Source organism: Schistocerca serialis, chromosome 9 (genome assembly GCF_023864345.2).
Source record: "Schistocerca serialis cubense isolate TAMUIC-IGC-003099 chromosome 9, iqSchSeri2.2, whole genome shotgun sequence".
NCBI lineage: Eukaryota > Metazoa > Arthropoda > Insecta > Orthoptera > Acrididae > Schistocerca > Schistocerca serialis.
Window position 1 is genome coordinate 250055450 of NC_064646.1, and position 72089 is coordinate 250127538.

Below are 72089 nucleotides of genomic sequence, written 5' to 3' on the forward strand. Positions count from 1 at the left end.
TCTGTGATAAAGGGCTTCCTGCCACTTGGAGGAAGGGGAGGGGGAAGATGAGCTTGATTCCTAGGGAACAAAGTTTTGAACGAGCATTTCCACAAGGCGTAAAATACATAAAGGTGCAGAAAATTATGTTAATTTTTTAATGTTAAAAATCTTTCTTAATCTTTTGCAAAAGTTCTGTAATCAAGTATTTGCATTTGCAATGAGAACTGGATTTTTGTTCGATATGTAATTATAAATAAAAAGACGTGCCTATTTCATAAAAGTCCAGTTTGGACAAGAGTTAATTACGTTATCTTTGACGGGTTTTAAATTTACATAGTGTACATATTCGGATCGAACAGTGAAAAAAACGAAAAAAGAATAACCAAAAGACACTTTATCCGTTTTTATGTATTGTACGCTTCAGATAAACACTTGTCCCACACGTCCTCAATTGTTTGTTGATGTATTTATACCTCTGTCTTTTCTAACAGCGTTTATCCTCTAGAGCTCCATGTAATGTCAGGGAGGTTTTTCCGTTATGGCTTAACACATATCCTTTCATCCTGTACCCACTTCTTGTCAGTGTTTTCGTATGTTCCTTACTTCACCGTTTCTGCCGAGAAACTCCTCGTTCCTTATCTTGTCGGTCCACCTGATTTTCACCAATCATCTGTAACGCTACATATCAAACGTTTCGATTCTCTTCTGTTCCAGTTTTCGCATTTATTTATGGGACAAGGAAGACGGTGAACAAGCTAAGGAGTTAGAGGTCTCGGTCCAAACTCAACCACCGGAAACGGGGCTTCAGCAGTCGTGGTAGAATTTGCCAGTATGGAGACCTGTGGGACCAACAACAGCTGCCAATCAATAGCAACCTTCAAGATAACTTTACTACTGGTGATCTTGCTGCAGTTAACAAAGCTGCTGTCAAAACAATCGAATAATGGGCTCTCTACAGAATACGAAGAAAAGTATCCTGCTGCTTGTTCTTTTTTTTTCGTTACGTTCCTGTCTCTACTTCACAAATTTTTTTGCTACATATAAATCACAGTATTTTTATTGTTATTACTTTCTGCTTCTACTGTACTGAATTTTCTCTGACATGGATAGGTTGTATGTAATTAATTTTTGAAGTTTTTAATGGACCAGCAGCATTGTTTCATGTCCTGGACAGGTAAAGTAAATAAAAGTAGAGTATTAAAGATAGTCGGAAATCTACGATGTCTGTTTACTCGGGAATTTTCGAGAGCTGCAGTGATCTGCTCAGCTCGACTGATATTTGTGCCCTGAATTTCACGTACCATAAATTTAACAAAAATTAACAAAAGTCCGCCTGCCGTGTGTTCTCCTTGTTAGTGCTTTTGTTACATGGAGTGCCACGTTGCTTTCTGCCTGTAAACCTCGTTGCCCCGCTGCCAAAGTAGCCGGGTATCCCCTATTTTCCTGCTCCCGGCCGCCTTGGGCTTCCGCCGGCAACTGCGCCTGGCGGCCTGGGGAAGCCACCTGGCCGTGGCTGCGGCTGCACGCGACCTCCGCCGAACTGCGGCTCCAGAGGCTTGGGCACGCCACCTGCTCCCTGCTGGGTAACAGTGGGGACGAAGCCGCGGTCGTCGTCGGCCGTGTAAGTGACAGTGAAGGTGATGCCCTCTGGAGACGTCCACGTGTAGCCGCCCTGTAGCGCCACCGACTCCCCGTCAGGCGTCAGTGCTCCAGACTCTTCGTGGGACTGACCGTCGCTCGTCTTGTAGCTGCAAAAGATAAGAAGTTAGTCTGGGTTCAATCTCTCGTGAGAATCGAGTTAATTAGCTACCTAGCTTTCACTCGTATTCTACGTTAAGTGGAAGTTGATAGCAGCATTAGATCCACCTGATGTGTAATTTACGGATACATCGGAAAAGCTGCTCTATCGAGAATACAAGTTCTTAATTACAGCCACATGCATCTTGATTTTGTAATTACAGCATCCCAGTCGCCGGGTTGGTCTCCTCAGAAGCCTGAGCACTGATTTAAACAAAAAAGGACGACCGTGCGACAGCTGAACTCAGTTCTTTCGAACAACAACCAGCTGCTTGCGCATGTTCATTCCGCCATCAGACTTTTTTATTGAATGCTCGTTAGCCTGGTTTCGCCCTACCAAGAATGTTATTCGTGGGCTTGACTTGTAATTCTGTCCTTTATGCCTGATAAAGGCTAGTCCGTGTCTATGTTGCTGGCCTTAAGAGCAGGGGTGAGCTAAGCTCTGCATTCTGACTTACGCCACCATTTCCGGTCCGGCAGCCTCCTTCTTGTAGTCCTCTTGCATCCAGCACGTCCCAGACCTATCGACTCCAGCTCCTCCTAAGTCGTCCAAGCTTGCTTCTTTCTGCTGGGGTCCATGGCCACACCTTCTAGGCGCTAAAGTCTGCAATCGAGCGACCGCTACGGTCACAGGTTCAAATCCTGCCTCGGTCATGGATGTGTGTGATGTCCTTAGGTTACTTAGGTTTAATTAGTTCTACGTTCTAGGCGACTGATGACCTCAGAAGTTAAGTCGCATAGCGCACAGAGTCATTTGAACCATTTTTTGAACCATGGCTACGCTTTCTTTGGTCATCGGCTACCGTCTATGCTCTCGGACGTCCTTAGCAAGATGGTTCAAATGGCTCTGAGCACTATGGGACTCAACTTCTGAGGTCATCAGTCCCCTAGAACTTAGAATTACTTAAACCTAACTAACCTAAGGACATCATACACATCCATGCCCGAGGCAGGATTCGAACCTGCGACCGTAGCGGTCGCGCAGTTCCAGACTGTAGCGCCTAGAACCGCTCGGCCACTCCGGCCGACCGTCCTTAGCAGTTTAGATGTTACCTCTCATTACCTCTATTATTGATTTATCGACACTCATAGAATCTCTTACGCTGGTATTTTATACATGGTCCAGCTTGTAGAAACCACAACTTCGCCTCCAAAAGTCTGTCTCTAGAGCAAGAAAGTTATTTCTGGCGCTTCTCTGTTACTCACGGCTCTGCCCAGTACTTAAAGGGGAGACCACGACGTTTGGAACGCGGATTTACTGCAAACTTCGTACACTCGTAGTACTCCATGAGGACAACAAAATGTGTAAGCAGTAATGCGTACTTCTGAAGCGTTATTGAGAAATTCGCAAGATAATTTCCGTCGTCAAATATGTACCTGCACGTACCCATTTTTACCATGCAGCTGCGGCAGCCGAGTGCTTAACGTTCAAGCACCGTAGTCGCTGTATCGGTGGAGCGAGTCCCGATCGTCAGGTTTTTTTTTTCAACGTAGTCATTTTCTTTACAATTTATATTACAATTGATATAATGGGAACAATACGTGTAATCGGATGAATTTTATTAAATTTACAATGTTTTTTGGCAGTGTAAAAATTTTTATTATCACAAATAATATGATATTCATAACTTTGTTTTTCATGTTTTGACGAAAAATACCGTCCTGTAACTTTGTACTCGTAATGTCGAAAGCGACGATTAATTGTACATCTTTCTAAAGCCGTGTGTGCCGGTCAAAACTTACAGGTAACAGGTAGTTTTGGGCTCCTTCTAGGTATAAGGGATTTCTCAACTCACAGACAAGCATACATTTTCAGTATCATTTCACGCGTTTGGTTTAGTCGATAGTTGTGAATATTATATTATTTTTGATAATGACAATTTGTAGACTGCCAATTAACATTGTAAATTTAATAATAGATCATCTGATTACACGTATTTTTTCCCATTATATCAACTGTAATATAAATAGTAAAGAAAATGATTGTGTTGAAAATAAAAAAAAAGAAACTGACGAACGGGACTCGATCCATCGATACAACGATTACGGGGCTTGAACGCTAGCCACTCAGCTGCCGTCCCTTCACGGAGAAAGTGGCCACGCGCAGGTATATATACACTCCTGGAAATTGAAATAAGAACACCGTGAATTCATTGTCCCAGGAAGGGGAAACTTTATTGACACATTCCTGGGGTCAGATACATCACATGATCACACTGACAGAACCACAGACACATAGACACAGGCAACAGAGCATGCACAATGTCGGCACTAGTACAGTGTATATCCACCTTTCGCAGCAATGCAGGCTGCTATTCTCCCATGGAGACGATCGTAGAGATGCTGGATGTAGTCCTGTGGAACGGCTTGCCATGCCATTTCCACCTGGCGCCTCAGTTGGACCAGCGTTCGTGCTGGACGTGCAGACCGCGTGAGACGACGCTTCACCCAGTCCCAAACATGCTCAATGGGGGACAGATCCGGAATCTTGCTGGCCAGGGTAGTTGACTTACACCTTCTAGAGCACGTTGAGTGGCACGGGATACATGCGGACGTGCATTGTCCTGTTGGAACAGCAAGTTCCCTTGCCGGTCTAGGAATGGTAGAACGATGGGTTCGATGACGGTTTGGATGTACCGTGCACTATTCAGTGTCCCCTCGACGATCACCAGCTTCATTGGTGACGGTTGCGAATGATCCTCGCCGATACCCCAGGAGCAACAGTGTCCCTAATTTGCTGGGAAGTGGCGGTGCGGTCCCCTACGGCACTGCGTAGGATCCTACGGTCTTGGCGTGCATCCGTGCGTCGCTGCGGTCCGGTCCCAGGTCGACGGGCACTTGCACCTTCCGCCGACCACTGGCGACAACATCGATGTACTGTGGAGACCTCACGCCCCACGTGTTGAGCAATTCGGCGGTACGTCCACCCGGCCTCCCGCATGCCCACTATACGCCCTCGCTCAAAGTCCGTCAACTGCACATACGGGTCACGTCCACGCTGTCGCGGCATGCTACCAGTGTTAAAGACTGCGATGGAACTCCGTGTGCCACGGCAAACTGGCTGACACTGACGGCGGCGGTGCACAAATGCTGCGCAGCTAACGCCATTCAACGGCCAACACCGCGGTTCCTGGTGTGTCCGCTGTGCCGTGCGTGTGATCATTGCTTGTACAGCCCTCTCGCAGTGTCCGGAGCAAGTATGGTGGGTCTGACACACCGGTGTCAATGTGTTCTTTTTTCCATTTCCAGTAGTGTATTTGACGACCGAAATTATCTTGCGACTTTCTCAATAACGCTTGAGAAGTACGCGCTATTGCTTACACATTTAGTAAGCACGACAGAGAAGCGTCGTAAATAAGTTAACTGCCCTAGTTGTTGTATCTTCAAGCTGGACCACGTACAAAATAGCAACGTAAGAGATGCTATGGGTATCGATAAATCAATAACAGATGCCATGAGAGGAAACATCTAAACTGCTAAGGAAGTCAGAAAGCATGAACCGTAGCCGATGACCAAGGAAAGTGTGACCATGGACCCCAGCAGAAAGAAGCAAGCGTGGGCGACTTAGGAGGATATGGAGTCGACAGGTCTAGGACGTGTTGGATGCCAGAGGACTACAAGAAGGAGGCTGGCGAACCGGAAGACGTGGAAAACGGGAAGCGGGAATCGTCGCCATCCGTAGAATACTCGCAAGATGCAAGATGGGGACGATGGACAGAACAACTCAAGCTTCACAAGTGTTAAGAGAAGCCCAAACCACCTATAAAATGAGGAAAAAGAAGATGCCTTTCCTAGCAATAAGCATCTTGTACAAGAAACAAAAACGGAAAATGATTCCCCTCGTCTATGCCCCACCTGCTTCCCCATCCACTGTCTGCAAGAAATGACGTACACTACCATTTCTAGGTCAGGTATCACAGATTGTAGCCAAAGCAGTGAAATCCCGCAAGTAGAGGCTTTCCTGCTATGTGAGGAATACGACAGCCCAGTGTGTTTTTAATACCAAAGACAAGATCCAGTTATTAGCCAACAGTGGGCTATACAAAATCACCTGTTCTGGTTGTGACAAATTTTACATGGTCAGTCAGGCAGAGACATATTAAATAGGCCGGCTGAACATGGACGCAGCTGGAGGTTGCAGAATTCAGACTCTGCATTTGCTGAGCACGTACTGAGTGAGGGTCACAACTACCAGCCAGTGTCCCATGTATGTCACTTAGCAAACAAAGGCCATTAACGCAACCTGCTGGAATCCCTGGAAATCCACAAACATCTTGCTCACAGTCCTGATCTAATCCTAAATGACCAGACACAACTCAACACTTCCCCTCTCCTAAACTTCATATAATCATCTTTGTTGTTCATTACTTCCCACACTCTCTCTTCCTACATATTCCCATTTTCCTGTATTCATTTAGTTGTTTTGTTTTGATGAAGTTGTCTTTGTATTCCATATAGAGTGTAGTTTCAATAGTTAAGGCTTTCTTTTAACTGGTACTTGTATTACTGTCCATATTTGACACCCCTTGTAGTTGTCGCATCAAATAATGTTCATATTTTACTTTGCTCATTTATTTAATGAAAACTGTTACACAGCCGCTGCTTTGATTATAATGTTAATGTTAAAATGCAGTACCACAACACTCTCAAACTGTAGGTTCCCTCAAACACCTCCATTTTCCTTCATTTATTTATTTCTGTGTATCTTATTGATATTGCTTAAGTTCCTTATGTATTCTGTAGTTACATTGATAATTGTCTCTTCTTTTAGTTGGTTTGTGTATCACTCTAAATGTTTCATACCTCCTGATGTAGCCTTGTCTAGTACTAATTTTATTTGATTGTGTTAGTTTTGTTTATTAATAGAAACTGTCTTGTAGGAAATTATTCCTATGTTGTGCTAAAGTTTTCCTGTCTATTCCATTGTTATTTATGTACTGCTCATTTTTTACTTTTTCATTGCAAAGATGTTACTTACTGTATGTTTCTACTTCAGTCTAGACGGGTTACTTTGTTGTGTCTAGACACAATGAGAGGAAGCCGAAAGGCACGCGCTTTAACTCATTCAGGGTGGCGTGAGGTTTGAAACAGGATACGTAATGAATGCTATAAAGAAAAGTACGTAGCTTCTGGAATACTTAACTTTAATCCATAATTGTAGAACATCGCTCTTGATGATACAGAAGTATAATAGCAATATAACGAAGAATAACGGCGCCTTGCTAGGTCGTAGCAAATGACTTAGCTGAAGGCTATGCTAACTATCGTCTCGGCTAATGAGAGCGTAATTGTCAGTAATCCATCTCAGGCAAAGTCGGCTGTACAACTGGGCGAGTGCTAGTACGTCTCTCTAGACCTGCCGTGTGGTGGCGCTCGGTGTGCCATCACTGACAGTGGCGACACGCGGGTCCGACGTATACTAATGGACGGCGGCCGATTTAAAGGATACCACCTAGCAAGTGTGGTGTCTGGCGGTGACACCACATACTTCTCTTCCAATGTTGTTTGCAAACGTTTTAACTTCTTCGGTGATAATACTCAGTAAATGTCTCAAGATGGCCTTGTAAGCCAAACACCGGCTAACAATAAAAGTAATATTGTAGAACAAAAGCAAACTGGTCTTTTCATTTACTATACTGTTGTTCTACCAAGAACCGACGGAAGATTCTGTTAACATGATAATTGATACCATTAATGTACTGTGTATTGCTACTGTAACTGCTCTGTGGGCACTTTAACGGATTGCAGACCTTACACTATGCCTGTAGATTCTTTTATGACTGGTGCTGCCATCTCTTGGTTCATTAAATTACACCCTACACTGACCCACTGAGACAATTTCAATCACTTCACGATGTCTGACACAGAAAACACTGACAGTCGCGATTAGTTCTACATCTACATTTACATCTACATTTATACTCCGCAAGCCACCCAACGGTGTGTGGCGGAGGGCACTTTACGTGCCACTGTCATTACCTCCCTTTCCTGTTCCAGTCGCCTATGGTTCGCGGGAAGAACGACTGTCTGAAAGCCTCCGTGCGCGCTCTAATCTCTCTAATTTTACATTGGTGATCTCCTCGGGAGGTATAAGTAGGGGGAAGCAATATATTCGATACCTCATCCAGAAACGCACCCTCTCGAAACCTGGCGAGCAATCTACACCGCGATGCAGAGCGCCTCTCTTGCAGAGTCTGCCACTTGAGTTTATTAAACATCTCCGTAACGCTATCACGGTTACAAAATTACCCTGTGACGAAACGCGCCGCTCTTCTTTGGCTCTTCTCTATCTCCTCCGTCAAACCGATCTGGTACGGATCCCATACTGATGAGCAATACTCAAGTATAGGTCGAATGAGTGTTTTGTAAGCCACCTCCTTTGTTGATGGACTACATTTTCTAAGCACTCTCCCAATGAATCTCAACCTGGTACCCGCCTTACCAACAATTAATTTTATATGATCATTCCACTTCAAATCGTTCCGCACGCATACTCCCAGATATTTTACAGAAGTAACTGCTACCAGTGTTTGTTCCGCTATCATATAAACATACAATAAAGGATCCTTCTTTCTATGTATTCGCAATACATTACATTTGTCTATATTAAGGGACAGTTGCCACTCCCTGCACCAAGTGCCTATTCGCCGCAGATCTTCCTGCATTTCGCTACAATTTTCTAATACTGCAACTTCTCTGTATACTACAGCATCATCCGCGAAAAGCCGCATGGAGCTTCCGACACTATCTACTAGGTCATCTAGGTCATTTATATATATTGTGAAAAGCAATGGTCCCATAACACTCCCCTGTGGCACACCAGGGGTTACTTTAACGTCTGTAGACGTCTCTCCATTGATAACAACATGCAGTGTTCTGTTTGCTAAAAACTCTTCAATCCAGCCACACAGCTGGTCTGATATTCCGTAGGCTCTTACTTTGTTTATCAGGCGACAGTGCGGAACTGTATCGAACGCCTTCCGGAAGTCAAGAAAAATAGCATCTACCTGGGAGCCTGTATCTAATATTTTCTGGGTCTCATGAACAAATAAAGCGAGTTGGGTCTCACACGATCGCTGTTTCCGGAATCCATGTTGATTCCTACATAGTAGATTCTGGGTTTCCAAAAACGACATGATACTCGAGCAAAAACATGTTCTAAAATTCTACAACAGATCGACGTCAGAGATATAGGTCTATAGTTTTGCGCATCTGCTCGACGACCCTTCTTAAAGACTGGGACTACCTGTGCTCTTTTCAAATCATTTGGAACCCTCCGTTCCTCTAGAGATTTGCGGTACACGGCTGTTAGAAGGGGGGCAATTTCTTTCGCGTACCCTGTGTAGAATCGAATTGGTATCCCGTCAGTTCCAGTGGACTTTCCTCTATTGAGTGATTCCAGTTGCTTTTCTATTCCTTGGACACTTATTTCGATGTCAGCCATTTTTTCGTTTGTGCGAGGATTTAGAGAAGGAACTGCAGTGCTGTCTTCCTCTGTGAAACAGCTTTGGAAAAAGGTGTTTAGTATTTCAGCTTTACGCGTGTCATCCTCTGTTTCAATGCCATCATCATCCCGGAGTGTCTGGATATGTTGTTTCGAGCCACTTACTGATTTAACGTAAGACCAGAACTTCCTAGGATTTTCTGTCAAGTCGGTACATAGAATTTTACTTTCGAATACACTGAACGCTTCACGCATAGCCTTCCTTACGCTAACTTTGACATCGTTTAGCTTCTGTTTGTCTGAGAGGTTTTGGCTGCGTTTAAACTTGGAGTGAAGCTCTCTTTGCTTTTGCAGTAGTTTCCTAACTTTGTTGTTGTACCACGGTGGGTTTTTCCCGTCCCTCACAGTTTTACTCGGCACGTACCTGTCTAAAACGCATTTTACGATTGCCTCGAACTTTTTCCATAAACACTCAACATTGTCAGTGTCGGAACAGAAATTTTCGTTTTGATCTGTTAGGTAGTCTAAAATCTGCCTTCTATTACTCTTGCTAAACAGATAAACCTTCCTCCCTTTTTTTATATTCCTATTAACTTCCATATTCAGGGATGTTGCAACGGCCTTATGATCACTGATTCCCTGTTCTGCACATACAGAGTCGAAAAGTTCGGGTCTTTTTGTTATCAGTAGGTCCAAAATGTTATCTCCACGAGTCGGTTCTCTGTTTAATTGCTCGAGGTAATTTTCGGATAGTGCACTCAGTATAATGTCACTCGATGCTCTGTCCCTACCACCCGTCCTAAACATTTGAGTGTCCCAGTCTATATCTGGTAAATTGAAATCTCCACCTAAGACTATAACATGCTGAGAAAATTTATGTGAAATGTATTCCAAATTTTCTCTCAGTTGTTCTGCCGCTAATGCTGCTGAGTCGGGAGGTCAGTAAAAGGAGCCAATTATTAACCTAGCTCGGCTGTTGAGTGTAACCTCCACCCATAATAATTCACAGGAACTATTTACTTCTACTTCACTACAGGATAAACTACTACTAACAGCGACGAACACTCCACCACCGGTTGCATGCAATCTATCCTTTCTAAACACTGTCTGTACCTTTGTAAAAATTTCGGCAGAATTTATCTCTGGCTTAAGCCAGCTTTCTGTACCTATAACGATTTCAGCTTCGGTGCTTTCTATCAACGCTTGAAGTTCTGGTACTTTACCAACGCAGCTTCGACAGTTGACAATTACAATACCGATTGCTGCTTGATCCCCGCATGTCCTGACTTTGCCCCGCACCCGTTGAGGCTGTTGCCCTTTCTGTACTTGCCCAAGGCCATCTAACCTAAAAAACCGTCCAGCCCACGCCACACAACCCCTGCTACCCGTGTAGCCGCTTGTTGCATGTAGTGGACTCCTGACCTATCCAGCGGAACCCGAAACCCCACCATCCTATGGCGCAAGTCGAGGAATCTGCAGCCCACACGGTCGCAGAACCGTCTCAGCCTCAGATTCAGACCCTCCACTCGGCTCTGTACCAAAGGTCCACAGTCAGTCCTGTCGACGATGCTGCAGATGGTGAGCTCTGCTTTCATCCCGCTAGCCAGACTGGCAGTCTTCACCAAATCAGATAGCCGCCGGAAGCCAGAGAGGATTTCCTCCGATCCATAGCGACACACATTATTGGTGCCGACATGAGCGACCACCTGCAGATGGGTGCACCCTGTACCCTTCATGGCATCCGGAAGGACCCTTTCCACATCTGGAATGACTCCCCCCCCCGGTATGCACACGGAGTGCACATTGGTTTTCTTCCCCTCTCTTGCTGCCATTTCCCTATGGGGCCCCATTACGCGCCTGACGCTGGAGCTCCCAACTACCAGTAAGCCCACCCTCTGCAACCGCCCGGATCTTGCAGACTGAGGGGCAACCTCTGGAACAGGACAAGCAGCCATGTCAGGCCGAAGATCAGTATCAGCCTGAGACAGAGCCTGAAACCGGTTCGTCAGACAAACTGGAGAGGCCTTCCGTTCAGCCCTCCAGAATGTCTTTCGCCCCCTGCCACACCTTGAGACGACCTCCCACTCTACCACAGGTGAGGGATCAGCCTCAATGCGGGCAGTATCCCGGGCAACCACAGTCGTAGTCCGATCGGGGGATGCGTGGGACGAGCTGGCCGTCCCCGACAAACCCCCATCCGGACCCCCACAGTGATGCCCGTTGGCAACAGCCTCAAGCTGTGTGACCGAAGCCAACACTGCCTCAAGCTGGGAGCGAAGGGATGCCAACTCAGCCTGCATCCGAACACAGCAGTTGCAGTCCCTATCAATGCTAAAAACTGTTTTGCAAAGAACGTCTGAACTAATCTACAGAGAGCGCAAACAAATCGACAAAATTTAAACGGTTATTAAAATACAAGATTACCTAGTAAATGCAGTAATGCTGCTACTTGCGCACTGTTGACACTGCTCGGCGGCGGAAGGAGACTACGCGAATTTACACTATTCAGGTACTAAAACGCAATGCTACAACTCTCAAATACTATAATACGCCCGAAATTTATGAATTAAACAATGCAAGTACCAAGAACACGCAAAGAAATTAAGAATTAAACTATGTACCAAATGAGTGAGCTAGGAGTATACGACTTGCTGCTGCAGCTGCTCATCGAACTGCGGCAGGGAGCACACTCAGCGCATGTAAAGTGTGTAGGTTGAGCAAGAGCTGATATTACACGCACTTTGAACGAGTACAGACACAGCTTTAATGACACAACACTAGTTGAAGATTGTGAAAGTTTTAAAAATCGATTACATGAATATTCAAGAAAGGTAGGAGGAATAATCCACTAAATTATAGGTCCACAGCATTAATGTCGATACGAACCAGGATTTGGAAACATATATTGTGTTCGAACATTATGAATTACTTCGAGGAGAACGGTCTGTTGACACACAGTCAACACGGATTTAGAAAATATTGTCCTTGTGAAACCCAATTATCTCCTTACTCACATGAAGTGCTGAGTGCTATTGGTGAGGAATTTCAAACTGACTCCATATTTCTAGATTTCCAAAAGGTTTTTGACACGGTGTCACATAAGCGGCTTGCAGTGGAATTGTGTGTTCATGGTATATCGTCTCAGTTATGTGACTAGATTCGTGATTTCATGACAGAGGTCACAGTTCTTAGTAATTGACAAAAGTCGTCGAGTACAACCGAACTAATTTCTGGCGTCCCATAAGGTAGTGTTAGGTCCTCTGCTGTTCCTTATCTATGTAAACGAATTAGGAAACAATCTGAGCAGTGGCTTAGTTTATTTGCATATGATGTTGTCGTTTATCTTTTAGTAAAATCATCAGAAGATCAAAACACATTGCAAAACGATTTAGAAAAGATATCTGTATGGTGCGGAAATTGGAAATTGACCCTGAATAATGAAAAGTGTGCGGTATCCACATAAGTGCTAAAAGGAACCCGTTAAGCTTCGGTTACACAATAAACCAGTCAAATTAAAAGGCCGTAAATGTAACCAAATACCTATGAATTGAAGTTACGAACAACTTAAATTGGGAAGAACACATAGAAAATACTTTGGTGGAAGGTGAACCAAAGACTGCGTTTTAATGGCAGAACACTTAGAAAAAGTAACAGATCTATAAAGCGACTGCCTACACAACGCTTGTTCATCCCCTTTTGGAGTACTGCTGCGTGGCCTAGGATCCATACCAGATGGGATCAGGGGAGTATATCGAGAAAACGCAGAGAAGATCAGCACGTTTTGTATTATCGCGAAATAGTGGAGAGAGTGTCACTGACATGACGTAGGATTTGGGGTGGACATCATTAAAACAAAGGCGTTTTTCGTTGCACCGGAAACTTCTCATGAAATTTCAATCAATAACTTTCTCCTCCGAATGTGAAAATACTTTGTTAGCGACGACCTACAAAGGGAACTTCAGTTGGAGAGAAATGATTATCATAATTAAATAAGGGAAATCAGAGCTCATACGAAAAGATATAGGTGTTCCTTTTTTTGCTCGTGCGGTTCGAGACTGGAATAATACATTATTGTGAAGATGGTTGGATGAACCGTCAGCCAGACACTTACGTGTCATTTGCAGAGTATCCATATAGATGTAGGTTACAGGAGCTATTGTGAACTCTAACAGACCTTGATAACAAAATACACGATTTTCTCGATGGCGCTGATTACGATGCAGACGCGTTCAAATGTGACAAATAGATAGACGCAGCACAAGTTCTATTTTACGCCTGTCACGGGAAATAGAAGGGAAGTTGATGAATTCCATGGTTTACTCTACCATCAATGCCAGACACCCTGTTACGACTATCACTTCACTTGTTTTGTCTGCAGCTTGTGGTCTAGTGGCTTCCATTGCTGCCTCTAGATCACAGGGTCCCGGGTTCGATTCCCGGCCGGGTTGGGGAGTTTCTCTGCCCGGAGAGTGGGTGTTGGTGTTGTTCTCAACATTTCACCATCATCAACATTCGTTGCAGTGGCTATATTGGACTCTCTAAAAAACTGGACTGTGAAAAAAAAAAAGGTTTTGATGGCTCTGAGCACTGTGGGACTTAAACATCTGAGGTCATCAGTCCCCTTGAACTTAGAACTACTTAAGCCTAACAGACCTAAGAACATCACACACATCCATGCCCGAGGCAGGATTAGAACCTGTGACCGTAGCAGTATGACGGTTCCGGACGGAAGCACCTAGAACCGCTCGGCCAATTCGGCCGGCTGTGAAAACAAAACTGAGACTTTGTACGGACGCTGATGACCGCGCAATTGAGCGCCCCACAAACCCAGCATAATTATCAACACTTCATTTGTTCCACCACCAAATATTAGAATGCCCACTATAAAGCGTAAGACTTTTCCTGGTGAAATAAAGACCTGGGCGCGTTTTTGGGAACATTTCTAGCAATCGATTGATCTGGATCCCACGTATCCACCGTTCAAAAACAGAAAATTTCACGTATCTGCTTAGAAAGGGAGCCAAAGTATTCAGCTGATGATATTGCTGTGATCTCTGACACATTCGGTTAAGCGACACCTTCGATACAGACGGCTGTTGTGTGTCTACCTTCAGACGAAAGAGCAGTAGGAAGTCTGAATTGGTATCCTATTATCTCACAGGTGCATTTGTAACATGCCACATAGGATGTTGCCGAACTGCGCTGGCTTAGAGGGACACTTTGACATTTTGTAGAAGCATGTGTCGTTGTCGAACCTTCGCATGATCACGAGGCAGGAGATGGCGAAAAAGGAGAGTTGGAAAGGAATAAAAATACTTTTCTCCTTCATATTAAGTTGCTGGTGGTTGTACTCCGTATGCACAGTAGAAACTGCTGTCACGCTACTCTCGAAAGGGTGATACCAAGTTCAGTTGGGTTGCAGCCCCCTAATGTCCATAGAGGAGGGCTAAAATACCCACCGGGAGGCACCAGCAGCCAAATTTGTCAAGAACATGATCCTGTTTCTCATCACAATGCGGACTGTCCTTTTCAACCACAAAAGATGTGGGAATCAACGCGACAAGGGGAGGGGTGGTTTCATTGACGTTCTTCATATCACACCCTGACGCCTGAGGCCTTTTCGTGTTAACTTCGAGGGGCCGTGTGTCAGAAATGTTTTCCTCGGTGACCCGTAAGAAAATCGCACTATTTCAACGCTGGTTTTCGCGATAGTGACTTCCACCGCAGAGGCGTCAAAGAAGGGCTGAAGTGTGTGGCACATGGACGGTGGCGCTGAGCAGAATTCTGATGAAATGTGGTGCCATCTTCAACCCATCTTGCAGTTCACATGAACTTCCGGGGTTGGCCATTTTTCGCTTGTGTCTAAACCTTGCTCCTTGCTATTTGAAGCTCTCTGAGCCGGAGGGTGAAGGCGCAGAGAAATGTTGTAGGCATCGTTGAGCCAAATTTCAAATTTATGCGTCACTATGTGGTACAAGTACGGAGTTTCGAAGCAGTTATCCTACAATTTTATTCTGCAGTGCGTTTATAATTCTTCTGAATGCAGTAAGGTGGATGAAACTTCTCATCGAGCTCCAACAACTTAAGCTCGTAATGAAACCAGCCAATTAATAGCTGTCTGGTGATATTTTGATTAGTATCTAATACCTCACGTGCTTTTCATCACAACTAGTGCTTCTACTACAATCAGCAGCCTTGCTATACGGGTATATCTATTTTCTCGGGGCACGTTTAGTAAAACACGGTACAAATTGTTCATTCAATGTGTCAATGGTGGTATTTGCAGTTAACTAATTAAAGAGTGCAAAGTAATGTGATTTTATTCCTATTATCCCCTTAAGCTGACTCGTCCGACCCCAGTTTCCCCATCCCAAATTGTTCAGTGGAGCATCCTCTATGTCCTGTTAAATTTTTGCACGCTCATACCGTGACACCCCATATATGGATGAGTAGTCGTGCAGTGCATTTTTGAGCATTGTTGAAGCTTTCGCGATACCTACCAATTCGGAAGAAAAGAAGACATCGAAGCAATATTCAGTCGTGTTGCTAGACTTGTTTATAGCAGGTTCTATCGATGCGCAGTATGCTACATGAAGTTGAATCGGAAGTGAACGACGGAAGAAGTTAGTCTAACGAAATGCTGTCGAGAGGGATTAGAGACTCGATATTTGCGCCAGACTGCAGAATGATCTTACTGTTACCAACAGGGAATGCAAAGACATGATAAGACCAATCAGGGCTTACACGGACGCAACAGTCGTTTTTCTCTCATTCCAACTGCGATTCGGAGAGGGAATGGTTAGAAAAGTAGTATGAGGTACTCTCCGCCAAGGTATCTCAGGTGGCTTGACGAGTGTGTATGTAGATGTAGATGCTGAAGAGACCGAGATTTTCAGCTTTTTTGTGGACATTTAGAGGAAAAGTTATTGAAAGTCAGAGACTTAGCAGAGTTATCCTTAATGTATATTTACACATTAATTAGTGACACATAACCTCAGCATCTCTTACAGTTATCTACAGGAAAAGGAAATTGCAAAACTACGACGAATGATATATTTAATTAATCGTAGATATTAAGTCGGTAAACGAAATTAAAGTTAAAGCTATTATTTGGATAGGCAAGAAAACCAAGAAAAATTTCTAATACCTCCAGCGCCAGGGGTCGACGCCATTGAAGTTGTTCTCTTGTTCAAGAATGACAACTTCCTCGGGCTTTATCTGCGGTTTTGATGCCACGGAGACTGCCTTTAGCATCAGAACTCCAAGGATGAACTGAAATAAATAAATAATTGACTAGTAGTGAATGGATACCATTAATTTCTTTTGACACAAGACTTCAAGAAAGTAAGCACAGATTTAGTATTATAAACGGGAAAAAACATTCTAAACAAAAAGACATTTGAGGCGTACTAGTTATGGATGTGATTGCTTGTTTCTAGGAATAGGGTATTTGTGCGGCACAATCACAAAAATTACAGTAGGAAATTACCAGTTAAAGCCGTCTCCGGCCAACCTAAAATAACAAGACAAAGATTGCGATTCACTCCTGTCATTGTGGAACCAGGGTATTTGTCTTATGATCTACGAATACCTTTGATGAACGGAATCACTAATTTTGTATTACAATTTTTAGACTGTGCCGGACAGTAAATTATTTGAAGAAAAACTATGACTGCACTGGCGAAGAAAGTCCATACTTTCAGATATTAAATTCGTTATTAGCATTTTACGTGATTCTTCCGTCGCTTCATGGTAGAACAATATGAAACGTGCAATATATATCCCCTAGAACGTAGTGCTTTTCATTTATTTTAATTAGTAGGTAATTGATAACACACCATTGTAGATTACCATCTTCACATTTTTTATTGGGAAACTTCAACGACTTATGAACTTTTTTAAATCCTTATATCAAATGGATAAAGTAAAGTAGTACGGTATTGTTGGCTGGGAGACCCCAAAGCAAAGATTTAATCACCTAACTGGAAAGATTTTTCCGTCCTTCGCGCATACTGGAACTTTCATTCACGAAATGTGAGAGTTCTGTGTTTAAGAGTATGTGAGGGGTTTGTGTGTAGTGTAGTATCATTCACGCTTACACGATGATGAGAGAAGTGTGACATAAAAACCTAGTGTTGGCATATAGCCCACTCCTCCCGATAGGCACGAAGTAGGCCATGGATCTTAACGTCCCCACCAGACGGACAGGTCACCACCAACAGAGTCACATTACTTCACTTCTTGAGACTCTGCGGAGAGCTTTGGAATTTCAACCATGACTTCGGCGCTGAATCTGATTATCAGGAACTCTACGTTGACCCCCCCCCCCCCCCCCTCCTCTTTGCTGTGAAGGAAAAGAGAATGCTGACAACAAAGTTCAGCGTGCTCAGCGCTCACTCATCCAAGTATCAAACACGTCCAACGCTGCTTAACTTTGGTGAACTGAAGGAAACCGGTGTATGCAGCAACGCAACATCGTTAGCTATATCACAAGTTGACAGTCCACTACATTACTTATGAATGAACGTGCAAAACAGAGAATGCTGACATTGAATTGTGTTCTAAATAATCGTTGAGCGTGAGAATATGTAGTCAAACTTCAAAAGCAGATTTCAGGCCTCACATAATGAAATGTACCTAGCTAACATTGAGTAAAGTGTGGAGTACAATGCGGAGAGCAGTGTAGCATGCATGGAAGATATATCTAATTTAGTTACACACTAGCTATTTATCCCAGTCTTTTATTAGCTCGTCTCCTCCTGCTCTCTTTCACTGTCTACCTCATCCCTCACCACCTCCTGTCGCTGTCCTACACTTCTGTCTCTACATCTCCTCTTTCACCGTCTATAAGACTATCTCTTCCTCCTCTCTGTTCATCTCTTCCATCCCCTCTCTCTGTCCAGCTCCTCAACAATTCATCTTTTCCATCCCTTCTCTCTGTCTAGCTCCTCAACAACCCCCATCCCCCCCTATTCTCTGCCATCATCTCCTAACCCTGTGTGTCCATTACCTCCTAAGCAGCTCCATGTACTCACCCCCTATGTCTACCTGCTCCTTCCCTCTCTGTGCATCTCCTCCGCCCCCTCTAATTTCACTCCTTCCTCCCCCCTCTCTTTGTCCAAAGCTATGCCCCTCAATTTCCGTCCATATTCTCCTCCCCCTTCTCACTCCTTTTACTCCTCCCCCTCACCTTGTACATCTCCTCCTCTTCCTTTTCTTTGCACATTTCCTTCTCCCCAGAGCTTGTGCTCATTTCCTCCTACCCCCTCCTCAATTGCCCCTCTCCCCCCTCACCCATTCTCTCCACATCATCATTCTCATTGCTGAATGAGGCTGATAGTTCTCTCCAGAACACACTATTGTAGATTACCATCTTCATATTCTTCACTGGGAATCTTCAACGACACATGAACTTCTTAAAATCCCTATATGAAATTCATAAAGAAAACTAATAAGTGCAAACTAATAAGTTAACCAAACTAGGCTGAAATCATCCCAGAGGTCTAGAATCAGCTTCTTCGCATGGCTTTGCCCACAAATGCACATGTCAAAATATTTTACATTCATTTGTACTCATATTTCACCAGTATCTCTAACGAATTTTATAATCTTGAACACTGCAGTGGTCAGAAGTTGTAGAATTATGGATTCAATGGCAATCATACAGCCAATCAATTGCGTTTTAAAAGTTTATTCCAACCTTTACCTATGTTTCGACAGGTATAAACGTCTCTTCCTTATCAGAAGTAATAACAAGTGTTATATATTGTGTGAAGAGAAGAACAAAGACGTAAGCCCTAGTCAACAGTAAAATGATCTATTGTATAGAAATGCTATGATATAGCCATAAGGCCTAGTGAACAGTAAAAATGATCCATGTAAAATCGAAGGTAGACGTAATTTCTGTTTGTGCGTATGATGCACATAAGCCATATATTTGATATAGATTTTCACCGCTAAGCCTTGTAGCTATGCCATAGTAATTATATGGATCATTTTACTGTTGACTACGCCTTATGACTTCGTTTCTTTTTCCGCCCTTGTTCTTACTTCTTCTCAGGTAGACAGCTTTATATCCATCACAACCTTGCTAAAGGTCTTAATACACTTCTGACGTGCGACTGGTTGGCTGTATGATTCCCATTGTATATAGCGAATTTCGCTATGGAGTCTCATTTTCACGGAGATCATATTTTATGATCCGTATTTCCTGAACAATGTGTCGTACAACGATATAATTTTGCATCACATCCACTGATACACGTGGCTACTGTGTGCGAAATGTGTTACGAATAGAGTCAGTAGTAAGGGAGTAATAAATTGAAACGTCTTGTCTGATGCTACAGTTTTTCATCACCTCGCCTTTTATGACGTCATGTCCCCTGAACTGTGTGTCGTATAATGATATACATTTCTACGCACATTCAGCGGTATATGTGGATATTGTCTAAGAAATATATTGCGAATAGAGTTAGCAGCAAAGAAGTAATAAGTTTAAATAACATTCATGATGAACAGTTTTCAACGCATCTCAATGTTCACGGCGACAAATCTGCTGAAGTATCTGGAGTACTACGACATAATCTTTCTACACTCCTGGAAATTGAAATAAGAACACCGTGAATTCATTGTCCCAGGAAGGGGAAACTTTATTGACACATTCCTGGGGTCAGATACATCACATGATCACACTGACAGAACCACAGGCACATAGACACAGGCAACAGAGCATGCACAATGTCGGCACTAGTACAGTGTATATCCACCTTTCGCAGCAATGCAGGCTGCTATTCTCCCATGGAGACGATCGTAGAGATGCTGGATGTAGTCCTGTGGAACGGCTTGCCATGCCATTTCCACTTGGCGCCTCAGTTGGACCAGCGTTCGTGCTGGACGTGCAGACCGCGTGAGACGACGCTTCATCCAGTCCCAAACATGCTCAATAAGGGAAAGATCCGGAGATCTCGCTGGCCAGGGTAGTTGACTTACACCTTCTAGAGCACGTTGGGTGGCACGGGATACATGCGGACGTGCATTGTCCTGTTGGAACAGCAAGTTCCCTTGCCGGTCTAGGAATGGTAGAACGATGGGTTCGATGACGGTTTGGATGTACCGTGCACTATTCAGTGTCCCCTCGACGATCACCAGTGGTGTACGGCCAGTGTAGGAGATCGCTCTCCACACCATGATGCCGGGTGTTGGCCCTGTGTGCCTCGGTCGTATGCAGTCCTGATTGTGGCGCTCACCTGCACGGCGCCAAACACGCATACGACCATCATTGGCACCAAGGCAGAAGCGACTCTCATCGCTGAAGACGACACGTCTCCATTCGTCCCTCCATTCACGCCTGTCGCGACACCACTGGAGGCGGGCTGCACGATGTTGGGGCGTGAGCGGAAGACGGCCTAACGGTGTGCAGGACTGTAGCCCAGCTTCATGGAGACGGTTGCGAATGGTCCTCGCCGATACCCCAGGAGCAACAGTGTCCCTAATTTGCTGGGAAGTGGCGGTGCGATCCCCTACGGCACTGCGTAGGATCCTACGGTCTTGGCGTGCATCCGTGCGTCGCTGCGGTCCAGTCCCAGGTCGACGGGCACGTGCACCTTCCGCCGACCACTGGCGACAACATCGATGTACTGTGGAGACCTCACGCCCCACGTGTTGAGCAATTCGGCGGTACGTCCACCCGGCCTCCCGCATGCCCACTATACGCCCTCGCTCAAAGTCCGTCAACTGCACATACGGTTCACGTCCACGCTGTCGCGGCATGCTACCAGTGTTAAAGACTGCGATGGAGCTCCGTATGCCACGGCAAACTGGCTGACACTGACGGCGGCGGTGCACAAATGCTGCGCAGCTAGCGCCATTCGACGGCCAACACCGCGGTTCCTGGTGTGTCCGCTGTACCGTGCGTGTGATCATTGCTTGTACAGCCCTCTCGCAGTGTCCGGAGCAAGTATGGTGGGTCTGACACACCGGTGTCAATGTGTTCTTTTTTCCATTTCCAGGAGTGTAGTACATTGAGTGATATATGTGTCCATTGTCTGTAAAACGTGTTGTGGGTACAGTTAGTAGCAAAGAAGTAACAGATAAAACGTCATGCTAATGTGGCAGTTTCACAGCACGAAGAGAGAAAATGTAACAAGCGACATTCTTTTTTTGCTTCCGTCGTTTTTTGAAGTTCATCAGCGAGAAAATGTTTCTTAACGATTAGAAATTGTGTGTAAAGTTTATTTCAAGGCTCTAAGTGCTCTCATTCTCACATACTGGATGGCCAAAATATGGGTATTCTCTCGTCGTGGGCTATACTGCTTTTTCACTACACACCTTTGATACATGGCTCGACCTTACCCACACAGTGATTCTTTCAGGCAATAAATTATCAAATCGGACCAGTTATTTATAAGAAAATGTGGAACTTACATTAATACCCTCATACGAACATACATCTATTTTTGTAATAATACTAGCTGATTACCTCGTGTTGCCTGGGTATGTATTTATTCCAAACTTCTTTTAGTCCATCTCCTTCCTTCTCTCTCTGTCCATCTCCACCAACCCTCCTCTGCCCTCCACTATGTATCTCCTCCTGCCCCTCTATCCATCCACACCATCTGCCCCCTTTCTCTGCCAACCTCTTCCCTCCCCTCCTTGCCCATCTACTCCTTCCCTTTTGTTCACCTCTTAATCCATCTCCTTTTCCCCATCTTTCTGTCCATCTCCTCTAGCCCATCCTCCTGTTCATCTCCTCCACTTTCCCTTCTGTGTCCAATTCCACTTCTTCCATTCCTCTGTCAATTTTCTGCTACACTTCTGTCTATAAATCTCCTCTTTCACCGACTATAAGACTATTTCTTCCTCCCCCTGTCATTGTCCAACTCCTCCTCTCTCCTTTCTCCATCTACTCCTCCCCCATTACGGTCTTCCTATCTCTATCTATATCCTCCTAAACCTATCTGCGCCTATCTCCTCCTTCCTCCTCACTGTCTGTTCATCTCCACACCTTCCTTTCCATGTTATCACACTCACCTCAACAGAAGCTGGTTATTCTTACCCCCACAGTATTTATTTCCAGACTGTAACTAATAGGTGTGCCAAATTTGACTGAAATCGTCACAAGGGCTTAGGATGGGCTTTATACTCGTAGCTTTGCCTGAATATACCCATGTCAAATATGTTTAATACACTCCTGGAAATGGAAAAAAGAACACATTGACACTGGTGTGTCATACCCACCATACTTGCTCCGGACACTGCGAGAGGGCTGTACAAGCAATGATCACACGCACGGCACAGCGGACACACCAGGAAACGCGGCGTTGGCCGTCGAATGGCGCTAGCTGCGCAGCATTTGTGCACCGCCGCCGTCAGTGTCAGCCAGTTTGCCGTGGCATACGGAGCTCCATCGCAGTCTTTAACACTGGTAGCATGCCGCGACAGCGTGGACGTGAACCGTATGTGCAGTTGACGGACTTTGAGCGAGGGTGTATAGTCGGCATACGGGAGGCCGGGTGGACGTACCGCCGAATTGCTCAACACGTGGGGCGTGAGGTCTCCACAGTACATCGATGTTGTCGCCAGTGGTCGGCGGAAGGTGCACGTGCCCGTCGACCTGGGACCGGACCGCAGCGACGCACGGATGCACGCCAAGACCGTAGGATCCTACGCAGTGCCGTAGGGGACTGCACCGCCACTTCCCAGCAAATTAAGGACACTGTTGCTCCTGGGGTATCGGCGAGGACCATTCGCAACCGTCTCCATGAAGCTGGGCTACGGTCCCGCACACCGTTAGGCCGTCTTCCGCTCACGCCCCAACATCGTGCAGCCCGCCTCCAGTGGTGTCGCGACAGGCGTGAATGGAGGGACGAATGGAGACGTGTCGTCTTCAGCGATGAGAGTCGCTTCTGCCTTGGTGCCAATGATGGTCGTATGCGTGTTTGGCGCCGTGCAGGTGAGCGCCACAATCAGGACTGCATACGACCGAGGCACACAGGGCCAACACCCGGCATCATGGTGTGGAGAGCGATCTCCTACACTGGCCGTACACCACTGGTGATCGTCGAGGGGACACTGAATAGTGCACGGTACATCCAAACCGTCATCGAACCCATCGTTCTACCATTCCTAGACCGGCAAGGGAACTTGTTGTTCCAACAGGACAATGCACGTCCGCATGTATCCCGTGCCACCCAACGTGCTCTAGAAAGTGTAAGTCAACTACCCTGGCCAGCAAGATCTCCTGATCTGTCCCCCATTGAGCATGTTTGGGACTGGATGAAGCGTCGTCTCACGCGGTCTGCACGTCCAGCACGACGCTGGTCCAACTGAGGCGCCAGGTGGAAATGGCATGGCAAGCCGTTCCACAGGACTACATCCAGCATCTCTACGATCGTCTCCATGGGAGAATAGCAGCCTGCATTGCTGCGAAAGGTGGATATACACTGTACTAGTGCCGACATTGTGCATGCTCTGTTGCCTGTGTCTATGTGCCTGTGGTTCTGTCAGTGTGATCATGTGATGTATCTGACCCCAGGAATGTGTCAATAAATTTTCTCCTTCATGAGACAATGAATTCACGGTGTTCTTATTTCAATTTCCAGGAGTGTATATTTCACACGAACTGTGCATATCATTCTCTGGTATGTCTAACGAATTTCGTCTGCAGTTGCATTTTCACACAGCTGTATGTCTATGATGACGTATCTTCTGATATGTGCAGTAGAATCATATGGTTGCGCAGGTACATCCAATGGTGTGCGTGTCTACTGCCTGCAAAATGTGTTGCAAATAGATTTACTAGCAAAGAAGTAAAAAATTAGAAAGGTCATGCATGATGCAGCAGTTTTTTCTCGCATATCAGGGTTTGACGCCATATCTTCCGAACCATATGTTGTATAGTGATTTAATTTTTATGGTCCATTCGACGGATAATGTGAATACTGTCTGCAAAATATGTTACCAATACCGTTTGTAATAATAAAGTAATAAATTAAAACGCCATGCCTCATGTGGCAGATTTAATGCATTAATTGCGAAAATGAAGTAAGAGTTAAAAGATTTTCCTTGTCTTCATTTTGTGGGGGGTCGCCAGTGAAAAAAAGTGTAGTAAAGTTTTGTTACTAGGTTCTAACTCTTCCCATTCTCAAATACTGTATAATTAAAGTAAGGGTATTTTCGAGTCATGAGCTACGCTGGTTTTTCACCCCAAACCGTTTTGATAGGTGGGCGATTCTTACCTCCACAGTGTTTCCAAATAAAAATTACATGTGTACCAAGTTTGATTGAAATCGGATTAGTGGTTTCGGAGGAGATATGTCACGCATGTATGTACATACATATACAATTTGTACGGGTACCTAAATAGGAATATATTTGCAATCCAAGGTTCCAAAGGGTCCGTAACAACTGCAGCAATATGAATAAGTATCTAGAGGTTAATGACACATGAACGACGGTGACATATAAAGGACATTAAACGTGCAGAGCAATGAAACAGCACTGCCTCAAACACGTACAATGTTTTTGATGCTCTTAGTCCACTTAAATGAGTCCCTTTTCGTCGTCACATAGCCACTCAAGATCTAATGAATCCCATTCCAGACAGTTTTCAATCGAATCGTTAAGCTCAACTGAATTGGCTGAAAATCCCCAAGTATCTTGTGAAAGAATAAAGAAAATTTATCAGTTCTTTGGAGAAAAAACCCTGAGCTTTGCTTGGGATATATGGAAGTTCATGGTCCCACTGGATCAAAGCTGTGGGTTGGAGCATAAATTCGAAGAGCTTTTCCATAAGTTAAGTAAACACGACAAATACATATCACACAATAATATATTCTCCTTCCATTATTTACTACAGTCTTCAAACGCTACGGGTAACTTTTCAATTCCGCGACTGTAGAAAGCCTATGATTCAGAGGCGAAGAACTTGTCGAGTCATGTTCGGAGCGTGTTTTCATCCAGAAACGAAGTTCCTTGAGGGTTTCTCGACAGAGAGCGGGAAACGTGAAAATCTGAAGGCACAAGATCAGGTGGATGAAGTGGGTGCGGAGTGACTTTTCAACAAAACTCAGTCTAGTAGAATGCGGGCGAGCGTTATCGTTGAGTAGCACCACTTCACACCATCTACCTGGTCGTTCTTCTTGGATAGCGTCTGAACGACGTTTCAGTTGTTTACGGTAAATGTCAGCAGTAATGGTTACACATCGGGCAAGCAGTTCGTAGTACACTACACCGTCATTCCACCAGATGTATAACATTAACTTTTACGGGTTTGTGCAGGTTTTACGAGGAGTTGCTGCTTTGTTTGGATTCAACCGTTCCTTGTTTTTCCTTATATTAGTATCAAGACACCATTTATCGTTACCAGTAACGAGTAAGGATAGGAATTTTCAGTGTTGTTCACGAGTTAGTTGACGACGAGCAAGCACAGATCCATATATGGCCACTCACTCATTCTTGTGATTTTGTCTTAGAGCATACGGTACCCAATGAATGCGTTTAAATGAGCTTCATCAGACCCCGCTGGTCTTTCTGCATGTGGAGAGTAACTGAAGTGGTCATTTTAGAAACAGCATAATTAAAAAAACTGCATATTTTTCAGGAAACTTATAAAACTATTTTTAAGAGAATGTTTAACACATATCAAGAGATGGTTCATCCCTTTTAAAGAGTATAGTTAGGTGAGCAGTTTAACGTACAATATAATCTCCAGATCCTAATAGACCCAACCAAAACAGTGATTAAAGTGACTGAAGTTATGTTTTTTTTTTTTTTTTTTTTGTAAAACTAACTCAAATACTTGTGAAATCGTGCTGTTGTAGTCAACTTAACAATAATATTACTTTCAAAAGCAATGAAACGTGCCAGAATTGATTTATACAGCAAACTTACAGAAATGTATGACATTAGTAACATGTTTTCTTTAAATATAAACGTTAATTTGAGGCACCTAACATTTTTTTTAAAAATTACGCAACACAAATGATCTTATGATGTTATGACTTTTCAGCAAACGCAAGGCTGGAAACGATAACGTCAAATTATCAACGATTCTCCCAAATTTCAAGTTAAAGTTGGTGATATTTTTCAGGAATACAGTGCACGACTTCTTCGGTCAGGATGTTTACCTTCAGTGATTGACAGCTGTCTGTTGTATGCCCTTGTTTGCAATAAACACGCGTTTTTGCTTACCAATACCCCGCTGGATTAATGTACGTTCCACCGCTGTGTTGATGAATGGTGATGCTAATGCTACACCCGTATGCCGAGGAAATGCCTTATTGTTGATATCTGGAATGCAGTACGGTTGTCTCTCGAAACATGTTCGCTTTACAGTGAATTACTACCTTCTTATATAGAGGAGGCCATCGATCCTTAAAGTTAATAAGTTAATTACATCTTCAACACCTACCGTAATAGCCACGAACTTACCAGAGTGATTCCATTTTACTGTTATCTCACATATTTCTTCTGGAAGATAAATTCGATATACTTTGGCAAAAGTCTCTTCACAACACTAAACCACTGTGATTGGGGAGAAAACGATATTCTCTCAGAGGATACAATGGCTGCATTTTATCAAAACGCTCTATAAATGCCTTATTATGGTGTGATTTATATCACTTAAGAGGTGCAGTTCTCTCACATATTTCTGGATGCTATTATCTATGTAATGCAGAAGAAAATAAGCTAATTCATTTGATCCTTTGTTACCCTGGGTTTCATCATAGAGGTAAAAATGAGCGTCTCCTGATTTTGCATTATGAATTTGAAAAATTTTGAGTGTTAATTGTCGAAGATGAAACACCAGGATATCAGACAAGTGTTACAACAGCCAGAACCTTCCTTTCTTTGCACAGGTTCGTTGAAGCCTGACGAATATTGTAAAATTTTGTATCTCTTCTTTTGTGAATTATTGGTTCTGCTTCAGCAACCTTCTTTGCCTTCTCACTAAGGAATGGGGACTTCAGTTCCTGTTCCAGAGCTTGGCATGTACAGCAAATTTCTACCTGGTGCGTCCAAAAACTGAGGTGAAAATGGTCTTTGAAGTACTTAACATGGTACTAACATGTAATGACTACTTCAGGATGTTATTCCTTAAACATCTCGATCATGATTTTCAGGCGTAACTTTGTGTGAAGATAATTATTCACCATAGGGGAAGAGTGAGTCTCTTTTCTTGGATAAGGCTCACTATTTTGATGAACGAGCATCTTGATGTCGGTAGACTTTAAATTTCCTGTGGGGTTTTTTCCTCTTAAATCAGCTGGAGAATTCCCAGCTATCAACAGCACTCTTAGACGACGAAATCTGCTGTCACACTTAATACCATGGAAAGCTACGTATAAATACCTTCTGGAAGACCTTCTTCCTTTCATCACTGAATATAATTAAGTACCTGAAACTGAGACTACCCTTGATGGACGGCACGTATTTAGACGGACGATGTCTTTGCACATTGTTACAGGAGGTGAGATCTTGTAAATATATGTCTTTGCTCTTGAAATGATTAAACTTATCAAATGAAGATAACTGATGAAATACATCAACATTAGCAAAAGCATGCATCCTTACAATTGCATTCCTTGCGTGGTTTTCTCTGCTTGATTGTTTCTCAACATAGCTAAGGTATCCACTCCCTTGAACACGTGCTCTTTTAAGCACCCCACTCTTGTATTCAGCTTTATTCCTCACAACACTCTTTCGTTTAATAAAACTATTATCAACCTGCACCTACTACCACATAAGATAACTAAGACCAAGAATGTTGTGTTCTGTCTAAAAGACAACCAAATCTTCTCCAACGACAAATCTTATTACTAGAATAAACAGATCGCAAAGCATTGCCAACAGAGTCAACAGCACCGCCACCTTAAGTTTAGAAATACCAGGACTCCAGAATACCAGAACACGCAGTCGTCATAGTGTACCAGGTAGCTGCAATCGTACTTTGCGGGGAAAAGACACCAATGTGGCCAAAAAAAGGACAATTCTGCCTAATAAGTACTTAAGATCACCATAGAAGATTTCCTAGTCAGGAATATTTTATCTTTCTCTTATCATTCAAACTCCAAGAAAATACTGGAATTCTCTTGCTGGGGAGTGAGTAAAATAATAAATAAATAAATAGCAGTGATACGGGAGACAATGAAAATGAAATAAAATGTAGGCGTTAACAACAGAACTATCACATAGTGCCTCTTCTTGCAGCGGTGTACTGTAGGTCTCTAGAAGAGCGTTGCGTTCCAAGGGATTGGAAAAGGGCACAGGTCACCCCCTTTTCAAGAAGGAACGTCGAACAGATGTGCAGAACTATGGACCTAAATCTCTAACGTCGATCAGTTGTGGAATTTTGGAACACGTATTACGTTCGAGTATAATGACTTTGCTGGAGACTAGAAATCTACTCTGTAGGAATCAGCATGGGTTTCGAAAAAACCGGTCCTGTGAAACCCAGCTCGCGCTATTCGTCCACGAGACTCAGAGAGCCATAGACACGGGTTCACAGGTAGATGCCGTGTTTCTTGACTTTCGCAAGGCGTTCGATACACTTCCCCACAGTCGTTTAATGAACAAAGTAAGAGCATATGGACTATCAGACCAATTGTGTGATTGGATTGAAGAGTTCCTAGATAACAGAACGCAGCATGTCATTCTCAATGTAGAGAAGTCTTCCGAAGTAAGAGTGATTTCAGGTGTGCCGCAGGGGATTGTCATAGGACAGTTGCTATTCACAATATACATAAATGACCTTGTGGATAACATCGGAAGTTCACTGAGGCTTTTTGCAGATGATGCTGTGGTGTATCGAGAGGTTGTAACAATGGAGAATTGTACTGAAATGCAGGACGATCTGCAGCGAATTGACGCATGGTGCAGGGAATGGCAATTGAATCTCAATGTAGACAAGTGTAATGTGCTGCGAATACATAGAAAGATAGTTCCCTTATCATTTAGCTACAAAATAGCAGGTCAGCAACTGGAAGCAGTTAATTCCATAAATTATCTGGGAGTACGCATTAGGAGTGATTTAAAATGGAATGATCATATAAAGTTGATCGTCGGTAAAGCGGATGCAAGAAGAACAATAAGGAAATGCAATCCGAAAACAAAGGAAGTAGGTTACAGTACGCTTGTTGCCTACTGCTTGAATACTGCTCAACAGTGTGGGATCCGTACCATATAGGGTTGATAGAAGAGATAGTGAAGATCCAACGGAGAGCAGCGCGCTTCGTTACAGGATCATTTAGTAATCGCGAAAGCGTTACGGAGATGATAGATAAACTCCAGTGGAAGACTCTGCAGGAGAGACGTTCAGTAGCTCGGTACGGGCTTTTGTTAAAGTTTCGAGAACGTACGTTGACCGAAGAGTCAAGCAGTATATTGCTCCCTCCTACGTATATCTCGCGAAGAGACCATGAGGATAAAATCAGAGAGATTAGAGCCCACACAGAAGCATACGACAATCCTTCTTTCCACGAACTATACGAGACTGGAATAGAAGGGAGAACCGATAGAGGTACTCAGGGTACCCTCCACCACACACCGTCAGGTGGCTTACGGAGTATGGATGTAGATGTAGATGTAGAAACTAAATTGTTTGCGGTTTCTCACGTTCGTACACCTTAGTCAAGGTAACTATTAAATTTATCGTAAAGTTCTTCCATAACCTATCAGTATAAAGGCAATGAAAAAATAATGGAGTTATATCTGAGACCCATTGATCTCTTTTTTGGAAAAAAATTATCACTGCTCTGTCGGTATGAGAATTATTCCCGAAAGGTAAGGTCCTGGGTTCGACTACACGTTCGAGACACAGATTTAATTTGGTACAGATTTACAAAACAATCCAAATTCCACTACAGAGAGAAAGATTAAGTCGTAATGATACCTTTGTTCATATAGGAGACCGCTGAATCAAAAGAGCCCTATACTGTGGCATAAACATTTTTACAAGGTGTAATATAGTCACAGAAAAATTTGCTGTGATCCAGGAAACGTTTTCATATTTATTCCTTTAACTCAGCACAATACTTTAGACAAGGTAATTAACTTCCGTCTGTGATGATCATCCTCGGATTTGAGTACAAGCTAGTCTTCAATGCATATGTAAGTAAAATAGTAAGTCTACAAAATTTCGTAGCTTTATGTAAAAATATACGTACCACATACACATTGTTTGAACAGGCACGTTTACTCTATGCAACAGAAACAGCTATGCAGCCTGCTAAAACGTTATATAGAGTCAACATGCCTATTGGAATTGTTTTTCTGTGGTACCTACATTTTTATATAAAGCTAGGAAACTTCTTCCGCTTACTATTTGCTGACTCTACTGCATAACCTATGCGTATGTTGGCTCGATGTGACTGAAGGATTGTTTGTGCCCGTGTCTTGGAGATAGTCATCACAGGCCTAAATTAATTGTCTGGTGTAAAGTATTGGGGTCCATACCTGAAAAAAATACAGAAAAATAAACATTTTCATTTAAACTTTAATTACCAGCCGGATCTAAAGCACAACGCACATGTGTGCACTCCAGACGTAGAAAGTACAATAGTGAACGGCTTGATTCCTACTACAATACCACCACATGGCAAACATGCAGATAAGAAAGTGTACCTTATCGGTTTAACTTGGGCCCGTTAAACAGTTTGCGATGGTGAGTTATGCAAAGATCTGACCACCGATCGTATTTACAGACGCATTTTAAGAGACAGTTATTATTACAATTTATTGATACTCATACGACGCATAAATTTTTATGTCCCATTTAAAAATGGGCTCTAATGCCAAAATCTTTGGTAGTGACGCAATAAAATTCAATTGCTTACTAAGAACTTCAAAATTATTTTAAGTTTCAGTATAGCTTCATTGGAAAAGTGACTTTATACTCCGATAAGTTATGGCAATACTGATGATTAAATCCATTTCTCAGTAAGTATACGGTGAAGGCAGAGGAGCAGTTTGTTTCACTCTGGCAATCAAAAGACACGACATTCGGTAGTCTGTCTGTCCATGCAGATTTAGGCTTTCGATAGTCTCCCCTAAATCGTTTAAGGCTAACACCTACCTTATAGCCCAGTCACCGAAGTTCGGGGAAAAATTCTTGTAGTAGCAATAGTTTTCAGGAATGGTGTAGTGGAGTGCCAACAATAACAATCTAAAAATTCTGAGGGGGGGGGGGGGGGGGAAGGTGAGAATGTGAGTGCGGGGCTGGGACGGGGGGGAGGGTCGGGCTAAACGACACTTACTTACATTTTTTCCTGAATAACTTGACAACGGTAGCTTCTTGCGAAATTGTTTACCGGTAAAAAATAGAGCTGCATTCAATTCCTTACAAAAAATTCCCTACTCATTTTCTCTCTAGGACTAATAGTTTCCGTGCTGCAAGAAACGGTAAAATCTCACATTTTTAATGGTATGAATATAGTCCTTATGGTCAAATAACGTGGATTTAGAACAAATATGAAATATGTGTATCATACCCAAGTGCAGTAGAACCGTTTAAGAGAGAAATTTTGTTCTGCGCGTTTGACGGACAGAAGTGGAGAGTAGAAGCGTAAGGGAATGGATGTCACCGGATTATGCTCATGCGTATTCCTCAATTTCAGGTCTGCGAACTGAGGACGGAGCAGCCGAATCCCCATTCTCTCTCAAAACTACATCGCCAAAAACCAACACAGTGTGTTTCAGAAAGTTACACCGATCATTATGAGTAAAGGTACGAGTTACTAATAACACTAACGCAAGAAATTAGTACGTACATGTTTTAGCAAATCGTAGTATATTTTTCAACTCTACAAGAGAAAAAATGGATTCTTAGTTGTAGCGTTCTTCCGGGAAAGCCAACTTCATCCTCTTCGAATGTTGTTCGCTCTTCAGTTTACAGACTATACCTATCCTGCATGTCCAGTTCATTTCACTTATGTCAGTATACAAAGTACATTCAAGGGCCAAAGAAGCTGGTACACCTGCCTAATATCGTGTAGGGCTCCTGCGGGCCCGCAGAAGTGCCGCAACAGGACGTGGCATGGACTCGACTAATGGCTGAAGTAGTGCTGGAGGGAATTAACACCATCAATCCTGCAGGGCTGTCCATAAATCCGTAAGACTACGAGAGAGTGGAGATTTCTTCTGAACAGCACGTTGCGAGATATCCCAGATGCGCTCAATAATGTTCATGTCTGTGGAGTTTGGTAGCCAGTGGAAGTATGTAAATTCCCGGGGCAAATCGTCAGCAATTCTGGACGTGTGGGGTGTCGCAATGTCCTACTGGAATTATCCACGTCCGTCGGAATTCTCTATGGGCTTGGATGCAGGTATTCAGACAGGATGCTTAAGGACGTGTGACCTATCAGAGTCGTATCTAGACTTATCAAAGGTCCCGTATTACTCCAACTGCACACGCCACACACCATTACAGAGCCTCCACCAGCTTCAACAGTACCCTGTCGACATGCAGAGTCCTTTGGTTCATGAGGTGTCTCCACACCCGTACACGTCCATCCACTCGATACAATTTGAAACGAGACTCGTTCTACGAAGCAGCTTGTTTCTAGTCATCAACAATCCAATGTCGGTGTTGACGGGCTCAGGCGAGGCGTAAGGCTTTGTGTCGTGCAGTCATCAAGGGTACATGAGTGGTCCTTCGGCCCCGAAAGAACATATGATGTTCCCTTGAATGGTTCGCACACTGAAACTTGTTGATGGACAGCATTGGAATATGCAGCAATTTGCTGAAGAGTTGCACTTCTGTCACGTTGAATAATTCTCTTCAGTCGTCGTTGGCCCCGTTCTTGCAGGGTATTTATACAGCCGCAGCGATGTCGGAGATCTGATGTTTTAAAGGATTCATGATATTCACGTTGTTGTTGTTGTTGTTGTTGTTGTGGTCTTCAGTCCTGAGACTGGTTTGATGCAGCTCTCCATGCTACTCTATCCTGTGCAAGCTTCTTCAATTCCCAGTACCTACTGCAACCTACATCCTTCTGAATCTGCTTAGTGCATTCATCTCTTGGTCTCCCCCTATGATTTTTACCCTCCACATTGCCCTCCAATACTAAATTGGTGATCCCTTGATGCCTCAGAACATGTCCTACCAACCGATCCCTTCTTCTGGTCAAGTTGTGCCACAAACTTCTCTTCTCCCCAATCCTATTCAATACTTCCTCATTAGTTATGTGATCTACCCATCTAATCTTCAGCATTCTTCTGTAGCACCACATTTCAAAAGCTTCTATTCTTTTCTTGTCCAAACTATTTACCGTCCATGTTTCACTTCCGTACATGGCTACACTCCATACAAATTCTTTCAGAAATAACTTCCTGACACTTAAATCTATACTCGATGTTAACAAATTTCTCTTCTTCAGAAACGCTTTCCTTGCCATTGCCAGTCTACATTTTATATCCTCTCTACTTCGTCCATCATCAGTTATTTTGCTCCCCAAATAGCAAAACTCCTTTACTACTTTAAGTGTCTCATTTCCTAATCTAATACCCTCAGCACCACCCGACTTAACTCGACTACATTCCATTATCCTCGTTTTGCTTTTGTTGATGTTCATCTTATATCCTCCCTTCAAGACACCATCCATTCCGTTCAACTGCTCTTCCAAGTCCTTTGCTGTGTCTGACAGAATTACAATGTCATCGGCGAACCTCAAAGTTTTTATTTCTTCTCCATGGATTTTAATACCTACTCCAAATTTTTCTTTTGTTTCCTTTACTGCTTGCTCAATATAGAGATTGAATAACATCGGGGAGAGGCTACAACCCTGTCTTACTCCCTTCCCAACCACTGCTTCCCTTTCATGTCCCTCAACTCTTATAACTGCCATCTGGTTTCTGTACAAGTTGTAAGTAGCCTTTCGCTCCCTGTATTTTACCCCTGCCACCTTTAGAATTTGAAAGAGAGTATTCCAGTCAACATTGTCAAAAGCTTTCTCTAGGTGTACAAATGCTAGAAACGTAGGTTTGCCTTTCCTTAATCTTTCTTCTAAGATAAGTCGTAAGGTCAGTATTGCCTCACGTTTTCCAGTATTTCTACGGAATCCAAACTGATGTTCCCCGAGGTCGGCTTCTACTAGTTTTTCCATTCGTCTGTAAAGAATTCGTGTTAGTACTTTGCAGCTGTGGCTTATTAAACTGATTGTTCGGTAATTTTCACATCTGTCAACACCTGCTTTCTTTGGGATTGGAATTATTATATTCTTCTTGAAGTCTGAGGGTATTTCGCCTGTTTCATACATCTTGCTCACCAGATGGTAGAGTTTTGTCAGGACTGGCTCTCCCAAGGCCGTCAGTAGTTCCAATGGAATGTTGTCTACTCCGGGGGCCTTGTTTCGACTCAGGTCCTTCAGTGCTCTGTCAAACTCGTCACGCAGTATCGTATCTCCCATTTCATCTTCATCTACATCCTCTTCCATTCACGTTACACTCGTGAAATTGTCATACGAGAAAATCCCCACTTCATCGCTAGCTCGTGCGCCGACTATAGCACCACATTCAAACTCTTTAAAATATTGATAATCTGCCTTTGTAGCTCCAGTAACTGATCTAACATCTGCGCCAGACACTTGTCATATAGGCGTTGCCGACCGCAGTGCCATATTCTGCCTGTTTGCATATCTCTCCATTTGAATACGCATACATATACCAGTGTCTTTGGCCCTTCAGTGTAATTTCATTGAGATTATGTAAATACAGGCGAGTTATTATCAGTTAATTGAGTACTTATTTGCAGTTGTTAAGCGAGCTTTTGTGTAAAATATGTTTCTATAAACAATGGCTGAGAAATGCTTAATTTTTAAGTGTGATGTCGGTGATCTATGTAGTGTTGGTGAGAAAGGTGTTGGATTGGTAAATGGTGCAATTCCCTTCTGTTTGTCAATGACAGCGCATTGTTAAATCATGTATCTATATTTTTGTAGTCATTTGGCGATGAATCAATGAATGTCCTGAACGTTACTGGATTTCTCTCACCATTAATCGTGTTACTGATAGACCGCATAAACCTGTTCCACTCAGTCACTGCCGGCACTTGAGGAGAGGGTTGCGCTGAGTGGAAGTACTTACCACACATCCACAGGATATCTTGCAAGGTGGATGTCAGTATATCATACGGAAGAGAACTAATCATGTTAAGATCTCAAACATTAATCTCATGTAATGCATTACTTGACTCAAGTTGAAATGCATGAGGTTCTACAAAACACAGACAGGCGACCTATGTCGGATTCAGAGCCTCTTGATCTCTTCGTTGTTGGGAAAGCTGAGGCCGCGGTGATGCATTTGGAACCCCTCATTCAGCGAAAAGTGTTCCAGCTACAGGTAGATTAGAGACAATGTGACTGCTTTTTTACCAGCTCCAAATACGTACTGGTCTAATAAAGTGGAAATAGCTAGACTATACAAACACGAGTTCAATGAAGTTCTTTTGTCTGGTCACATGAGAGAACGCTATTAGAAAATGCTATGTGGTACTGAAAAGAGAGCAGTGTTCTTGATGAGGAAAGTTGCTTGTCCTGTTTGTTAGGTGCAAATTTTGCAATCAATTTTAAACTAACTACCTGATAACCTAGACACTTGAAACTTCCAACATAGCTCATAACAGGATGACGCTGGAATATTAACTTACTTTCGAGTCTGGTGTGAGACGGAAGATATTTTCTTTATCGATCTTTCTGTCTGTTCTATACAAATTTTGCAACTGATTTTAAACTAACTTCCGGATGAGGTAAGGACGTGAAATTTTCAACTTAGTTCAGAACTGGATCACAATGCAATAATAAGTCACTTTCCTTACTGGTGTGTGGCGCTGCATACTTGATGTACCATTGCTATTTCTATATTTCTCCGCTCCAGTCGTGAATGTTTCGTAGTTAAGAACGATTGCTGCTAAGCTTCCACGTGAGCTCGATTCTCTCTACTTTTTACATTCACCGTCTTTTCGTGGGATATATCTAGGAGGAAGCAATAAATTGGTTGACTTGCTTAAAGACAAACCGACACAAATTTGAAATTTATCACGTGTCTCTGATGCATTCTCATCAAATGCATCAAATGTTTGAACTCAATCGAGAAATTGGACACAAGACTAAACAGCAGAAAACAACTATTTTTAGTAAGAAACTTCTTAACATAACACGTTTTTAAAACTGACTGAAAAGTATTAAATAATCTCTCCAAGACCTATACAGGTTGATAACGCCATACAGACAGTCTGCAAATTTGTGATTGTGTGTTTCTAATAGGTATGACAATACTTCCAAAACTGAAAATGGAAAAAGTGGGGAAACATACAGCATATAATAGTAAGGAGAGTAGGGAAACTGTCCTTTAGAAAAATCACAGAACAATTTATAATGTTAGTAGTATAATAAAACTGTTAGCGACTGAAGTGAACTATTCATGCATCAATTACCTATTGTATATGTCCCACTTTTTTCGTTCTACATTTTACAAGTATTTCATAGCTATTAAAAATGCACAAGCATATATTTTCAAGTTATCTGTACTACGTTAAGAATCTGTATGGGGCTAGGGGAGATTGTTTAATACATTTCAGTAAATTTTAACTAAGTGTTTATAGTTTTATAATATGAAGCATTCTTGCAGGTATTGTATACCACGTTACACTTATGTTGAGGATCATGTCTGACTCAGTCATACGATTTATCCCTTTCATATATATATATTTCTCTTTTTCATATGTAGATATATTATATGTAATAGTTCCGGCTTCTTTATGTTCATCAGACTTTTGGCACATCATAATCACTTTCAGTATTATTTGTTTCGATTTAAGCGGCACAACCGAAAAGAATACATAAATTTCAGCTTAGCAGTTTCTTACAACAATCGCAACAATAATCTTGACGGTGCAACACAAGATCACCTCTAAACGTACTCTTGTATGGGTTATAATATGTCTACAGAATAGTGTTAATACGTAAATATGTTTTCTCGTTGTAAGAGTTTGTGTATCGTGTAAACATGGCGGGAACGGTTAACCAGCTCAGCAGTCGACTAGACGAATGTGGGAAAGTGCGTAAAAAACCACACTCAGACTGGCTGGTAAAAGCGATACGAAGTGATCGGGAATCAAACTCAGCTCTCGCCTTCCCATGTCTGGCACACAGACACACTTTTAAAATAACAAGTTGAAGTTGCTCAGGTTTCTTACCTTATAATACCTTGTACCCATGTTCACACAAGCTGTGAGCGCACCCGCTCGGTGTGACTATGAGCACAAATATATTTCAGTGGCCGGCCGGTGTGGCCAAGCGGTTCTAGGAGCGTCAGTCTGGAACCGCGAGACCGCTACGGTTGCAGGTTCGAATCCTGCCTCGGGCATGGATGTGTGTGATGTCCTTAGATTTGTTAGGTTCTAGGAGACTGATGACCTCAGATGTTAAGTCCCATAGTGTTCAGAGCCATTTGAACCATTTTATATTTCAGTGAATCACTATGGGGGAAAGTTATAATTTTTGAAACGTTGGGTTACCCTGAATAGGTCATACTTTTGAAGGTGTTCAGAGGTCCACTGGATTTTATACAGCTTTATAGGGTAAACCCGGATCTTTTTTCTTGTCCGAAGAAATTCGATTGATTGGAAATAGATAAAGTGTAATAAACTTTAGTTAAATTTCGTTAATTGAGGACCAGGCAGTAAGTAGTTTCTTAGATTAAATCTATTATTAATTCAGAGGCTAGCGCACTTAGACGATCTCGTATAGGATGATCAAAATGGACTATACAATTTTGATTACATATATTTCAGAAATGGGACTAGTTAAAAAGGTGTCGTTTGCGGTATAATGTTCATACACACCTGAAACCTTTAGTTATTGACTGTCTCCCTCTCTCCAGCAGTTGGCACAGTGTGAGGAATGGTCGGTACAGACCAGAACTGACAACTAGGTCCTTAGGAACTTTATTATTATTATTTTTTTTTTCGTTGGGTGGGACCTGCAGGAAGTGTGAGCTCGTAACAGCGCAACAGAACAGCAACAACACACGTTAATACGGACACGCTACGCCTGACATGCAACTAGAATATCGTTTAGATATCCTGCGTGCTACTGATGGCCCACACATTTAAGGGTGGTTGGTTGATTTGGGGCAGGGGACCAAACTGCGAGGTCATAGGTCCCTTCGGAGAAGGGAAAGATGGGGAAAAAAGTCGGCCGTGCTCTTTCAAAGGAACCATCCCGGCTTTTTAAAATGGTTCAAATGGCTCTGAGTACTATGGAACTTAACTTCTTAGGTCATCAGTCCCATAGAATTTAGAACTACTTAAACCGAACTAACCTAAGGACATCACACACATCCATGCCCGAGGCAGGATTCGAACCTGTGACCGTAGCGGTCACGCGGTTCCAGAATGTAGCGCCTAGAACCGCTCGGCCACTCCGGCCGGCCCGGCTTTTTCCTAAAGCGATATAGGGAAATCATGGAAAACCTAAAACAGGATGGCCGGACGCGGGTTTGAACCGTCGTCCTCCCGAAAGTGAGTCTACTGTGATAACCACTGCGCCACGTCGCTCGGTGAACACATTTAAGGTGACCATTAATCCCCACCTCATTTGTTTTTTTTTTGTAACAGTCACGATTTCTCTTGCTTTCTACAGATTATTTTTCAAAAGTAATTTGTGAGACCAATTTGAACAGGATTTAACAATTATGAAACGATTTATTCGAAGCTGGGTGTTCATTTCACCTGTATCAGTATATTGCTATTGATGGGGTATTTTCCTAAATAAATAATGTATGGACTATTTACAAAACACAGTTTTCTTGAGAACTACGAAAGCAGTTTAGTGACTAGAGTAAATATTGATGAAACTTGAGCTTAAATTTTTCGTATGTTGTAGAATAATACAGACATGCTGAAGAATATTTACAGCACTGATGAAAATAGTTTGTCTGCTCGCCCTCATTCATATTAGAATGTACTAATAAATTTAAATTAATATAAAAAATTAAAGTAACAGTTTGCATTTATTACAGTTAACTGAAAATTTTCCGCAATATTATTTTTTTCAATGCGTTCCGAATTTGGATCTAGATTATATGGTCACCTTGACACACTGACCTCTGTTGAGCGGCTACTAGAACCTTTGGTGTGTATAAACATTATGCCGAAAAGCGCACGTTTCTACATCTTCTAATTTCTGAAACATGTGTAATCAACGTTGTGAAAATCATTTTCGAACACCCTGTGTTTTCCATACTTCTTTGCGGAGACAACGAGAAGCTGCCGACAATCGGCGATCGCATTCACCGCGACGCCTCCCCGACCACCAAACAACTGGGTATTTTAAATGTCATTTGCCCTCTTATCATTGAGTTCTGTTGAAACTGACTTAATTTGTGTTCATATTCCTTATTGAAAATGCGTCCACGTTCGAATATGGACGTCTCTATAATGCGCTTTCACAAACCGTCGTTACTCGCGTGTGTAGTTCTTTGTGCTCACCGGTAGGCGGCGTTCGCCCGTTGGCGTTGTGACTACTGAAATGCAAACGAGGAAATTAAGTCTTCTCTCATGGCGTCGTCAGCACTGAAACGCAAGCGAGGAAACATTGCCCCTCTCATGTCTCCGCTCCCCGCGTACGTCGTAGTCATCGGCCCACTTACCCTCTACAGACCGTGTGCATCTGGTACAAAGATCCTATTTGATCTAGATGTCCGGGTTTCGAAGTTTTTGTCTGGAATCGGCAGATTTAATAAAGCCAAGCCTACTTAGCGATACGTCGGCTCAATTAGTTACGCGTGAATGGTAGCCTTGAACAACTTAATCCATACAGTTTCAATGATGAAAAGCAAAAATTACCCCAATATGTAATTAAATGAACATTTATTACGCTTATCTTTGATTTACCCCCTGGGATATGTCTTCACTTACCACTGGGGTAGGGCTACCCTCTGGCGGTGCAATGTAGCATTGCGTTTAGTTCCACTCATGAAAATACTGCAGGCTGATATCACGCAGAAGAATGAATCGGTAGCTTAGTGAGCTAAAACACTGAAGAACGGTTTCAGCTGAAACAAGGTATAAATAGTTCAACCGACAGAAAAAACTACTGTATGTTTTCACTTGAAAAAGAGAATGAATAATTCAGTCAATATGTAAAGCTACAACAGTGACGAAAGATTTCAGTATGGTTGCTCCAAGAGACTGCTTTTACTCGAAAAAGGTAAATGAATAATAATCTAAACGAAACAAAGAACCATAAACGACTGACTCCATTGTTATCATTCGGTTGCTCTCACACGATGGTTTCACCCAAGAGAATGAAGGAGCAGCCCGGATTTGTTGGACCAGACATACGTAAGTTTATGTTTAAAGTGTACTTTGAAAATACAGTGACGGAATGGAACAGTAAGCTTCCAGAAGTTTAGAAAATGTTGTCCATCGTTTCCTTGATCAGAATAAACGTTTTCTAATGTCACACTTAGGCAATTTTCAAGAATATTTGACTGATGCATCAGAGGAATATGGTCCTGTCATGATCTAAAAACTCTGGAACATTGCTATCAAGGTCGGTGGGGAATAAATATGATGTCCGACTGCTGGTGCATCACACATGAAGGATAAGCGGCACACAAATGAAAGGATGTTAAGCGTTCATTCACGGTCAGAGGTAAACAGAAGTAAGTATTCACCATAATGACTCTGAGCACTATGGGACTTAACTTCTGAGGTCATCAGTCCCCTAAAACTTAGAATCACTTAAACCTAAGGACATCACACACATCCATGCCCAAGGCAGGATTCGAACCTGCGACCGTAGTGGTCGCGCGGTTCCACACTGTAGCGTCTAGAACCGCTCGGCCACTCCGGCCGGCATTCACCATAATATTCGCTTATTCTAGTTCAGGATAAATTTTTTAACCATTTAACTTTTCCATTTCGCCTTTATAGTACTGTAATTGCTTTCCGATTTCACTGGGTACAGATATGAACGATGACGTCGGTGATGATGATGATGATGATCATGATGGTGCAAAAACCTGACGTGCTGTAGACAAAAAGGCTTTTGATACGTTATCAGCAGAGTCGATTTAGTCAGAAAAATTCGAAATTTGTCGACCAGTGTTACTAGTAACTCATATTTCCCTCCAGGTATGTCTGCACTCTGTTTCGCCAGTGACTCGTAAGGCCAGCTGCGGAAGGGTAGATATAACTCTGTAAAACACCCCGTAGTGGCTTTTTGTGTCATATATTGTGGAGAGAGTGAGAAATCGTTTGCCCACTATTCAGTTTACTGACCTATGAAGTAGGAAAGTGGAGGAGGAGGAGATTAGTGTTTAACGTCCCATCGACAACGAGGTCATTAGAGACGGAGCGCAAGCTCGGCTGAGGGAAGGATGGGGAAGGAAATCGGCCGTGCCCTTTCAAATGAACCATCCCGGCATTTGCCTGAAGCGATTTAGGGAAATCACGGAAAACCTAAATCAGGATGGCCAGAGACGGGATTGAACCGTCGTCCTCCCGAATGGTAGGAAAGTGCATGACCACAATCTGGTGAACTACCTTCCCTCACGCTTCTACCCTCCACACTCTCGCCCCATCCCTCTCTTTCACACTGTTACATCCAGGAGCACAGTTTAATCTTTAATAAGGTTCTATTTCACTCAGATGTGATACATCCATTTAATGTTTGCTCTTAACAAATTTTATTTAACGATAAAATTTAATTTAATATCATTAAGAAACTATTTTTTATAATCTACAACCGGCCGCTGTGGTCGACCGGTTCTAGGCGCTTCAGTCCGGAACAGCGCTGCTGCTACGGTCGCAGGTTCGAATCCTGCCTCGGGCATGGATGTGTGTGATGTCGTGAGGTTATTTAGGTTGAAGTAGTTCTAAGTCTGGGGGGCTGATGTCAGATGTTGAGTCCCATACTGCTTAGAGCCATTTGAACCATTTTTTATAATCTACTATTTTACTAACCCCTCCAATGCGGAAACTACTATTCCTCGACAACAAATGAGCAAGGTCCTTTTATGTAGGGAATTCAATACAGTTTAATTTTGTACTGTGAAACATATTCCCTTTGTTGACGGGACTGCTTCCTTTGAATGTAACGTGTCTACTTTCTTTCTCATGCTTGACCATTTTAATGTTGTGCACTGGTTTCTGTCTCTAATGACATCATCGGTAAAACACTGCGGTTTAGAACGATATGCATGTTAGACAATGGCGTCACAACCGCAGGCTACGTAATTCTTGGCGTACCTTCACTGCAGCAGTGTAACATCAAAAGCCACAGTGATGACATTATACGCATTCCGCTGTGTATTTATGCCCTCACTGAAACTATACATATTCACATCGATGACTATTAAGGAAAGAACGTCCGGCAACACAGTAACTTCTGTTTTGGGAAATGTGATTGTAAGTATTTTTATGTATTAACGTATAATGTTTCCCGCAAATGTTAAACTTTTCGATTAATAGTGCCCTATTTGGGACACATTTGATGTTACTGGTCATATTGTCTGGTAAGTTTTATAGCTTATTAAGCAACTTGTTCTTCAATAGTTTTTACTTTCGTTAATTTACAAGTATCTTAGCCTTTTAAGGATGTATCACCTTGATAGTGGTGACCATCTTCCTTGTATTATTGGAAAATTAAAGAAAGATGGCTCATGGAAATGGTACCCAGTCGAGGTCCTGGATCTGTATATAGGAATTCAGCAAGGGTCGGAAACTTTACTTAACGATATCCAGAATCAGAGGAGAGATACGTTTTATATACCCTGATTAAATATGTTTAATGCTATTTTGTCTGAAACTGACGTGGTCAGACCGTGGCCGTGTACAATTAATGTAGGTTAATTCTTACAAAGAAGAAAACAGTAACCAGCCACTGTTTTGCTGTTTTCTTAAATATGTTTATATACATAACCTAACTAATGATGACACTAAGAGCTTACACTAAGACAGAGAGTTTGTTAAAAGACACGACAAAAGACTTTATATGATACTTATTGTAACTGTAACAACCACCGATCAGACACATCAAGTTACTTCACGATCATTTTTATTCGACTATAGGCCTTAATTCTGCTATATTTCAGTTATAGGAAAGCAGATGGAGTTAAATGTCACGTTACAAAATTTTTATTCTTCACTCGAGGTCACGAGCTGATGTCACGCAACAGCATTTTATTCTTCACTCGGTACGAGTGGTCTTGACCTTGTGCGACCTTAAGAGAGTGTGTGTGTGTGTGTGTGTGTGTGTGTGTGTGTGTGTGTGCGTGTGAAAAAGTGAGAGAGAGAGAGAGAGAGAGAGAGAGAGAGAGATAGAGAGAGAGAGATGAGGGAGAGAGAGGAGGGAGAGAGTGCAAAGAAAGAGAGAGAATCATGTAGATGGGAAATTCACAAGCTTGACAGAAGATGAATTAACAGCCGGACTTACCGTGCTTGGGCCCATCTCCGCGGCTGTCGAGCGTGTGGAGGCGTCCAGGCAAGTGGTGTCTGCTGCGGAGCTCGCCAAGTTATATTGTGCTGGCGGCCCTGCAGGCGGAACCCCACTCCCCGCTGATTTGACGGCTCATCCGTATACGCCGTGGTATTTGCTGCGTCGCTGCGGCTATAGTCCAGTCAGTGCCAGAGATGCATTTTGTGCGTCCTGATCAAGGAATGCGTTTTCTCAAGAGCTGCACTTTGAAAACAGTGACACTTCCGAACCAAACTATCCATAAGCAAGTTACGTATGGACACTTTAAGTCTAAAACAAAAATGTATATTATTTCGTGTTATGTCGTTTAACATCGCGGTTGTATCGATTACTACAGTTATAGAATTCAAAATGTGTGTTTACTGAAGTTATTACAAATTAATTGAGTAGGAAAGCACACAATCACTAGGTACACACACACACACACACACACACACACACACACACACACGCACGCACGCACGCACTTGCTTTGCACTAATCCATGCGTTAGATGCAAGGACACACATACTGTAAAAGAAACGCGTAAGTAATCTCTTAAAGTTCCACTTGACTAGCAAAAAGTTATTATATTACAAAATATTAACTAGTTTCCAGCGTAGTTCAGTCTGCAGAAGATATCTACCTGGCATTCAGTGACCAATGGTACCTATACCCATTGTGTGATTGGTAGCGGTGGTTTTGAATAGTGCGTCAGTTGTCGTATCATCTTTGCTGCCTTGTATGCTAAACACCCTCATGTAAAGTGTTGCTTTCCCTTTCCGTCGATAGTACGGCTATACCACGAGTAGGTCACTGGCTCCGAGTGTACCACTTCCTCCAGAAAGTGTCCTGCGATGTCGTCCATTGGGGTCTCTGAGACACGTTCCAACATATACAGACTAAGCATAAATAATCTGCATTGAGACATATCTTTTCAAGTTTCAAGTTCCCAGACCAATCTAAAGTTTACTTCAGGTTTGCAAATACCGAGAATGTGAATCCTCTTCTAAGCATTCCAAACTGTAAATCCTCTTGTCACTGTTTCATCTCGTTGGATTTTGTAAGTGAGCACTGAAATCTGCAAGGCCAAAACGTCATAAACCGTTCGTCTTGAGTGCGAGAGTAATGTTTAATAGCACTTAACAGGAGATAAAATGAAATTTTATTATCTACCATCAGGGTAGACGACTATTTCACAGTGTGCAACAACAGAGGAAAGACCTCAACTGTGATCTCATCTTAAGAAACATCAAATCATTTCCTTGGAGTAGTTTGAGAAAACTAGGGAAAGCTCAAAGCGTACACAGAGATTAGCGTCTCACTCTTTTCAGTTACGAGTTCAATACCTAAAGAGCACATTAATTGTCTAGCACGTTCAACAATTTTATTACACTTCGTAAAATATAAACATTGTTCGTCAAAGATAAAGGTCAGGTCCATAGGCAATCTGAGACTTCCTGCCTGATGAGCAGACAGAGTGCATGTGCTGAAAATGTAATGTATCACAGCTGGAATATACCAAGTTCCGCACAGTGGTGCATCTCCTCACTGACGTAGGAAATTATTTGTAAAAAAAAAACATGGTATCCGCATTGTAAGGACCACATTCTTCCACCGGTGCGGTAGTCAACAGATACGTCTCTGCTGTTTTTTTTTCCACCGATCTCTAACTTATTATTCAATAATTACTAACGTTTGTTTTTCTAATTAAACATGATCTTTCAACAGGACACCAATATGACAGCTTCAGTGTACAGGAGAACGGTGCATGGCAGTGTCCCGTCCTCTACATCTACAAGCACCTACTCGGTAGGTGGAGCACTTAACAGTAGGGAGGCGAGCTATGGATGAGCGAAGCTCAAATCTTCGTGTGGCCACCGCGATCGGGGTTTACCTTGGTTCCCCTGTTCCAGTTAAGATGAAAGCTATGAGGGTTTCTCAAACGGGGTATAGACAGATATTCTCACCTGTCCCAGCATCAGAGTAAACGATCTGTTACTGATGACCACAACAGACTGTAAAGTTTAAATTCATTTTTTGTACTGCTTCGCTTGGTTTTCATATCCAATTGTTTTCATGTGTTCTCGAACTGGTCTTTCGTCGTCTCGATTCACAATTTTATACTCAATGCATACCATGGGATGCAGTTCTGTTTTGAAAACGTGATACTATTGATTGCACTTCTTCAAAATCCTCTATAGTTGTTCCATGATTTCCCATCTCAATCCACTTTTACGTGCGCAAAGTTATTCGAATCCCGTTTGTTTGTCGGCTGTGAAGTAAACTGGCAAAAATTTACAAGATTCGTTTGGTAACGGTAATGATATTTCAAAACACAGAACTGAATTTATATACTTCTCTGCTCGTGAAAGTAGCACCCAAATTATGTATCTGAAATCAAGCATTGTACGCTTTCACATTTTATAGAAAATGTTCTCATTCCTAGGTTTCTACAATCGTGTAATAAAATAATTCTGATGAAGGCACTTACAATGGTGCTAAAAGAATTTTTCCGCTTATGAAACACATTCCTGGTGTCTACTGGATTTGCAAACACAGCAAAACTAATACACTCGAGCCATGTGGCCAATGACAACGTAGTGGTGTTTGATGTACTCTTTACTGGAACCATAATTAAATGCTTTATTTGACAAGCTGCAATGTCTATTTCTTCTGTTTTGCTCTTCTCGTACATCAGTGTTTCCTTCGTCCGTATAGAATCGTTGTCTTTCAAGAACTTCAATCGTTGCAACTCTGCTTGGTTCATTTCGTAATCTTGTTTCCTCAAATGTCTGTTCACTATTTCACTCGATACTCTTCTCTAATTTCGCCCGATTGTTCCTCTCTTAATTTTTCTCTCAATTTATTCATTCTCTTTCACTGAGTAGCTAAACGTAGCTCTCGCAGTCCATCTGTTGAATTTCTTCGCTGTTCTTTTTGTTTCCTTCCTTAACATTCACCACTGGCGAAATATCCTTCTCTTTTACGCTTCGGTGTTGCGTTAAATGTATTACCCAAAGCATTAAAATTCGACTAATTGCAATGTTCACCACCTTAAACAGTTCGCTCTCGTTTAAATTTATTTCACGTTCTGTCACTTTCACTTTTCCTCTACCCTCTCTAATTCATTTGAAAATGAATACTGACACAGGAGTCTCTCAGTCACCTATATACACCATTCGGAGTTGCAATGTAACCCGCAACCTGATAATGAAACACCCGAGAGCAAATTTCGACCATCCAGAAACATTCTAGAATGTTCTCGTACGATATGAAAAATTTTAGAAGATTCTAGAACATTACTGAACCTTATGAAAGATTATAAAAAATGCTGGAACATTCTAGAATATTGTCGAATCTTCCGGGAGATTCTTAATATTCTGGAACACTCTCGAACACTGTAAAAGGAACAATATAAAAGGAAAGCGACTTCCCATAAGGAAACAAGAAAAATATCTAGTAAACATAGGACCTAACACGCGTGCCTGAAGAGCTGTGAGCAATTTTCATCTTTTTTACTGTGAGATTCTTCCCTTGTACTGGAATTTCTTTGCTCTCCGTATTTTGGGAGGAGGTTGTGTGGTCTAAAACAGGGGAAAATGTCCTGTAAAAATGTACACTACAAGGCGTGTCCCTGAACCCGGAACTCTGTACCAGCTGCAAGTTGCCTATCTAACTGCTTCCAGGGCAATGAAAATTTGATTTTCACTACTTGGCGTAATCTTTGACCGCATTTAAAAATTTTCAGTGTTGTCGTAATATACTCATTAAGAGGTATAATCTAATGTTAAAAGTTTAACACAATATAACAAAATTTTAAACTTCATTTCAAACCTTTTCGAAACCTTTTCTCGCTGATATACACCACAATTTGATGAAAAAAATAAGAATGTATTGTTTTCTACATTTTTGATGTTCATGTAGTGAAACGGCAGCATCAGGCATGACGTTTCATTTACTACTTCTTCACCATTATTTCTATCCCCAGCAAATTTTGTAGACTGTAGGCACATATACCACTGAATGTACCTCCAAAATTATATCACTTTTCGACGGACGGTTGAAAGGATATGACGTCATAAACCCTGAGATACGTGAAAAACTACTTTTTGCTTAAAACGGAGTGTAAATTAAACAGACTGTATTCATTCAGCGTTTCATAGTGAGAGCGGTTAGAGACTTACAACAAACTTGAAGCATAATTTCAAAAGTCCTAAGCTTTTTCTCTCTTACATATCCAAAGTCAAATATTCATCACAACATCTCATTTGTAATCAGATGATTGCCGCTGTTTATACATGAGAGTTTCTGTAAAGAATTAGTAGGCTGTAATATACATTCCTTAAGAGTTATGAGCACTTGTTCAGTAGAGGAGATGTGTTTCATCGTGGCGAAGTTGAACGAGTCTTCATAGATGTTAAGATATGCATTTTAGAACCATGCTCGCTAGACATTTTTTTTTCTTGGTTTGGTCCACAGTACCAAATTTGAAAATTTCTCGGTGGATTTCTGACTCACGCTGTATACAGGGTGTAAAAGGTAACTGTTTAGAACGTACGATAATTGTAAGACAAAGTCGAGGCGAACTGTTTGATATAGGACACTTGTGGTCCATCAGATCGGGAAAATATCAGAAATTGGCCTACAGAAACTACCTTAAGTTACAGCGCACGCGCGGTGCGTGAGACTTTGTACTGTGATACCTTTTCGCTTGAGCTCACTGTTGTCGACTTATTAAAGAAAAATGTACGCCTGTGACTTTTAAACGCAACGATACTCACCCCCCTCCCCCTCCCCTCACCTTTTCAGTATGTTGTTCATGGAACTCCCGCCTACCACAGTATGAAAATTTGCGATTACATTAATTATTTTCCGTAATCGACACTTCTTGTTCCAGATTTTATGGATTATTATTCCACCGTATACTTAGAAGCCCACTTACAAATTGCGTAAATTTTACCTCCCAATTTAGTGAACTTTAACAGCATAAACATAAAAATTAAATCGTTCTGTTTGTCTGACATTTTATTGCGAATCTACTGTGTTTCTAGGGGTTAAATAGAGACCGAACTGTAAACGTAAATAGTTTATGCAGAACATTTGTACAAGTCTTTTTCATCCCCATAACCTCATGTGAATATTTAAATTAATATAGCTAACGGAATAGCGACTAAGCTGGAGGCATAATAGGCGAATTAATGAAGGCTAAAAAATGTCGAATTTGAAAAATAATCCGTGTAATCAGAGTTTTTTGTATTGTTGAAGGAGGGAGTACTGTGAACAACATCCTAAATATCCCGACAGGTGACGGAAAAGGGACGGGATGAGTATCGTTGTGTGGGTGCGTCTGAAGACCACTTTTGTACATTACTCTTGAATAACTCGAAAACAACGGTCTGTAGTAAAAACATATCCCACTACAAAATTAAACCCCATTACATTTGCAATAACAAGGATATTGTTCACTTTTTCCCTAGGACCAATACTTTTCACGCAGAGTGCGGGAGTATACTGAAAATGTAGCTCATCTCCTAAGCGGTATAACTTAGACGGTTGTTGTAGGCCAGTTTGTTGTAGTTTTCCAATGAGTCAGCCAGCAGTAGTCTGCGGAGACACAAGCAGCAAGAGGGAAATAACCAATATTGTGACTTTTACGAGTTCCTAACCAGGAGCGAATTTTATAATATCATCTGTGTGTTAATTTAATATTTAATAACCACAGTTCTCACACTGTCGATTGTGTCGGAAAGTAACCCGATTTTGTGACATGTTACAAGTTCCTAATCAGGGGAGAATTATTTAGTTTCACTTGAGTGTTTCGTAGGTAGGTTTTGGAATCTATGCGTATTATTCTAATTTATTAGACACAGTTCCTGCGTTTTCGTCAGGGTCTACAGTAGAGTTGCACAACACGTGCCGATAGTCCATTGATCTACATAGTTTAGTTTCCAAAAATGGTTCAATTGGCTCTGAGCGCTATGGGACTTAACATCTGAGGTCATCAGTCCCATTTATTCATTCATTCAACTGAAACCACTCTCCAGTGTTTTAGCTGATTAAGCTATCGATCCATTCCTCTGAGTGAAATTAGCCTGCAGTACTTTCAAGAGTTGAACTAAACGCAGTGCTGCATTACACGGTCAGGGGGTAGTCCTACCACATGGGTCTAGGGTCCCCTAGACTACTTAAACCTAACTAACCTAAGGACATCACACATATCCATGCCCGATGCATGATTCGAACCAACGACCGTAGCAGTAGCGTGGTTCCGGACTTAAGCGCCTAGAACCGCTCGGCCACAGCGGCCGGCGTTTGGTTTCCCACGCTCTGAAGTATGGACAGGGACTGCGCTTGTTGTGTGCGGATGTGAGCCGAGTTGGTGACACTTCGCTGTCAGCTTCAGGCTGTGATGGCTTCGGTAACACAGCTTGAGGCTGCAGTGGATGGGCATCACTGTTGTAGGCCGGCCGTGGGGATCCAACCGACGTCCAGCGCGTCAGAGTCCTCCCATCGGTTCTCACCGGAGGCCAGCCCAGTTACTGCTCGCACTGAAGTTCACCCCTCACCTATGGTCGAGTGGGAGGTCGCCAGCGTAGCACGTGAGGAATGACTTCCCAGGCGGCCGCACGTAAGGCCTCCAGGCGGTTTGTCTGGCAATCAGGTTCCAGGTCCTGTCTATGGCTGACACTGTCGATGAGCCAGATACTGTCGCTTGTCCTGTTTCAGATGAAACTTCTGAGCCTGCAAGATCTGGACAATCACAAAGGGTGGGATTATTGATGGTTGGGAGCTCCAACGTTAGGCGTGTTATGGGGCCTCTTGGGGACATGACGGCCAAGAAGGGAAAGAAAACCCATGTGCACTCCGTGTGAATACGGGGTGGAGTCATTCCAGATGTCGAACAGGTCCTGCCGGATGCCATGAAGAGCACAGGGCGCAGCCAACTGCAGGCATTTGCCTACGTCGGTACCAATGATGTGTGTCGCTTCGGATCAGAAGACATTCTCTCTGGTTTCGAGCGGCTAACAGAAGTGGTAAAGGCTGCCAGTCTTGCTTGCAAGGTGAAAGCAAAGATGACCATTTGCAGCACAATCAACAGGACCGACTTCGTACATCTGGCACAGGGCCGAGTGGAGGGTCTGCTGAATCAGAGGCTCAGACGGTTCTGCAACCATGTAGACAGCAGATTCCTTGGCTTGTTCCAAAGGGTGGTTGGGTTTAGGGTTCCGCTGACTGGGTCAGGTGTCCGCTTTACGCAGGAGGCCGCTAACGGGTAGCAGGGACTGTGTGGCGTGGACTGGGTGGTTTCTTCAGGTTAGAGGGTCCCGGGAAAACACACGAAGGGATTCAGTCACAAAGGGTGCAAGCCGAACACAGGAAGAACGTAGATACAGGTACCATCGGTATAACAGTTGTAAATCGTCGTAGCTGTGCTGGGAAAGCACCAGAGCTCCAAGCGCTAATAGAAAGCACTGATGCTCAAATTGTTATAGGCACTGAAAGCTGTCTAAAGCCGGGTACAAGATCAGCCGAAATTTTTGCGACGAACATACCGGTGTTCCGAAAGGGTAGGCTAAGTACGGTTGGCGGGCCGGCCACGTTGGCCGAACGGTTCTAGGCGCTTCAGTCAGGAACCGCGCGACTGCTACGGTCACAGGTTCGAATCTTGCCTCGGGCATGGATGTGTGTGATGTCCTTAGGTTAGTTAGGTTTAAGTAGTTCTAAGTCTAGGTGGCTGATGACCTAAGATGTTAAGTCCCATAGTGTTCAGAGCCATTTGAACCATTTAAACGGTTGGCGGTGGCGTGTTTGTTACTGTTAGTAGTAGTTTATCTTGTCGCGAAATTGAAGTAGATAGTTCCTGTGAGTTAGTATGGGCAGAGGTCATTGATGGCAACCGGAATAAAATAATAATTGGATTCTTTTACCGACGACCCAATTCAGATGAAACAGTTGTTGAAAGGTTCAATGAAAACTTAAGTTCTTTTTTAAACACGTACCCGACTTACACGATTATATTTGGCGGTGACTTTAATTTACCCTCTATATGTTGGCGAAAATACGTTTAATTCCGGAGGCATGCATAAAACATAATCCGAAATTGTGATCAACGTATTTTCAGAAAATTATCACGAGCGTATAATTTATGAGCCCACGTGAATAATACACTGTTGTGAAAACACACTTGTCGTCATAGCAACAAATAATCCTGAGTTAATAACGAGCATCAAAACGGATACAGGGATGAGATTGAGTATTGTAACCCCAAAATCCCCCAAAAATAAACTAGAACTATGCCTATTCAATTAAGCAGATAAAATTTCACTTGACACCTTCCTGAGACACCATCACCACTCATCCCAAGTTAATAACATAAGTGTAGACCAAATGTGGCTTGAATTCAAAGAAATAGTATCGGCAGCAATTCATAGACCTATACCAAATAAATTAACAAACGAAGGAGCTGATCCTCCTTGGTACACAAAACGGGTCAGAACATTGTTGCAGAAACAACGAAACAAACATGTCAATTTTTAACAGACGAAAAATTCCCAAAATGGCGATCTTTTAAAGAAGCTCGAAATTTAGCGCGGACTTCAATGCCAGATGCTTATAACGCTTTCCACAACGAAACTTTGTCTCGTAACCTGGCAGAAATCCCAAAGAGATTCTGGTCGTATTTGAAGAATGTTAACGGGAAGAGACGCTCAATTCCTTCTCTGCGTGACAGCAATGGAGGTACTACCGAAGACAGTGCTACCAAAGCATACTAAACACAGCCTTCCGAAATGCCTTCACAAAAGAACACGAAGTAAATATTCCAGAATTCTAATCAAGAACAGCTGCTAACATGAGTAACGTAGAAGTAAATTTCCTCCGAGTAGTGAAGCAACTTAAATCATTTAATAAAAACAAGTCTTCTGGTCCACACTGTATACCAATTAGGTTCCTTTCAGAGTATGCTGATGCATTAGCTCCATATTTAACAATCACATCTGGCCTTGTAACACTAACCAAAACGGCCTTGCTGTGCTGGTACTGCGAACGGCTGAAAGCAAGGGGAAACTACAGCCGTAATTTTTCCCGAGGGCATGCAGCTTTACTGTATGGTTAAATTATGATGGCGTCCTCTTGGGTAAAATAATCCGGAGGTAAAATAGTCCCCCATTCGGATCTCCGGGCGGGGACTACTAAAGAGGATGTCGTTATCAGGAGAAAGAAAACTGGCGTTCTACGGATCGGAGCGTGGAATGTCAGATTCCTTAATCGGGCAGGTAGGTTAGAAAATTTAAAAAGGGAAATGGATAGGTTGAAGTTAGATATAGTGGGAATTTGTGAAGTTGGGTGGCAGGAGGAACAAGACTTCTGGTCAGGTGACTACAGGGTTATAAACACAAAATCAAATTGGGGTAATGCAGGAGTAGGTTTAATAATGAACAGGAAAATAGGAATGCGGGTAAGCTACTACAAACAGCATAGTGAACACATTATTGTGGCCAAGACAGATACGAAGCCCACACCTACTACAGTAGTACAAGTTTATATGCCAACTAGCTCTGCAGATGACGAAGAATTTGATGAAATGTATGATGAAATAAAAGAAATTATTCAGATAGTGAAGAGAGACGAAAATTTAATAGTCATGCGTGACTGGCATTCGAGTGTAGGAAAAGGGAGAGAAGGAAACATAGTAGGTGAATATGGATTGGGGCTAAGAAATGAAAGAGGAAGCCGCCTGGTAGAATTTTGCACAGAGCACAACATCATCATGGTTTAAGAATCACGAAAGAAGGTTGTATACATGGAATAACCCTGGAGATACTCTAAGGTTTCAGATAGATTATATAATGGTAAGACAGAGATTTAGGAACCAGGTTTTAAATTGTAAGACATTTCCAGGGGCAGATGTGGACTCTGACCACAATCTATTGGTTATGACCTGTAGATTAAAACTGAAGAAACTGCAAAAAGGTGGGAATTTAAGGGGATGGGACCTGGATAAACTGAAAGAACCAGAGATTGTACAGAGTTTCAGGGAGAGCATAAGGGAACAATTGACAGGAATGGGGGAAAGAAATACAGTAGAAGAAGAATGGGTAGCTTTGAGGGATGAAGTAGCGAAGGCAGCAGAGGATCAAGTAGGTAAAAAGACGAGTGCTAGTAGAAATCCTTGGTTAACAGAAGAAATATTGAATTTAATTGATGAAAGGAGAAAATATAAAAATGAGTTAAATGAAGCAGGCAAAAAGGAATACAAAGGTCTCAAAAATGAGATCGACAGGAAGTGCAAAATGGCTAAGCAGGGATTGCTAGAGGACAAATGTAAGGATGTAGAGGCTTATCTCACTAGGGGCAAGATAGATACTGCCTACAGGAAAATCAAAGAGACATTTGGAGATAAGAGAACGACTTGTATGAATATCAAGAGCTCAGATGCAAACCCAGTTCTAAGCAAAGAAGGGAAAACAGAAAGGTGGAAGGAGTATATAGAGGGTCTATACAAGGGCGATGTACTTGAGGACAATATTATGGAAATGGAAGAGGATGTAGATGAAGATGAAATGGGAGATATGATACTGCGTGAAGAGTTTGACAGAGCACTAAAAGACCTGAGTCGAAACAAGGCTCTGAGCACTATGGGACTCAACTGCTGTGGTTCAGTCCCCTAGAACTTAGAACTAATTAAACCTAACTAACCTAAGAACATCACACACACCCATGCCCGAGGCAGGATTCGAACCTGCGACCATAGCAGTCGCACGGTTCCGGACTGCGCGCCTAGAACCGCGAGACCACCGCGGCCGGCAGTCGAAACAAGGCCCCCAGAGTAGACAACATTCCAATGGAACTACTGACGGCCTTGGGAGAGCCAGTCCTGACAAAACTCTACCATCTGGTGAGCAAGATGTATGAAACAGGCGAAATACCCTCAGACTTCAAGAAGAATATAATAATTCCAATCCCAAAGAAAGCAGGTGTTGACAGATGTGAAAATTACCGAACTATCAGTTTAATAAGTCACAGCTGCAAAATACTAACACGAATTCTTTACATACGAATGGAAAAACTAGTAGAAGCCAACCTCGGGGAAGATCAGTTTGGATTCCGTAGAAACACTGGAACACGTGAGGCAATACTGACCTTACGACTTATCTTAGAAGAAAGATTAAGGAAAGGCAAACCTACATTTCTAGCATTTGTAGACTTAGAGAAAGCTTTTGACAATGTTGACTGGAATACTCTCTTTCAAATTCTAAAGGTTCCAGGGGTAAAATACAGGGAGCGAAAGGCTATTTACAATTTGTACAGAAACCAGATGGCAGTTATAAGAGTCGAGGGACGTGAAAGGGAAGCAGTGGTTGCGAAGGGAGTAAGACAGGGTTGTAACCTCTCCCCGATGTTGTTCAATCTGTATATTGAGCAAGCAGTAAAGGAAACAAAAGTCGGAGTAGATATTAAAATCCATAGAGAAGAAATAAAAACTTTGAGGTTCGCCGTTGACATTGTAATTCTGACAGAGACAGCAAAGGACTTGGAAGAGCAGTTGAATGGAATGGACAGTGTCTTGAAAGGAGGATATAAGATGAACATCAACAAAAGCAAAACGAGGATAATGGAATGTAGTCGAATTAAGTCGGGTGATGCTGAGGGAATTAGATTAAGAAATGAGACACTTAAAGTAGTAAAGGAGTTTTGCTATTTGGGGAGCAAAATAACTGATGATGGTCGACGTAGAGAGGATATAAAATGTAGGCTGGCAATGGCAAGGAAAGCGTTTCTGAAGAAGAGAAATTTGTTAACATCCAGTATTGATTTAAGTGTCAGGAAGTCATTTCTGAAAGTATTCGTATGGAGTGTAGCCATGTATGGAAGTGAAACATGGACGATAAATAGTTTGGACAAGAAGAGAATAGAAGCTTTCGAAATGTGGTGCTACAGAAGAATGCTGAAGATTAGATGGGTAGATCACATAACTAATGAAGAAGTGTTGGATAGGATTGGGGAGAAGAGAAGTTTGTGGCACAACTTGACCAGAAGAAGGGATCGGTTGGTAGGACATGTTCTGAGGCATCAGGGGATCACCAATTTAGTATTGGAGGACAGCGTGGAGGGTAAAAATCGTAGAGGGAGACCAAGAGAGGAATACACTAAGCAGATTCAGAAGGATGTAGGTTGCAGTAAGTACTGGGAGATGACGAAGCTTACACAGGATAGAGTAGCATGGAAAGCTGCATCAAACCAGTCTCAGGACTGAAGACCACAACAACAACAACATACAACCGTTCGGTCGAGAAAGATCCGTGCCCAAAGACTGGAAAGTTCCACAGGTCACACCAATATTCAAGAAAGGTAGTAGGAGTAATCAAATAAAGTACAGGCCCATATCATTAACGTCGATATCCAGTAGCATTATGGTATATATATATATATATATATATATATATATATATATATATATATGTTTTCGAACATTAGGAATTACCTCGAAGAAAACAGTCTATAGACACACAGTCAACATGAGTTTAGAAAACATCGTTCTTGTGAAACGCAACTAGCCCTTTATTCGCATGAAGTGCTGAGTGCTATTGACAAGGAATTTCAGATCGGTTCCGTATTTCTGGATTTCCGGAGGCTTTTGACATTGAACCACAGAAGGGGCTTGCAGTGAAATTGGGTGCTTATGGAATATCGTCTGAGTTATGTGAATGGATTTGTGATTTCCTGTCAGATAGCTCACAGTTCGTAGTAAAAAATGAAATCATCGGATGACATCGTTGGCCGGGAGGTCCCATTCGGGGAAGTTCAGCCGCCAAGTGTAAGTATTATTTCAGTCGACACTACATTGGGCGACTTGCACGTCGGTGATGAGGATGAAATGATGATGACAACATAACACCCAGTCCCCGAGCGGAAAAAATCTCCAACCCGGCTGGGAATCGAACCCGGTTCCGCTTGTATGGGAGACGAGCACGTTACCACCCAGCTAAGCAGGCGGATAGTTCGGATTAACGTAGTAATTGACGGAAAGTCATCGAGTAAAACAGAAATGATTTCTGACGTTCCTGAAGGTAATGTTATAGGCCCTTTGCTGTTCCTTATCTATATAAACGACTTGGGAGACAATCTGAGCAGCCGTCTTAGGTTGTTTGCAGATTACGCTGTCGTATATCAACTAATAAAGTGATCATAAGATCAAAACAAATTTTCAAAACGATTTAGATAAATATCTGAATGGTGCGAAAATCGGCAGTTGACACTAAATAACGAAAAATGAGGTCATCCACACAAGTGTTAAAAGGAATTCGTTAAACTTCAGTTATACGATAAATCAGTCTAATCTAAAGGCCGTAAATTCAATTAAATACCTAGGTATTACAATTACGAACAACTTAAAGTGGAAGGAACAGATAGAAAATGTTGTGGGGAAGGCTAACGAGAGACTGTGTTTTATTGGCAGGACACAAAAATTTTACAGATCTACTAAGGAGACTGCCTACACTACGCTTGTCCGTCCTCTTTCAGAATACTGCTGCGCCGTGTGGGATCCTTACCAGATGGGACTGATGAAGTACATCGAAAATGTTCAAAGAAGGGCAGCACGTTTTGTATTATCGCGGAGTATGGGAGAGAGTGTCACTGAAATGATACCTGATTTGGGCTAGACATCATTAAAAGACAGTTGTTATTCGTTGCGACGGAATCTTCTTACGAAATTCCAGTGACCAGCTTTCTCCTCTGAATGCGAAAATAATTTGTTGACACCGACCTACATAGGGAGAAACGATCACCACGATAAAATAAAGGAAATCAGGGCTTGTACGAAAACTATGGGTGTTCGTTATTTCGGCGCGTAATACGGGATCGGAATAATACAGAATTGTGAAGGTGGTTCGATGAACCCTCTGCCAGGCACTTGAATGTGATTTGCCTATGTAGATACAAATGTAGATGTAGATCTGATGGACCACAAGTGTTCTATATAAAATTATTTGTCTTGGTTTCCTCTACACCACAATGGCACATTGTAAACAGTAGCCGTTTACATCCTGTACGCTGATTTAGTACTCATTAACATTAAGTAATTTACATGAAAACATCGACCACTAGACTCACAAACAAAAAACCTGAACTTACTAATTGAAATGAAAGTGTCTTAAAGAGTATAATATTTAATGAGAAACCCACCCTCATTGAAAGTGACTCTTGAGTTACTCAGTCTGTTGAAGACAATTTCACCGTAAACAGCGTTACTAGAACTGCAAAACAAAACAAAACTAAACTCTCTAAACGACGTACAGGGTAGTAAGTGTCCTCAATGGTTTAAAAATAAAGGTTGATCAGCTAATAGAAACAATGCGTTTCAGCTGAATCATTATTTTTACTTATTTTTACACTTCTAGAAAGAAAGATATGGGTGTCCTTACTGCGACCACAACAGGAAGAGTTGAATCCAAGTAATCTTTTTCCAGCTACGAGGTCGTGTATAGGTACGTAATGGTTTCCTTGAAGTTCGCCTTACCCTACCGTCTAGCTCTGCTGTATTTGATGAGTAAGGTTCTTTTTCGATGTGGTGATGCAATTATGAAACGTACATTTACGTTCTCAGCTAATAAAATTACGTTCTCAGTTCAGTCTGCTTAATTTCTACTAAAAATGTAATTTTTCAAATATCTTGATCACTTCTAGGATTGTGACATTCATATTAATTTGTATTGTGCTCTACTTTCCTATGTAGATTCCCAAAATTAATTTTATTCGTAGATACTGAGTTTATTATATGTTAGCTCGTAACTAAATCTTTTGTTACTAGCTGTTGTTTCCGATCCTAGTGTTACACAGTTACTGTAGAACTGGTATAGTCCCGCAGTCAGTGATATTCACGACCATATCCAAGCTTGACTTGACTTCTGATATCGTACATTGTTGCCGGACCTTTGGCGAACGTATCCGTAAGTACAATACGTTGTTGTAATTGGCCTCTCACATCTCTTCACTTTCCTTCAGTCTTTATTGTTCCGCGTAGATGCAAATTTACATAATTGCTGTCATGCCGCATAATTTTCAAGGCCTTTCCAGAAGAAGAGAGATGGTTAATGAGTTTCATGATGACAGCGATTACCTTTGTTTTGGGGGCTACATCGTTTTGTGTCTTGTAGAGAAATATCAAACCTATTACACACTGCATTTATTGTGAAGGTTTCTTACACCTTAACGTCATTTTATTCTGTTGTAAATGTGGGGGTCGAAAACGCTTTTGTTCTCTTTTTATGCAGAATGAGACTCACGCTCTCTCCGGCCCCAAACCCAACACTGACGCGCGCGCGCACACACACACACACACACACACACACACACACAAACACACAAACGCGCGCGCGCGCGCGCTCAACAACAGTATGCCAGTGTACATGAAAACAGCTGTTTTCTTACAAATCGTTGCAATAATATAACGTATTTCTACATACGTAGGGTGTGATTATATTCGTTATTGACGTATAAGGAAAAAGAAATATGGGTCTAACACCCTGCATCAAAATATTATTATTTCTAATGGTTGATGGATTTCTTGCCAGTAAAATACAGAGATCTCCTTGAAATAGTCACGTTTCTGGCTCTGATTTTAGGGTTATGTAAGTAACGGAAGGTAATATTCCATTTTAGTCGCTTCGGGATATCCACTCGCTGTCTTATATAAACTACTCTTTGATAAGAAAAAAAAGAAAAGATACTCACTGATATTGCTTGAGTGTTTTTCATTTATGTGGGTGACTGGCATGATTGCAACACAAGAAAGGAAGACAAATAATGAAATTTTGTTTAGTCTGCATGTGCAATATAGTAGGAAGACTACATGATTAGAATGTAGAATATTTACGGGATACCTCGAGTGTTGCTCCAGTCTATGTCAGGTTCCACCTTTGGCTGTGGCTGGCGAGAAGAGGCATGTCCTGCTCTCGACAACCCATGAGCAGGTTTTTTCATTGGGTGAGAACGTACTGGCCAGGGCAACAGTCAAACTCTATCTCTGTCGAGGTAAGTTAAGACTTGCTACAATCGATCTTGCGTTATCTCGTTGAATGATAACATCATGGAGACCTCGAAGATAGGATACAGCCGCTGACCAGAATACGGTACATACGTAAAGCTGTTGCCGTCGTCCCACTGTCCACGGGGAGACTAGTCTTGCTCGGAGATTAGTCTTGCGCAAAAACGTCAGTTTACTGACTACGTGATGTGACTGATTCCGTACGGCCGAGCAGTCAGTGTGACTGTCTTCTTAGGTGCTAGTCGCGTGAGGCTATTCATATCCTGAATTACACTGAGGACGGTCCTACTTAACCCGTCTTTTTCAAATTCGTGTCACAGCCTTCTGACAGGAGAAGCAACATTACGGAATTCCGACAAGTGATGGTAGATGTTTTTGCTTGTTACATGAGGCATGACACGATATTCTTGAAAATAACCACATCGGAATGCATAATATACTTTTTGCGGAACATCCACAACTGTTGCTAAAATTTTTAATGATGAATAAAACCGCCATTTCCAGTTGCAAGCCTTCAAGTGATGAGGAAGGAGGAGTGGGAAGAGTATCAACCACGCTAAAAAACCAGTTTCCGTCTGGTTCCGGATGGTAGTACCTTGTTATAAGGCACCTTGCCAGGGTTACGGTGATGACCTCAACGACATCTACGGTGGAGAAGATGGACTACAAATCAGCATAGGTGGTGGATGAGGCAGCCCAGTACTCGGGACTATTGGAGTATATCAAATCCAAGTCGCGTCTGCAGTGGTAGCCACTGACGACTGGTCAGCGTCTGTTCACCCAGTGAGTGCGGCTGCAATACAAGCTTCAGGATCTGACAATCCCTGATTTTAATAAACCCAGTGGGTGACCACTGGACACTAATGCTTACAAGCAGGTACTAACACCAATGCCCCAGGTGGTAACCAATCCACCCGTCGACAGGCGGCAACCAGGCACTCTGATTCTGGGGGACACGGCCACGACCACAGAGGAAGTCGAGTTCTCTGGCAAACTCCCACACAAGACACCAACGTACATAGGCACCTTCAACATCAGCACTCTCATACAGCCCGGAAAGCTGCACAACCTAGTAACAGAAATCGATAGGCAGAAGATACTGATCCTCGCACTGCAAGAGACACGTATCGCAGACGAAGACACCGCAGAGTACGGCAAGTACCGCATCCGTAAGAGCGAAACCTACGGGCGAGTTGCCAAAGGTGCTCCACTGCTGGGGATGGCCTTCGTGGTTCACAATACTGTACTCGAATTCATCACAGAAGTCACACCAGTAAACAAACGACTGATGACCATGCCTTTAGTGCGCCAACAAAAAATACACACTGACCAATGGACACGCCCCTACTAGCCAGAGCAACAAGAGAGACCCAAAGTACACAGATAAATTCTGGTCAACACTTGAGAAAGTATTATCCGAAGTTCCCAAAAATGACATCAAACTCCTTATGGGTGATTTCAATATACAGATCAGCAGAGAAATAATGCACAGGAAAAAAGTTGGAAATTATCCCACACATAAATTCACCAACAAAAATGACACACGGCTCATAGAACTTTGCCTGCAGCACAACCTCAAGCTCATGTCGACATCCCTCGGAAAACACCCCAGAAAACAGAAAACCTGACGTTCACCAATCCAACAGTAAGGCGAGTTATTAACATTCCTGATATATTAGGTTGGTGCATAAGTTCCTAGCCTCGCCGGCCGGGGTGGCTGAGCGGTTCTAGGCGCTACAGTCTGGAACCGCGCGACCGCTACGGTCGCAGATTCTAATCCTGCCTCGGGCATGGATGTGTGCGATGTCCTTAGGTTAGTTAGGTTTAAGTAGTTCTAAGTACTAGGGGACTGATGACCACTGAAGTTAAGTCCCATAGTGCTCAGAGCCATTTGAACCATTTTTCCTAGCGTCTTTCCGTGAGTTAACTAACACAACAGATACACGTAACAAACATTTCAGTCATCAATAATAGGTTCTCCTTCACCGTTTACAACAGTCAATCAACACTGAGAAAACTTGCAACTTTTCTATTCCACGACTGTGGAAATCACCTGGTTTTGAGCAGAACTCATCGACTCACGTTCGGAACGCGTTTTCATTCAGATAGTACGTCCCTTGAGCGCTGTTCGATAGAGAGCAGGAAAGGTGAAAATCCGAGGGTGCTCAATGAATTCCCACGTCAACAGCACGCGGCGTAGCCGCTAGGTCTAAGGCCCCGGCACGGCAGCTGACTGTGTTCGGTCAGAGAGGCGGTGGCCCTTTGTAATAAAGAACTGAGTAAAGGAATCAACGATCAATTTGAACGGATGTTATGTGACGTCCGCCCAGAGCAAACGCAACGAACAACACCGGGAAAAAAAGAAAAAAGGCTCTTATCACTGTCCGCGCTGCTCCCAGCGTCGGAGATTCGAGCCGTCCCTCAGGCATGTGTGTGTGTGTGTGTGTGTGTGTGTGTGTGTTTCGTCCTTAGCGTGAGTTAGTTTAAGGTAGATTGAGTAGCGCTTAAGCTTAGGAAACGATGACCTCAGCAGTTTGGTCCCATAAGACCTTACAATTTCCCATGTCAACTTCTGCAAAGAGTTTTTGTCAGTATAGCAGAACGCTGGCGGGCGTTATCGTGGAGTAGCATCACTTCACGCCGTCTTCCCGGTCGCCGTTCTTCAATTGCAAGACGCCTCGGTTGTTGAGAATAAATGTTGGCAGTGATGGTTACACCTCGGGGAAGCAATTAGTAGTACGCCACACCCTCGCTCTTCCACCAGAGGCATAACATTATCTTCTGTGAACGCACACAGTTCTCCGTACGAGGAGTTGCTGCTTTGTTTGGGCTCAACCACTCCGTCCTTTTCCTTATGTTAGCACAAAGACATCATATTCTGTCACCAGTTATTGATACAGGATGGAAGTCGGCTGTTCTGTTCGCGAGCCAATTGATGCGAAACAACCAGAGTTGCACATACATCCGCTGATTTTTGTGATATTGGTTTAGAGCATACTGTGGCTCCACGTCTGATTTTTGAACCTTCCTTACGGCATGAAAATGGCATACAATGATGGAATTCTCACAGTTCATCACACTAGCCCGTTGTCGAGTACACTGGCATGGATCATTGTGTGTTTTTAAAAGATTTCAATCAAACCCCGAATGTCTTCCTGAATGTGGAAGATTACTGATGTCAAAACTATCCTCCTTGAAACGATAAAACGATTTTTTGCCGGTCTCTGTCCAATGGTAGTAACCCCACACACGCGCAAATGTTTCTGGCTGCCTCCGCTGTTGTCACTCCTCTACTGAAATCAAACAGAAGAAAATGTCGGCAATGTTCCAGTTTCTCAACTTTGTGCTCCATTTTCTAGCGCCCACTTACTATCTGCAAATGACAAAATGACAGTTTGTAAACTCAAATAGAACAGTGAACTAAAAATAAAAAAGGACAATCAATAAATAAACTCTTGGGAACCGGAACACCAACATGAGAAACAGAAACTCTACAAACTTACGCACCAACCTGATGTTGACTACACCGTTATTCGCTCGTCGATCTGCCAGGACCTTAATTAATTTCAGAACCTGTGCCTACCTGCATAGAAATGGAAAAATATGAATAGTGAATTTCTTGTGAGAAAGATGAGCGGACGTTCTAAAGATTTTTGATGATATTAATCTGGTTGCCACCTCTATCTATGTCGACTGGTTGCTACAGTGGCCGGCCTAAGGCGCCTTGCCACAGTTCGCGCGCCTTCCCCCGTCGGAGGTTCGAGTCCTCCCTCGGGCATGGGTGTGCGTGTTGCCCTTAGCGTAAGATAGTTTAAGTTAGATTAAGAAGTGTGTAAGCATAGGGACCGATGACCTCAGCAGTAGGGTCCCATACGAACTTACCACAAATTTCCAAATCTGCTGCAGTATCCAGCATCTGTTCTCCTTTACGTAGCAACTCTTCGTACGGTTTTAAGTTATGTTTCGTTTTCCACAAGCTTTTTAACGTGACGCTAACACCGCTCGTGCAGCTACGCGTAATATCTATAAGTTCTTGTATGTCCTATGGATGTGTAAGGGTTATAAATTTGCAGAATATCACAATACGAACACCATTCGTCCGCTACATAAACATTAATTGCTCTGAAAATGTTTTGGGACTGAAAGATAATATCTACTGGCAGAAATGCTTCAGTCGGTTTCAAGTTTACTCAGATATTATATACTAATAAAATAATATGTAGCACATATTATTTTTTCCGTATCGCACTTATTTATCTCCTAACATATACGATGCTATGAGCGAACTGACGAAACGTTGGAGTTCTTTCACTATGTATTAAGGATGACAGGTGTTCTGTTGATGCTTTTGCATGCATGTGTTAGTGTTCCCCACTTACAAATTAATGTCTCACGTGAGGTGCATATATATTTACTAAATTGCACAATAATTTCTTTGTGTAGTATTTCTTTTGTAATCGGGTTGGTGGCGTCCCTCGGAAGCAGTTCATTACTCAGAATGATATTTCACCCAGCACGTTACTATCGCTTAGGTCATATATGGATATGTCTCATGTACGTCAGTTTATGTCCATAGAACAAATTATAGGTAACCGATGGAGCTACTCACTGGTGTCGTAACTTCTGAAACATTGGCCAGTTTCTTCGATGTGGTTTGGTATGGCAAATTCTTTGGTTTTATCTACTCTAAAACAAACAAGGAGTTCCTGGTATCGGCTTTTAAGTGTCGTTCATGTTTGGCCAAGAATCATGTCTGACACTGAGCGCAAGAGACCTTTCATACTCCTGTTCGCTCCCAGACGTCTTTTTGTTGATATCATGGATGAAATATTTACGTACATTGTAGTTAGTACAGATACTGTTTTGATACATGTTTTCTTGAAAATGTTTGGCCACAAACAAGGCCTAACTGTGGTAGTCTTATACAACACGGAGCCGTGTCAATATCAGGATGTGTGGATGAGGTTTTGTAGTCGCAATTATTGTCCATTTCTGTTTTTATACTTGAACGTCGGATTATTTTGCTGGGTTTGTAACCATTACTTGCTACTATTTATGTGACTGAATTCATTACTTGCTGGTGATTTTCTTTGGTTGCGAATGTTTACAAGGGATCTGGAAGCAGTTTTATTGTGGGAAGTGAGACGGCGGAGCCTTTCAAAATGGTTGTGTTAGTGGCAACAAGAGATAGAATCTACTTACATTTACCAAGAAAAAATGTTATGTGGACATGTGTCCGGAAACGCTTAATTTCCATGTTAGAGCTCATTTTAGTTTCTTCCACGTACGCTCAATGGAGCACGTTATCATGATTTCATACGGGATATTCTATCTGTGATACTAGAACATGTGCCTTTAAAAGTACGACACAACATGTGGTTCATGCACGATGGAGCTCCTGCACATTTCAGTCGAAGTGTTCGTACGCTTCTCAACTATAGATTCGGTGACCGATGGATTGGTAGAGGCGGACCAATTCCATGGCCTCCACGCGCTCCTGACCTCAACCCTCTTGACTTTCATTTATGGGGGCATTTGAAAGCTCTTGTCAACGCAACCCCGATACCAAATGTAGAGACTCTTCATGCTCGTATTGTGGACGGCTGTGATAAAATACGCCTTTCTCCAGGGCTGCATCAGCGCATCAGGGATTCCATTCGACGGATAGTGGATGCATGTATCCTCGCTAACGGAGGACATTTTGAACATTTCCTGTAACAAAGTGTTTAAAGTCACGCTGTTACGTTCTGTTGCTGTGTGTTTCCATTCCATGATTAATTAAAGGCCTTTACATGGATAGTCAGGCAGCAGTTAGAGTTGACGGTAAATTGAGCTCATGGTTCAGAGTAGTTTCAGGGATAAGACAAGGCTGCAACCTGTCTCCACTGTTGTTCATATTATTTATGGATCATATCTTGAAAACAGTAGACTGGCTGGGTGAGATTAAGATATGTGAACACAAAATAAGCAGTCTTGCATATGCGGATGACTTAGTTGTGATGGCAGATTCGATTGAAAGTCTGCAAAGTAATATTTCAGAGCTAGATCAGAAATGTAAGGACTATGGTATGGAGATTAGCATCTTCAAAACGAAAGTAATGTCAGTGGGAAAGAAATATAAACGGATTGAGTGCCAAATAGGAGGAACAAAGTTAGAACAGGTGGACGGTTTCAAGTACTTAGGATGCATACTCTCACAGGATGGCAACATAGTGAAAGAACTGGAAGCGAGGTGTAGCGAAGCTAATGCAGTGAGCGCTCAGCTACGATCTACTCTCTTCTGCAAGATGGAAGTCAATACCAAGACTAAGTTATCTGTGCACCGTTCAATCTTCGGACCAATGGGAGCGAAAGCTGGGTGGATTCAGGTTACCTTTTCAACAAGGTTGAGGTTACGGATATGAAAGTAGCTAGGATGATTGCAGGTACTAGTAGATGGGAACAATGGCAGTAGGGTGTCCACAATGAGGAAATCTAAGAAAAACTGGGAATGAACTCTATAGATATAGCAGTCAGGGCGAACAGGCTTAGATGGTGGGGGCATGTTACACGCATGGGAGAAGCAATGTTACCCAAGAGACTCGTGGATTCAGCAGTAGATGGTAGGAGGAGTCGGGGCAGACCAAGGAGAAGGTACCTGGATTCGGTTAAGAATGATTTTGAAGTAATCGGTTTAACATCAGAAGAGGCACCAATGTTAGCACTGAATAGGGGATCATGGAGGAATTTTATAAGGGGGCTATGCTCCAGACTGAACGCTGAAAGGCAAAATCAGTCTTAAATGATGATGATGATGATGATGACAGAGGTATACCGACAATCTTTCTTCCCACGAACAATACAAGACTGAAATAGAAGGCAGAACCGATAGAGATACTCAAAGTACCCTCCGCCACACACCGTCAGGTGGCTTGCGGAGTATGCATCTAGATGTAGATGTAGAAGATATGTCACAATATTTTCCATGCAATGCTTTCTAGACACACTTAAGATCGCACCAAGAACAAACACAGTTACACTGTCGTAAGTGAAACAATTCAAGGGAAAACAGTTACACATTTACAAATCAGAATCACAGGAGATAATACTGGTGTTTCACGTGAGTGTCGTTCTCCCAAACAAGACGTATCGACATACAATCTAGAAAACGAGAGAAAGAAGCAACGATAGAAGCACCACTGAACAGAATCCGACTCCAAGTCTCCACAGTGGAACGGCAGATTCCGCTGAACGAACATTTCACTGACGACGACCGAGACGGCGCACTGACGGCAAGTCCAAGACGATGATACAGAACGGATGGCTTGCTAGCAGAATACTATCTAAAATCATGTCACATCCCGGAAGGTACTGTCCTACAGATAACCAACAAAAATTCAGGTAGGATACATGTCCCATAATTCCAGGAAATCCGAACTTCTATAATTCCAAAAGTCAAAAGAAATATAAAATTGAGAATTTTCGAACCATGACAGCTCTTAACCACGAATATAGTTCGATGCCTTGCCCAGTTCCTCAATACGGTCATGAACGAATTTATTAGTACGAACCAAATTTGTGTCAAATCAGGCAGCTCAGTATTCTACGCAGTTCTAACGTACCTTGATTGTGTTGAATATGGAACAGTCACCCCAACTCTCACACCATTAATATGAATCGACTTAAAAGGAATTCAACAGAGGCAGCTATGGCTACTGAAAGACAGAAATGCGCGCTTTTAGATTCGAGATTAATTTTAGGCCTGCAATCAATTGAGAAATTAAAAATTCTGGAGTCTTCGTCAGTGCTAAGGGGTGCTGAGTAAAACAAGGACGCCCGTTACCTCCAGAAATGTCTTTTCGCTCGACCCATTACCACGCAAAATCTCGTCATCCTGCTCGAATCTGACAATGGGAGACTCACGCTCAATTTGTCAGTTTACGCAGATAAACTACGGATATTTATTGTAGATGTTTACTCAGATGACTTATGGAAATTTATGCCCAAGATATGGACAAGCGGTCGAGAGCGTTTCAACAGAATGCTAATACTGATTCACCCCAAATATCCACATTATCAGCAAAGTGGTTTACTGCTGTAGTTGACTAAAGGTGCCAGATGGCATTCTCACTAATTAAACACTTGCTTCACAAGTCACTCCTCGAAGATAAATGCCGTAACATAATAATAAAAAACCAGTAGTATTTATTAAGAGTATGTTGTAAAAAGGGGCTCATTTTTGATACAGTTTGGTGCGTGGCACTTAATGCCCTATATCTAATATAATAATATACAAGTAACATTTCTGTCTCTTGGCAGTCCATTATATTGTCATTATGACTGAAAGTAATGTTATAGGCTTAGTTATCTCATGTAATTATCTACTGCTGAATAGGAAGGTAATCTTCAGAGTACTGTACTGAGATCCCTGCAGGAACTGAACTGAACTGCCTACTTGCCGATGCCAAACTTTCTGAGTGTCTGCAGTGCTTCGAGTTTTGGTGCCTGTGGGTGGAAGAATTTCAATGTCCGGCAGTATTAGGCGAAAGAAATATAGTCCGTGGTTGACAGCTCTCTTTTGGTGGCTTTCCACACTGTTGGCAGACGTATTAGACGCGCTGAAGGATGGTGCCGTGGAAGCAGAAAGACGTCTCAGTTTGTGAGGATCATCTCGAGGACACTACATGGAAGAGAGTGACAACGGGCAAGTAATTGTGCCTGTCTGATGGTGGCATCTCGCGCTATTTGTTGTGTATGAATTGTTTCGTACACAGGATGAAGCAAGATTTAAATCTGCATGAAAAAGCAGTGAGTGCAGTTTAGTGTCACGAACCTGGTTTTAAGTGAAACTTGTAGGAATTGTAAGAAAGTTGCTGTAAAGCGTTGCGTTAGCTGCCACTGACCTGTAAGTGCAGTGTGGTGACTTGTGACATGTAGATTATAGCCACATGTACACAAAAGGATTGAAACACCGGCTAGCGGTGCTTGGGAAAACTTACGCTACACAGTGGGGGCCGGGCAGTGTCGCCAAACTAAGGCCAGAACCATGTTACGAGCTATATCACTGGGGATGGTTACGAGTGCGACAAATACGCCTTGGAGCTGTACAAACAGCTGTGAAATTTGAGGCAGATCATTCGGAGAACGGCTGCACAACTATGGCAACAAAGCTAGTCCGGATCACAAGAAGGCTGGACACTGTCAGCTATAGCCATGAGTTCGAAAGCGTATCGGGGAAGCTGCCTCTCGCACTAAGTGTTCCCTTTGGGACATGGTTCTACAGTGCTGATGACCTGCTGTCTGCATCGGGTAACGCTAAACTCCTGCCAGTGGGCAGCGAGTAACGTCCCATTCATAACAGTCAATCCTTGTCTCCACAGCGGGCGCGATCTGTGTACGAGTCGCCTGGGTGCGAGTGTTCAACAGGAGAACGCAGACGCAGCAAGAAGATGAAACACGCCAATGACGTCATTGCCTTCACCCACTGTAGACCACCGGCCGCTACTCGGCCTGACGTCAGCACCACACGATGTTGACACATGTACAGTACCTTTTCACTGGGGCAGAAGCCAGCCTCCAGCTGGTTATCGTCGGCCTGGCGTGCCGGAGTGGGGCATGACTGCGTCACATTGTCTACGACTAAATGTGTAATTGACATCTAACAAAATATTTGTCACGAACACCTGTCAGTTAATGGACACACCAGTCCATCACCCCCCACTCGCCCTATCTAATGGAGTCAGAAATCAACCCCATCCCCACAGCAGTTATAAAATAGATTAGATAGGTAGATTCGTTTGACTTGTTTGACCTTAGCATCCAAGATAATCAAGATAATGTACTTTTGGTGGCTGTTTTTAATCCAAAAGACGGTGTAGCTCGTTTGCTTAAGGAATTTCCAAAATTCTTTTCCGATGGACTTCGAAAAGCTAATAGGTTTTAGCGCACTTTGCCCTGCAAGACAATGCACAGCCTTAGTTTTTTCTGTCTCTGCCCGTTCCCATTGCCTTACGAGACAAAGTAGCCAGTGAATTAAAAGAATTCAAAGACGATTGCTCCAATACAAGCTAGCCAGAGGGTATGTCCAATGGTTTTGATGCCCAAGCCTTTTGCTCGCATTCGCATTTGTGTTGACGTCAAGATTTGCGTGATGTTTATATGTAAATACCACTAGATGAAAAATCACAGAAAGTGTTTGATGTTAATACATACTTAGGCCTGTACAAGTATTTGCGTTTGCCCTTCGGCAGAGCCTCAGCATCGGCATTTTTCAACGTTACTTGGAACAGCTGACTGCTCAAGTGCCGTTTTGTTCGAACTACCTTGACGATATTTTCGTCTGAGATCGTACGCCAGAGGAACACATTGCCAATTTGTGTACTCTTTTTTGAATGTTGTCGTATGCAGGACTCAGGTGTCGTCTCACAAAGTGCGACTTTTTCCAGACAGCACTACAGTACTAATGTCATGCGATAAACAGACAGGGTGTGCACCCCTCTTATCGCATTTGCTTGTGGTCTATGACCTGCCTGTTCCTCGTAATGTATCTGAACTGCAGTCAGTGGTAGGTAAGTTGACATAGTACGTTCGTTTCATTCCGAACGTTTCACAGATCGCGGCTCCATTGCATCGCTTGCGTCGCAAAAATCTGTCATTCGTGAGGATCAAAGAGTGTCACGACGCATTTCAGAAACTCAAAAATGCCTTGCTCAGTGGCATATATTTAGCACTTTTTGATCCTGCCAAACCATTATTTTGCAAGTAGGCGCTTCCTCTTACGGAATCGGCGCTGAGATTTCGCACAGAACTGGTGTACAAGACAAACCTATTGCTTTTGCCTCAAAGTCATTAACTCAAACACAGTGCAATTATTCACAAACTGGAAAATAAGCTCTCGCTGTTGTGTATGCTGTAAACAAAATTCCATCACTATGTGTTTGGTCGCAAGTTCTATTTAGTGACAGTTCACAAGCCTTTCCAGTCTTTGTTTCACCCATCAAAGCCGGTTCCTACGCGTACTGCTCAAAAACTGCAACGTTGGGCTTTGCTTCTAACCCAGAATCAGTACGAAATTGTGTACCGACCTACGACAAAGCATGGCAATGCTGACGCCCTTTCACGCCTTCTGATCGGCGCCGACTCTAATTTTGATTCCTATGACGCATTTTGTTGCCTGATCGATACTCAGGACACTAAATTGCTGCAATCTTTTCCACTGAATTACAGACAATTTGCACAAGTCACGGAAGCGGATCCTGGACTGAAGATTTTTTTGCATTACTTTTGCGGTCTTGGCCTCGCTCGTTGAACAGTATTCAGCATTCCGTAGGCACAGATTCTTTACTCGTCGGCAAAACTTTTCAGTACAACAAGGTGTTGTCTTAGTACAATCTGGCAGAGGACAATGGCGTGTGCTCATTCCACAGTGCTGCAAAAATGTGTTACAATTGCAGAAGGATGTGTTACAGTTGGTTCACCAAGGGCATTGTGGAATTGTTCGCACTAAACTGCTAGCGCACCGGCATGGACGCCCACATTGAACAAATGACGGCTCAGTATCGCACATACGCGAAGAACCAATCTGCTCCGCCACAAACATTCTCAGCTTGGCCTAAGACTCAATCGCCATGGAAATGAGTGCACATTGACTTTGCAGGACCATTCTGCAAAATTCGTTGGGTTACTGTTGTAGGCTCTTTTAGCAAGTTTCCATTTGCAGTGCATATGAACTCTACCACGTCACGTGGCACCATTCAAATGTCGTCCTCAATTTTTTGCATTGAAGGATTGCCTGAAGCCATTGTTACGGACAACGGGGCTCAGTTCACGTCACATGACTTTGAACAGTTTTGTGAAGGAAACAGCATTCGTCATCCCCAATCCAACGGAGACGCAGAACGCTTCGTACGCACTTTTAAACAACAGCTTGCCAAGCTTCGCACCTCCCACATACGGGAACAGGCGCTGCCACTCTTTCTCGCCTCTTATCACTTCCACTCACGCGACGGACCCTCACCGGTGGAACTTTTGCAAGGCCGCCGCCATCGGACGCTGCTTCACTTGGTCCACTCATCGCAGCACCGCAGCATCCGGCGCAACCAATGGTCCACAAGTATCGCTTCGCACCGCGTGATTTTGTTCTTTACACTGTTTTGGCCGACGTTAGCACCGGGAGCGAGGCGAGATCCAGAAACGTTATGGTACATATATGTCTCTAATTGCAGGTCACGATGGTTTGCAGTGTCATCCCAGAATCAAATTGGCATTTGTCGTTCGCCCCGTTATTCTGCTGCTTTTCTTCCCCCAGTTTCATGGCCTCTCACGCGGCCTTCGTAGCTACCCACTGGTGCCGCCTCGGCACCCGGGGACGAGCCAACGG

At 42.8% G+C, this 72089-nt stretch overlaps 1 protein-coding gene across 1 annotated transcript; it reads right to left on the reverse strand.

Annotated features, from left to right (window-relative positions):
• Positions 1-1103: 1103 nt before the first annotated feature.
• LOC126418554 (flexible cuticle protein 12-like) lies at positions 1104-43817 on the reverse strand. The gene is made up of 3 exons (XM_050085369.1): positions 43660-43817; positions 16371-16495; positions 1104-1730 (listed from the first exon to the last, which is right to left on the reverse strand). The coding sequence occupies exons 1-3, from the start codon at positions 43672-43674 to the stop codon at positions 1418-1420; spliced, it is 453 nt and encodes a 150-aa protein (XP_049941326.1). The 5' UTR covers positions 43675-43817; the 3' UTR covers positions 1104-1417.
• Positions 43818-72089: the final 28272 nt, after the last annotated feature.

Excerpts from the sequence above, each read along its gene's own strand:
- LOC126418554 (XM_050085369.1), bottom strand. Across the intron at positions 1,731-16,370 it reads GTCGACCCCTGGCGCTGGAG|CTACAAGACGAGCGACGGTC; the intron begins GTATTAGAAATT and ends TATCTTTTGCAG.